The following is a 72,089-nucleotide window of genomic DNA, read 5'->3' on the forward strand; positions in this document are numbered from 1 at the left end:
TAACCTGCTGGTGTCTCATAAAGAAGTACTGGTTGTTTAAACGACTATTCATAACAGACTTAGATGTTTCATAGCTGGTGATGGTTTAAGATTCAGATAACATCAAATCACTTGGAGTGTGGGCTTCAGCTCCTTTGAAAATGTACAAAGAACAAAGCCAACAGCACTACTGATGACTGACTAGTTAGGGGAGAAGAAAACAACGAATATATTTAGGATTTTTATCGAGCCTGCCGAAGGATCTCAATGTGAGGCATGTGATAAGCATCAGAGAAACTAGAGATAGTGAAAGCTGAAGAATATGGGACATTTAGTATGTCTAGCTCCACAGTAAAATAGTTTACACAGAGAAGAGAGACGGCTAAATATAAATCATTCTCTAACAGTTCTTCAGGGCACATTGCTGGGAAATACTTGCTAACAATGCGATCAGTTTATTTTGTATATTGACTTTGAAGCCACTGCAGGGAAAGAAAGAGCTGTGATTCTGTCCATGTGCTGAAACACTACCAGTCCTCCCTGGCAGGGAAGACTCAACCTTGTGCCTTTTGCACAATCCTTCCTTAAGGGTGTTTCCACAGCAGATGCCGAGGCTTGAGCTCACTCCAGGAGTAACTCTTTCATGGCAAGACATGCCTACAGTAGCACAGCTCTGCAGGGAAGCTCATGTTAGGGAACAAAAGCACTCTAGGAGAACTTAGATGTAGAGAAGTATTTTTTGAGATTCATTTATTAGCCACTGTATTGCTAATTGCTGATCTCCTGTTGAGCTAACCTCAAGTTCGATGGGCACAGTGTTTATGAATCTGGTACTTAAAAGGGGAAATTTGGGGTAAAACAAAAAGTAAGTGTAACATTGATCTTTGAAGATGCACCGTTTTGCCTTATCAGCAAAGGTGCATTCAAAAATCAGGCAGTTGCCATTAAGAGTGAGAAATAAAACAACAACAAAAAAAATCCCTCCCTTTGCTTCAGGCTTTTGGATGCACTGGATTAAGTTCACTGCTAATTAGACACAATTGTGAAGCACAATTATTTATGAACCTTCAATGGGCCGAATTCATGAAAGGAATAACGAGTATGTATTTCCCTTTTGTAGAATTTTAATGAAGAAATGGCATTACTATTCATTATTTATCCACTTTCAAATTGTAATGAATAGTTCTACTGGCAAACACCAAATTTCTGTATTTACAGAAAGGCGGAACATGTGTAGATAATAACACAGTTCAGTATGTATGAAATTCTGTAATTCTATAAATATAGAAATAAAGAAATTATCACCAGGACTATTCATTAAATTTTGAAAGTTGTAAATAATAAATAGGAATAACATTTATTCATTAAAATCCTCCAAACAGAAAATATTGAGTCTTTTTTTCTTAAATAAATTTAGCGAAAGCTGGGGTTTATGATGATTTTCATTTTTTTTTTCTTTTGACATTGTTTCATATGCAGCCTTTATCCTAAATGCATTTTAAATAACATTAACCCATGTGTTTTCATTAAAAGTTGAAATAATACATTATGCTTTGAAACAAAGACAATTTAGGGAGCCTGTCTTCCCTGGCTGAACAAACATTTTAACACCGTTCTGACCATGGATATGTGCCTCTTAAAGAAAATATGCTTATGCCCACCTCCCTGAATATTATCAAGGGCATTCACACATACTGGACCCCAGTGTGTGAAGAAGAAGGTGCAAATGGGACATTTTGATTGCTTAGACCCCCAGACAGCTCAACTGAATTGCAGACCCTTCAGTACCCAATTCCTCTGAGAATTTTACAGTCAGATTACTTAGTGAGTGGAAACCAAAGCTCCTCACTCTTGGCAGTGGCAGGACCTAGCACAGGAAGGACTGAACTGCTCAGTAGCACAGACAAGACTGCATGGGTCACCTCTGATGGTTTTTAACCTAATAAGTGCCAATATATGAACAAAAATCCAAAGAAAGGTTTTCCCATAATTTAGTTTAATATGACTGGGAACTGAGCCTTATGTCTCTCCTGTATCCAGTGTCAATCCTGTCCTCCAGCCAGTGCTTTCCAGTTTCTCCAGCAGAGCCTTGCTGTCCTCTGTCCATGGGGCCACAAGGTTGGTGCCAAAGGTTGAATTCATGTAGCTTAAGCAATGTCTTCCCTTAAAAATACACCTAAAGTTTAATTATGTATTGGATTAATTAATCTTCTGAAAGCTAAAACTTCAATACTATTTTAATTCCTTATACAGTAATTAAACTCTTTGAAGCTAATAAGAACATAGAGATTGACTTTTTAAACTTCAACAGAGTACAGGATGTTAGAAAAAAAACTTGCAGATGAGTTAATTATGGACTTTGATAGACGATACTTAATATTTCAGCCCAGTGTAGCCAAACCTTAGGGCCTTACCAGGTGGTCCAAATTTCTTGCAGTTGAGGGCATCTCTCACACTGCTCAGCAACAACAGCTCTGTTATTAAAAGTTTATTCCCAAGTAAGAAAATATCTTTTCTCTTTATAAATAATAATCCAAGATCCTGATAAATCTTACCGAGTCTCACCATAGTATCACAGACTGGTTTGGGTTGGAAGTGACCCTGAAGACCATCTCATTCCAACTCCCTGCCATGGGCAGGAACACCTTTCACTGGACCAGGTTGCTCAAAGTCTGATTTATAGAGAGACTTGTTTACATGGTGAGGTGTTTCTATGCCATGATGCTATAAATAACATTAAAAGTTGAATATGCACATATGTCTACACCAGTGTAGCCCACTCCAGTCATTTTCAAGAATGATAACAGAAAAAAACAGTCCAGAAAAAATATAGAACTGGTCACAGGGTGTTTTCCTTTTAATGCTCTCTTAGTTTATTTTGAAAGAAGAAATTTAGTAAGCAAATACACTACTTTACACCATTTAATTAGGTGTACTGCTCAACTCCTTTGAGATGCTAAGAGGCATGACCTCAGTATTTTAAAGAAAACCCTTTCCATTTTCAGGAAGTTATGTCCCGACATATATTGGGTGCAGTGTGGGTTGAAAACCTCTTCTGGAAAGCAGTAGAAGGAGTTGGAGTGTGCCTGGAAACAGGGTGGATTTTCCCATGGCTAGGGACATGGCAGCACTGGGGGAAGGCCACAGTGCCCTCCCCAGCCAGCAGCAAACTGAGTGCTGGCACAGCAAAGAGGGGCCTCTCAGCAGCTCAGGATCTTGAGCAGCTCAAAGCAGGGCTCCTCGTTAGGTGGAAACTGCATCTGCATTTTTCACACGGCGTTTCAAGGATCTCCACGTGGTTCTCAATAGGCAAACCAGGACTTATAACCCCCAGTAATCCTGGCCTCTGTCCATAAGGGCTCACTTACAGATGATGGCATGTGGCCCTTGCCATCAGATTAGCTTAAAAACATCTGTTTGGCTTCGGTGTTTTGGATCTTTCTGCAGCAAGCTGCTTTTCCTTGCTTTTCAGGTTTGCTTTCTTGTATGTAACATTTACATCATGATCTAAAAACAATTTTACACATAATAAAGTTTAACTATTTGATATTTTTCATTTCAAAACTAAATAACAGACATTTAAGGGAATATTCTTCTTTTTTAATGACACACATGATAGTATTTTAAAACATCGAATGACATCCACTGTAAATTTTTTTATCTTCCTCTAGCAAATCCTCTATGAGTAAGGTTTGCCCATATTTATGTTTTTTTTTTCTCAAGATGTTTTACTGCTTTTGGTAGAACTAACATCTACTTCTCCAGGGACTCTCCTATTTATGACAATTGGAGATGTTTTTGAAAATTCTTTGAATTAAACTTAGCCTGCTCAGAAGTGTTTCCACAGGAGCTGACTGTACATAGAGAGTTTTTACTGATGACACTTGACAGAGCTGTTAATCCCTCTTGACTCTGATGTATGATATCACATTACAGGAGCTGGAGCAATCCAGTGATATACACACATGCAAAGCAACATTTACCGATTAGTTACCGTTTGTTCTGTTCAAAAACAAAACCCCTCAAACAAGCTGTTTCATCGACAAAGAAGGAAGGAGGCGACTTTGCCCATTAATATTGCTCTTCAGCCTGCTTCTGGTATTTCCATGGCACTTTCTCCTGGCACAGGGTGGCAGTGACCAGCGGGCAGGTCCCTCTGCCCTGTGCGGGTCCAACACCACCCTTCTGACAGCAGTCACTTTTCCACTTTTCTTCTCCTGTTAGATCATGGAAATTTTGCCAAGACTTCTGTTTCAGCCTTCTGCAGAATGAAATCCAAGAGGATAATTGTGAAAAGAAAAACGTTTTTGCCAGCTGAGTCTCAATCTTCACATCAGCAGCCATATTCTTGTGTGTAAACTGTCTTTAAAAAAATGATCCAAAGTGCAAGAATCTTTTGGGATTGTTACTGATAAAATCTTCTGCTTTCTCTAAAGAGTGAAGGTCCCTAGGGAATTGTCATGAGTTGTAGGAAAAGCAAGGTGTTGCAATATAATCCAACATTATGATTTAAATGTGATACTGTCTGATTATCATTTCTCTTAAGTGCTGAATTTGCAGAATCTTTTTCTGCACACTCTTATGAAATCAAATGCAACGAAAAAAGAGACACTTCAGAAAAATAGAAGTGATGCTTCTGCATTAAAGTGATATCTGTGCACTTCATAAATTTGATTGCGAATATAATTCTAAGCCTTACACTATTTATGTTGGAAATAGAAAAATAAATATTTTCAGTTGTTTTCAAGTCTCTAAATCAAAGTACTAAATGGAATCTTCCCCAGTAGCCTTTCTGGTCTTTTTACTCATATCTGAATCTTTGCATTTTGGTTAGAATGAAATATCTGTGACAACATGAAAGAGAAAAAAGGAAAAAAATTCTTCTTTTGATGAAGTAAAACCATTTAAAGTTGGATGACATAAATGAATATGGACAATAGGAGACTTCTTTAACTAAAGAAAAATTTATTGATTCCTGAATATGCAATGTCTTTGACTTTGTCTGGAAGGGCGTTTCCTTGGTCAAGAGGACCAGGTCCTTTCACTGATTACATATTATCCTCTCTCCTCTTCCATACGTCTAATTATTTCTACAATTAAAATAGATTGCATGATCTTTCATCTAAATCTTTCTCTTTAAGAAAAAGAGAATTTAAAACTTAATTTATGAACTCTGATCTTATTAACCTTTCATTCGATTTGCTTCTGGGCCTTGATCTTGTAAACAGGCTATTATACTTTCTGCTGTTTCATTTAGTATAAGCTATTTCAAGACACTCCAAAAACTAAAGCTCACCTGCACAGCCTAAACTAAACCTTTTCTCTCTTCTGCTTCTTTGTTTAGTGTTCTGAGTCCTATAGTTTGCTTCAAACGTTAGGAAAAAAATCATTAAGCAGCCTGCATTAATGCATAGGAACTTTGTTGTCTTTTGCCAGCGGTTTCTCAAGCAATCCCCTTTCTGTCCAGAGCACACAGCTATTCTCACTTTTACCTCCTCCTGAAGGAATTTGTGCTCTCCATTCCTGCTGCTGTTTCTTCAGACACACTTTGTTTACTTCATTTTCTGTGTATCTGCTATTTCTATCAGCCCAGACTGCCTTTATTTCCTTTTTTTTCCCTCCCCTCTGTCTTGATTCCTTTCCTCCTCCTATAGACATCAGGACCTTAGCTTCTAAAAATCAGTCAAACTGCTCCTTTTCCTCCCTAGTTTTTACCACCGTATTTGTTCATCTGCCTTCCATTCTTCATTCCTTTTATTACAGTCTTGCATCTTCTTCCTTCTCTTTAATTTTCCAGGACTCTACCTGGTTCTCTATCTTAGATCTTATTATTGCCCTGGATTCCCCTTCCTCTGAAATGCCACATCTGCCTGTGGCTGCTGATGGGCACTTCTGCTTCCATTCTCCTGCCAGTACTCAAGATGAGGGAAGGTGTTTTCCAAGCCTGCACAGCCACTTCTCTCAGGAGCAAGAGCTGCATGCAATTTAGACTTTTTTTCTCTTCTCACTGAGTACATCCTACCCATGAATTTCAGAGGAGGCCAAGTTCCTTCTTCTGGGCATTAGAGACCCACAGCCTGGGCAGGGTTTGGTGCTGTGAGGCAGCACCATGTAATTCCTCATTGCTGTCCCAAAGTTTGCTGATCCATGTGCTCTCTGAAGCTCAGGGATTGGTGGGACTGTCTCAGCTGATGCTCAATAGGCACCCTGCATTAACTGCTATTTACCACCTTTATTTTAACTTGTTTGTTTTGTTTTCCTTAGAAATCTAGAGACTAGTTCCATTTGCTGGGAGAAAAGAAGTAGCATTACTGAGTTTGCTGAAGGGTGTGAGATTTTTGTGGAGGTCAAAGAATGGTGGGACAGAGAGCTGGGTATCTCCAAAACAAGTTCAGGATCACACAAATATAAAAAATGTTCTGTATTTAAGACTGGAATTTTGTAATTTCTCTGTTTACAAAGCTTGTTTTGTTTAACTTATGCAAAGGAAAAGGGAAGGGATAGTGGTTTGGGGTTTTAATATTTATTTTTAAATAAATACCAGAAGGTAGACTCAAATAAAATCAGGGGTTTGATTTCAGGACTCATAAGAAGGCAAAGAAAAAAAGGTTGTTTTTTTTTTTTTTTGCAAGAAGAAGAAACAACCAACAGTCCAAATCACTGTTCAATAGTATGAGAGCTTTAGGGGAAGCCCCCATCAAACTGCCCAGGCAACAGAATTAGTTTAGTTTGACTCTATGGTGACTGAATTCACCACTAGTAAGTTCAGACTTTACCCTGGTCTTAGTCTCACTCAGCTACGAGAATAAAGAGCCCATGTTCCAGCATGAGCAAAGGGCTGGAAGGATGGAGAGAAGTGCTGTGATTTCTCTCTGTGCAATATTGTAAGGCTGCAGTTCTGCAGGATGTGCTAAGATTGGACTGAAATACAAAATCAAATATATATGCAGGAGACAAAGCCATGCTGGATTGCAGAATCTTTCAACTGTTGATTCATTTAAAATGTGTCACCAAAAAAAAGTAATTAATGACTTTTTTTGTCATCAAGGTCACAATGAAGCAATACCTTTTTTACTCTTCTATTTTTTTTTTTCTTTGTTTTCTTTCTTACTTTAATTCCCTATTCACTTTTCATAGTTGCTAGTTACAAATTTTTTCCTACCAATCCCTGGGTACAAACCAACCTGCCCAAATAGGGCTGGTTTGGGGATCAATGTTTGTCTTTCATGAATCATCATTTTATTAGCATGCTGTAAATTTTATTGCTTTGGGTTTTGTTTTATTTCCAATGGCTGTGCATGGCCTTTTCACACAGTTTTGGTTGCACCATTGAAAATCCAGGATAATCAGAGCATTAGAGAGTGACCTGACACACACACATAAAAACATATGCACACATGTGTGTATGGCTATAACTTTTTACAGGAAGCAAAGCAGGATGCCACCCATATTTCTTGTACAGAGGAAACAGAAGTTAATTTGTAGGTTGGTGAGAGAGGGCTTGTGACACTGCACTCCATTTCACATCAAGAGACATTAACTTGAAATTACTGTTTCCAAGGGAAACACTTATGACTCAAAGCATTAATTTGCATTAGCCCACGATAAGGCTAGTCTGTAAATTGAGTTATTGAAAATAACTCGCAACCATAGCACCAAGGAAGGAATTAACTAGGAATGTTGTTCTGTAAACAGAAGCTGATTTTTTTCCCAGGTATTTAAAATATTAAAAGTGTGTAAAATGTAATCAATTTAGTTTTCTAGTAAAGTCATTCTTTAACAAATTGTCACTGTGGAAGTAATCAGTTTGGATAAATTTGTGTTGGCTGGGTTTTATCTCCTCACTTTTTAGTTTCATGTGCACAGCCTATTAAAACCCATGGTTTGGGACAAGCTCTACATTTTTCTCTTACAGCTGTGAGGACAATGGTCATTCTTTACAAATTTAGTTCAAGGTAATGTGATGTTCTACCCAATCTGGCAGAAAGATTTATAACTTAGCAACTGGGGGCTAAATTTCTGTGTTGTAAGCAAGTCTGGTCTCAGGCAAATTTCACCTCTTTTGAACGTCATAAAGTTTATTTAGAAAAATCTCCATAAAAGATTCTTTTTACCCTTTGTTTGCTCCTACAATAACCACTCAGACAGAGTTAACAATCAGCAGTATTAATTACTGACATTTACACCAGCAAAATTATTCAAAATACTTACTGATTACCAGCTGCACATGTACCACCACTGTTTTAAATCTGGGTCAGCCAACATTACCCAAGTAAATATAGTCAAGTAGGTCCAGTTTTTTCAGTTCTCACTCAGGTTTCCATCCTCACCCAGCATCCTAGTTTTGATACAGGAATGGAAATGCATGCAAAATTTCATGTCTCTGTTAAAGCTGGTCCTTCTTTTCAGTAGCAACCCAGACTGCTAAGCCAGAGGGGAAGTGATGTGGTCCCTGCCTGCCAGATAGGCATGCCCCATCTCTGCATAAGCATAGGCAAAAGGCACACAGATTGCCTTTTGGCCCTCTCCAAAAACACCCTTCCAATTTATTAGACCCAAAGTTACAATGGAAGAGGAGAGAGGAAAACAGTGAGGACTAATTTTCCAGACTAAGAATCTAAATCCAGGTGCTCTCTCCTTGTACTACATTACCATCTGCACCTATGTTTGTAGTGTAGCAGAAAACACTTTTTTGTTTTCCTTCCTTTCTCTTTAGTTGAAACTGAACAACAAACTTCCAAACCCAGCAGGTCAGCCATAGCCCAGTAGGGCACTGAAACACTGATGAGTTTGTCCAAAACCCTGGAAGGAGACTGATATACCAGTATAAGAAATTGTTTCCCCTTCCCCAGGTAATGTAGTGCCCAGAGAAGTGAAGGTTCACCTTTTGGGCTGGAAAGGGTGAAGAAAACCTTGAGCCACTCCAGCAGCTGAAGGATCAATGCATGTCTGACTTACAGGCATGGCTTTTCTAGGTTAGACACAGGATGTCTGGTTTTCTACTTGCACACCCATATGGTAAATAATACGATGTCTATAAAGGGCAGGTGACAACGTTACATGTGTAGGCAAAACCCATTAATAAAGGAGCAGGCTCAAGTCCTGTCGTTTCCCACACAGGCTGTGTGTTTTCCATGGAGTGTCTCCCTGCAGTGCCTTACCCCTGCCCTCTCACATCCCCTGTTCCAGCTGCCTGACATGCCCAACGGGGCACCCCGCCGTGTATCTCTCAATTGCTTCTCATGTGTAAGGACATTATTTTTGATCCAAACTAATATGTAATTATCTATTTCAGAATGTTTTATTAGGAATTAGGACCCTTTTTATATTTTAACCAAACATATTCATTTCACAGCATGTTAAAAATCATTTTCTCTCTCCTAACTGTGTTTATCCTTTCTCTGTAATATTTCACAGCTGAAGTCCTTTTCTAAGAGAGCTTGAAAAATATTATCTGGTTATTTTTTTTTTTTTTAAATTGAGCATATATGGACAAAATCTGCCCTCTCCTTTCTTGTCCTTAGCATTCTAAAATGTACCTGTGTTCAAATATTAAGAAATAAAACAAATATAAATTATGCATTTTCCAAGTTAATTTAAAATGCATTATGCACTGCTTTGTTCTCTGGAATTAGTATTATTAAGGGGACAGATCTGTATGGATTAATTTTGAGTCAGTTTATTCACTTCTTTGTAATTCAGTGGCAAGAATTTCTGTCCCCAGGCATCAAATTAAAATTTTTACTGTAAGTAACACATACACAATATAGACCTTTTTGTATTGTTTCTTTGTTTTTTTATCAGACAACGTATTTACATATTGCATTATTTCACAAAACCACCTCTTTCAAAGTAAACAAAAACTTCCCCCCTTCTTGAAGATTATTTTAATGTTCCCATTGTCATTGTACCCAACAAGAACCTGGTTCTAGTTTCGAGGTTTTTTTCCCCTTTCCATCAATATCACATAATATTTAGCTGTGTCTTCCCTGAGAGCTATCACAAACTGAATAATCATCCAATATCTCTTTCCTTCCAAATATTTTTGGTGGTGTTTGAGCTTCTGCTTCACAATTATTTTTTTTTTAAAATGCAAGCTATTCAATAATCCTTTTAAAATAATGTTTTACTGCAATAATTCTTTGCACTTACATGTTTTAAATCTTTATTTTTCCCTAAACTGAGCAAGAAAATAGAGTCTGCTTTCTTAATTAGTCTTCTTTAAACAAAATATCCTTTCATATGCACTAATAAAGACTAAGGATCATTTCTCTCTTGTTTAAATAACTGCTTGCTGTAGTATAAAATTGTAAGAGACATGATGCAGATCAAGATGCTGGCTTGAAGTGGAGAAGAGGAACAAGCAGTGCAATAATAAGCAGATTTTAATGATTTACTATAAATCAGCATTTTTGCTCTGTCAGTGAGATTGAAGAGGCAGACAGCTCCTCACATGTCTGCCTAGCAAATGTCTTCCTGATGAATCATGTGCTCTGAATCACTGATCACAACATTCAAACAGCACATCCAAATAATGAGGAAAACATATACACAGCATTCTTACAGCTAGTCTAAAACTGCAGGAATATGTGTTTTTAGTGGTGTGGTAGTTAAACCCCTACACTGATACTGTGTCTGTTCAGCAGAGGGTAATATGAGGTTAACTATTGATGCCCTAGCTTTGCTTCTCCTCGTTAAATCAACAGGGAAAATCTAATCTTTACATACTCTGCAGGAAAAAAAGGAGGCAAAAGTGGATAAAAATGTATCTTTTTAAATACTTTTCAGCAGAGAAATGCGTCAGCTACTCATTGAGGGAAACGTTACCGCGATTAATTAGGACGCTACCAAGGCTATTGTTTTATGCAGGGTGGTTCAGATGACCACTGTTAATAATTTCAGTTGGTCACTAAGGTAATAGTGGTTATAAAATGTTATGCATTGCATGCCCTAATGTACATCGATCCTCCTCGCACTCCTGCCAATGGTTTCAGGTAACCGAATAATTGTCATCAAAGTCCCCTGCAATGGGGGCGTCTCACAGGTTCTCCATAGCAAAACAGAGGTTTTTAAGGGTGACTTGGATACAGTGAGGAGTTTACAGAGGCGAATGGGATGAGGTGCAGCCCCAACAGCTCTGGAAGAACTAAGGGATGAGCTGCAGAGTGTGGTCTGGTTTCAGCCTTTGCAGGCAACACTCCCACGAGCAGGAGTGAGACTTAAAAGCATTAGACAAAACCTGCCCGAGCAAATATGGAACCTGACTCACCTCTCCCTCTTGGGTTCAAGAAGGCAGATAATGTGCCCAGTAGTAGAAAGGGTGACAATTGTTGTCCCCACTTGCAGGAGATGCTCTGGAGAGCATCTCACACCGCCACAGCTGAGGGAGGGAAGGCCCATTTGCAGGTCAGCCTGGAAGACCTTGTCCTGCAGCTCACTAGGTTGGCTGTTGGTGGGTAAAATAAGGACTTCAGCTTCCAGCAGTCTCTGTCCTTTAGCCTGTTATTAACATCATCATTTATCCAGAAAACAGTTATGAAAGAAATAATTCTGTATTAGTGGGAAACTTGGATTTAGAGACTTGGAAAAAAAATATTCAAAGTTTGGTTGTGGTGATCCTTTGAAAGATAGTAACTTGTCATTCTGAGTTTTGTAGACTGTAACTTTTGCATTTATTACTAATTTTCTGCAGTGGTCTAAGTACACTGTGCACATTTACTTTAAAATATGTTAGTACCATTTACGTACACAGTATTTGCAGTTCAAGTCATCCTTGTGCAGACTTAGTAAAAGGTTTCTCCTGGAGATCCTGCAGATGAACTTCCACTGGAAATCCACTGATGTTTTTTCCTCCATGTCCCTGTGTCCTGCCACCCATTTTATGCAGAGTCACAATATGTTTCTGCAAAAAGCTGCTGTCCATTGTTTGAAGATGTGAAATTCAAAGTCTCGCCTTTTCCGGTTTGCACTCAAGGGAAAAAAAAAATAATGGGCTTTTAAAACAATAAAATATCAATGTATTTTAAACATGACCATGTCAGGCTCAAAAATGTTTTTGAAAAGCATATCCATTTGTTTAATTTGAATAAGAACATACTTAATTTCATGGTCATTTGGTTAAAGCAGTTATTTTTATTAATGTGTTATTGAGCTAGAGGCTGAGGGCACTGGTCAGTTTGCTACTGTATAACTCACTCGCTTGGAGAATGAAGTCTTGCAGTACAAAGGGGAAAAACTCATATGTGCTATTTAGGCATCACAATGGTATATTTGATCTGTGTTCTTATTTTATTCAAAGTAAGGAGAAGAAAAAAACAAACGCTCAGACTGCTGATTTCTGCAGAAAAAATCTGCAAATGAACTGTTCTATTAGCACAAATGTACAAAAGTCTTTAGAACCTCTCTCTTCAAAAGCATAATTAGGTATTTATTTCAGACATACTAACATCTTTGCAGTAGCTAATAAGATGCAGCCCATTTGAATATTAATATAATAAATGATTAAATTAAACAGCAAGATTCAGACTCAGAAATAGCCTTTATAGGTCCCAGGGGGTCACTAAAACTGTATTCCATTTCTTCCTACAGTTAACATAGTACAAGGGACATGAATGCGTAAAGCAATATTTGTCTTATGAAACATGGAGTTTTATATTGTGCTATTCAGTTTTATTACTCCACAGTTTGAAGCTGAGGCCTGTGATGAAGTCACCATGCTGGGACCCAACAGCAACTCTTCCTGTTTCAGTGCTTTTTGGCATCAAAGTGACGCATCGTTGCTTTGGCAGAGGCAAACCTCATGGCAGGCTACATATAAATAGGTTAACAATGTTGACGTGTGATAAACTAATAACAACACACACACAAAAAAAGTTGCTGTAAAGCAAATGGCTGAGGAATTTTTCATCTGTACATTATTACGTATTTATTATTAATATTATGTACACAATAATGTGCAGAATTAATATCAACGGCACAGGGATGATAGGTTAGGCTTATTTTTTTCCCCCTGTACACCGGATAAAAGAAAAATAGGCAAAGTAGGCAATTATAATTGGCCATTATTCCAATAAAGGTGTTTCCCTTCTCAAATTAGTCCATGAAAACTGCACACTATCCAAATCCCAGGAACCTGAGAGGTGTTAATAAACATCTGGTCATGGTTTTTGCTTAATTAGCAATCCTTAGTTTGGACTGAAGTCTGTTTATGTAAAACAAAACACACGTACACACACAGAGGCACACACACACTCTCTCTCTGTTGCTGCCCCCCCTCATAACAATAACAAAAAAAGGGGTTTTTGTTTTGTGAGCCACAGCCCTTCAGCAGTCCAAAGCAGCTTCTTGTAAGTGCTCGGTGGGAGAATTGGATTTTTAAGTCTTATCATTTGTCAACACAGCAGAATAAAATGAAAGCTATTTGGATTTGTCTGTTTCTGTTCATTTTACCCGACTAATGTCACCTCAATCAGCCCTACAAAATCCTGGTATTTTATTGGAAACTAAATTACCATTTTTAAATGCAAAAAGAAATTGCGTACTTACTACAGGTTACTGAAAAATGCCATTTTATTATTCTTAGCATCCAAAATCTTACAGCACCATCTCTCTAAGGAGCAGCATTGGCAGGGTGGTAATGGATAAACATGCAACTGTGCTTGCAAGACTATACTGTCTAAATTAGATAAAAGAAAAGTAGGAAGAAAACTCCAAGATAAGTGGTACAAAGTAAATCAAAACAAATCATCTTACCAAACTTTATTCGCATCTGATACCATTTTTAGAAATTAAGGTCAGTTTTGTGGAACTAATAGGGAGTTACACCTATATATCTTGGGCACCATGACAATGCTTGAGAGGAAGATTTATACACTATGGTTGCAGATGCAGAAGAAAGATATGAGAGATCAAATGGAAGTGCATGATAACAAATGAAAAATGGTCCCCACAGCCTATAAATTAATTGAGAAAAGAAGGTTGTCATTATTTGAACATGCTTTAAAATAAGGTATGGGGTCCAGATGGCAGAGAATAGATAGGCCAACAAAGTTTGAGTAATTGATGACTTAAAAATAAAACAAGATCTTAAAGAAATGAATCACGTTGGGAGAGTTAGAGGAGGAATATTAGATGAAAAAGCACAAAAACTCCTCGAAACTTCAGAGCAAAAATCAAAGTATAGGAAAACAGACACATTTTTTCGTGAAGGATCTAAATAAATGTAAGTAATAAATATTTCAGGCAGCAATTGTATCCCCATTAAGGACACTTTTCTATTGTCGTTTCATTAACCTATTCAGTTTTGTTTTCAGGATTTTATTTCTCCTTTTTTTTTTTTTTTTTTTCGTGTGGTCCAAGTTTTTTTTTACAAATAAACTGAGAGAAATTAACAAAGACTGTGCTATAAAAATCACAATTACCATTTCTGCTCCCAACACTGTCGTTAGCTCATGGGGTCACTGCAGAGGGCCCTTTGGTAAACAGTGACACACTTCCAGAGCTTATTGTCTGCATTTACAGTGCCCCATACCCAGCAACAAACAGCCTGTGCTGCTTAAACCTAAACCTTGCCTCAGTTTCAGGTTAGTGGGGTCAGGCAGGTCGGGGAGGAAGTGACAACTCTTGCATGGGTCTTATCCATGGGGTTTTATTCCCCTTAGCCTTCCTTTCCCTTTCTCTATTCTTATTCTTTGGCCCCACGCTGAAGGGGTGGGAGCACATCCCTTTAAGCAGTACATCAGTATTATGCAATGCCAGGTAATAAATAAATAAACTGTGTCCAATTTTACTATTTTTGCCTTTGAAATGTCCCCCATCTATCCACAGAGGTGGTGTAAACATCTGCATGGGGGCAGGTGAGTGTGCCTGCAAGGAGGTGTGTATATGTGCTCGCATATGTATCTGCACTTAGTGTGTGTGTATGCATGTGTGCATTTTCCATATTTATCGCTTTTCAGTACATTAGAGCATTTAGTACTTTGGAAGGCACTCATCCAAACAGAGCTCCATGTAAATGCACAGTGTACAAGCCAAGAAAGAACGGCTCCAGGCTGATAGAAACCTCAGAAGTATGTTAAATCATAGTACTCAACTGTTCCTCATTAGAACACTCCTCATTTCTTTTTTTTTTTCCCTTCCACTTAAAAAAAAAATAATTTTTCCTCAAAGCCACTTACTTCGATGCTGCACTCTAGGAGCATATTATGAATATTCAGATTGGAAATAGAGCACCATCTAATAACGTGGAACACAAAGGAACCCTGAAATGTATTCAGCCTCTTATTTACATTGTTATGAGAGATATTGCATTATCAAACAATGGCTCTGTTCCACACTGCATCCGTTACCCCTTGCATTAGGCTCCTTGGGAACTTATTATTGATGACAAAAATGCATCTAATGAGAGGCTGCAGAGTTGCTAAATGTATAGGTAAGCTATATTGCCTATAAGAAAGATAGCCCTAAAGGAAAAAACATCAAAGCCTGAGAGCTGATTTGTTCAGAAGTGCAACTGAGATGGGAAGAAAAGCAAACTTGGGGACCTTCCCATCATCGCACACAATGATGTCATTAAGGTACATTAATCTCAAGAAAAATATATACAGGGAAACTAAAACGTGACCCTCAGTGGGGAAGGCAAGCAGAAAGGCTTGAAAATATTCAGAAGGCAGAAATAGAAGGCAACAAACATTTCAAGGGAAAGATAGTTGCCAGCAGGATTGATTTGAATACTCAAACTGGTGATTTATTTTTCATGCTTCTCATAAAAAGAAGAGAGCCTTTCTTTCCCCTCCTCTCCCCCTCGCTCTCCTGCTCGTTCCCAGGCAGGATGAGGCTCTCTGTGCCCATTGAGCAATGGCTGCCCTTTCACAGACACCACAAATGAATGCAGGATGGTGGATGGACCAATTCAAACACTTTACCAGGAGTATATAAAAAAATGGGATAATCCACATTCTTTGCATTTGTAACAGAAGAAAGGGAAAAAGGACAATTTCATTAAAAGTCCAGCCTCTGTAAAGAGAATGTTAAATAGTTTCTTACCCAAAACCCAAACTGCTTTGAATGCAAGTCCTGCTTTGCCCTTAACTGAAATGAATTTTCACAAATCCGGCTGTACATAGAGAAAGAAAATGAAAGACAAAATATTTACTCATGGACTCAATAGTCCCCTTTTTGAAAGGGAGGGGTTTAACTATTGATTTTTTAACAATATAAATTTAGCATATTTCACATGATCCATTACATTCCTTAGAACCATTAAGATGCAGTTTACATGATTTATTCAGAATAAGGTCCACTTTTAGCTATATTTAAGTCTCCTATTTGTTATTTAACATGTGTTTAATGTTTTCTGTCCCTGCTGTGCACAGCTGCAAGCTGCTATTTTTTGGCAATTTTTGTGACTGTGAAGTGATTTGTGTCTTTGAATCTCACCTTTCTATTCTATGGCCTGCTGTTTTGATTTTTTTCTAAACTTTAAGAAATAAGTTGCACTGTGTTATGACCTTTACTTCACTTCATGGAAGTAAACAAGAAGTCTAAAAGTGCCATTAAAAAATCATGGCAGGTATCCTTATGGGGTAGCTACAAGGACACATATGTAATTGATTTAGCATTTTGTGACACTGTAATTCAAAGCAGTTTAAGGAAAACCCTCTAAAAAATCCAGTAATGACAGAGAAACTACTAATTGAGTGCTGGCAAACACTTCACTCACCACTTACAGTCTAGGCATATAAATCCTCCATAGCAGGGAATCTTCCATACAACTTCTTTAAGATTTTTTCAGCTGCTCTCAGTTAGAGAAAACCTGACCAGAAAATAAGTTGTTATTGTTGTACAGCATATTTAAAATATCTTACTTATTTTTACAGTCATAAAGCAGACAGAGCATGATGTTGAAGTGCATCAGATAGATACAAATGATTGTGGGGAATTTTGTAGCAAAAGAACTGTCACGGCATAAGGACCCTGGTATTTCAATTGGTTTCCCAGGCACAAAACTTTTGAAAAGCAATAATAATGAATGATGGCAAAGCATGACAGCTAGAGCAGTGTAATTGTCTTTTTTTTCCTTTTTTTTTCTTTTTTTTTTGTATTAGATGGGACTTTCCAAAACATGGCTATGAGCAATTGTGAAAGTTTGCTGAAATGCAATGAATTCATCTCCAGTCACAGCAATCCTGTGCCATGACTGTGAACCCCCCAGCCTGTGCAGGGACCCCCATACCTGCATTCTGCAGACACCTCACGCCCTGCCAGTGCCTGCCAAAGCCTGTGCCCACCTCAGTGTGCCTATTGCACTTGGGGGTCCCAGACATGGTGCAGAACCTGCCCCCAAGCCTGGCAGACATGACCCCCTGTCCCTTTCCCCACGGAGATGGAGCTGCTCAGGGTGGGAGCCCCAGGGCCAAATATCATTGAGGGAATAAGAAGCACCACAAATGCTTAATATTCATCTGTCCCAAACACCTTCAGACTGATGAGTGGCTCCTACAAACACGCACACAGTTCTGCCTTCTCCACTTATGGCTTTCCATGCAGAGGTCAGTGCACCCACAGCCTCCCTGGCATCCCTCACCTCTTCACCCACTCCTTTTTCCTTTGGCCACCTCTTGATTTCGAGGAAATGAATCAGTATCTCTCTTGAAAATTCAAATCTGCATATAATTCATGGGCAATGAATGTGCAATGTTCATATAACGATCTAAAAAGGCAGTTAGCAGTGCATAATGCATATGCTGGTACATATTCCTTTTTTATGTGGAGTAAGATGTGGGAATGCTTTGTGGTGTGCTGAAATCTCAGAAATGTGGGCAGGTGAGTCACACTCCTATTTGGAAGGTTCATATTCCACGTCACCAGTAAATGTAATGATAGTGAAACACTGTTGGGTGTATTGAGGGTATTTGTTGTTGCTCTTTATGATATCTCTGGATAATTTCAGTGTCTATCAAACTGCTACCTTAATTGATAGGAGAGCATTTCCCCTTAACAATTTGAAGCAAATATAGTAGGTAAAATTCCTGTATCAATTTGAATACATTTACCTGTAAGTGGCAAACTTAGTAACTTCATTTATCTGATTTTAATGAAAATGGAAAATGCACTGCTATATGACTTTAAAAAAAAAGTTAAATATAAGTTATTACTCTTTGATATATGTTCTCCATCCTTTTCTAGGATCTATAAGAGAAAGCCATGTTGAAACAGTTTAATGCAATGCCTTTAACTTATCTAAACCACATTCAACTGACTGCACTGGGAAAATTGAATCTTTTCCTCACAATCTTAGTGACATGAAAAATATATAATACGGTAAATGATTAATGCAGTTATAAACTATACCTGAGATAAGATTTAAGTATTCATATTTCTATCATGTTAATACAACACGATAAACCCATGAAGCAAACTTGACCATAGCATTTGTTATTCTGTCCAGTGTTCAATTATTCTTTGTCCAAATACAATTTAGGAGCTTGCTGGAATACATTCTCCGGGTACAAAGCATTATGTGCTACAGTGAGATAATCAAAGCAGTGGTCAGCAACTGTAGACCTCGATCCAGTACACTCAGAGCTGCAAAATAAAAGGGAGCCCAGAACATAACCACATGCAGGTTTTTTTATTTTGGTTGTCCAGCATATGTCATTTACACATAAAAGCCTTATTTTCCCTTGATTCTCTAATATTTCACTCAAAGCTTTATGTTTTTAGGCAAATCTAAGTTGTTGTAATCACAGATGTGCTTAGCAACTACCAAGGCAATTTCAAACCACATTGCTTTAATAACTAAGCTCTTCTAATTTCTGCAGCAAGGGTCAACATGGGAAACACTTGTATAGAGCTCTGAATGATACCAAGAGAAAAAATGAGCCCACGCTGATGACTGTTTTGGTGCTTTGATGGGCATTTTATTACAAGGATCTTGTGCCTCCATGTAAATAATAACCAATTGTCCTGTAGACAGGCAGCATTCCTAGCAGGAAAGCACAAAGCTGCAAGACCGGGTAGGAAATCTGTGGATCTGGCCAGCAGCTTTGCAGTGGGTTACCTCAACTTGCCCTTTTGCAAACCCACTACAAAATTTCATTTTCAGAGGTGCATTTCTACCCTTGAATGAAAGGTGAGACAATTTTGAAATTAGATCAGACAATAAATAAAGTGATGCAGGTATTTTACAATTTTAACCCAGCTTTGTGCAAGCAGTTGGAGTAGGTGATATCCAGAGGTCCCCCTAAATTATTCCATGATTTAATGACTGCAACCCTTGGCAGCATTGCTTTTAAAGTGCCTGCTGCTCCAAGCCCTTGTCCCACAACTCCAGGCACTGACTCACCAGCCCCGTGTATGGACATCCCAGATGTATCTCATGCTGTGATGACCCACCTTAACCCACCATGGTAGACTGGAGTGTCCTCAGGGACAGCTGAGAATTCCTTTGAGCTCTCTGAAAGGCTGATGGTTTCTGAGCTGGAATTGGTAATAAAAGCTAGAGGTTCCTTAAAAAGCTACTCAGAAAAAACGCTGAAGATGAGCAGGATTTAACAATGAACTTTTTTTTTTTTTGGTCAAAGCTTTCATTGAAAAATTAAATTGCCAGGAGTTTTACTGTTTTATTTGCCCCCCAACTCCGCTGTCAGCTGAAGAGCTTTTGATGAAAACATATTTTTGAAATGAGTATAGAAACCAGCTGGGACAGCCAGGCAAGGTCTTTGCTAAGCTAATCTGTCACTGCTAAGGTTTGGATGGGAAAGCATTCAGGATGATCTGAGGTTTGCCTAGCTTTCAGAATGGTAGGTAAGCTTAATAGCCATATTTTAAATAATACTGCTACACTACATCACATTGCAAATACGCCCTGTAATCAAAAGGAAAAAAAAAAACAAACCAAGGAGCTGACAGAACTAGAATAGAATATAATACACCTCTCTGGGTGGAGTTATTTTATTTTCCCAAAAGGAGACACAAGCTCTCTTTAATTAAATAGGCCTTAAGAATACAAACAGCATCAGAAATGATAAGCAGAAATTAAATACTTCCCATTACTTGTTTAAAATTTGAGTACGCTGTAATAATTCTTTATTTCCATGACATTAATTTTATGGGCTCTTTCACTTTCTATTTGATCAGAACTTCTGCATATGATAGTTATCAGCATTTCAAACAAGAAATCATACATGACTATATATATACCAGGATACTGATGCTAATGATGGTAGTGGGACATTTTTACTTAACAATTAAAAAATGACACAATTTTTGGAATAGCAACAGGACAAGAGAACATAGACTCACGTTGCACCAGAGGAGGATTAGGTTGGACATCAGGAAGAATTTCTTCATGGAAAAGGTGTTTAAAGATTGGAACAGGCTGCTCAGGGAGGTGGTGGAGTCACCCTCCCTGGAGGAGTTCAGGAAACAACTGGAGGTGGCACTCAGTGCTCTGACAAGGCAGGGATCAGTCAAAGGCTGGACTAAATGATCTTGGAGGCCTTTTCCAACCTAAATTATCCTGTTATTCCAATTGGCCAGCCCCAGCAGACAGACACCATTATTGCTCTGATGAAATGTGGTGCCACATGCAGCTGTTTAAGTAGGTATTGATATCAGCATTTGCTTCTATAGACACTGATAGTAACTCCATTTGCATTTCTCTGTATTTATTTTCGTGTATATATGTAAATCTGACCTGTAATAAATATTTAATTTCTATCACATATTCCTCATTTACTTTTATGCCTGTTGCAAAACTTCTAGAAACACAAATGATTCTTGTCATGAGCAAGATATGTCAAGTGTATTCCTTTCTGTAACACATTTACATTTCTCAGGTTTTCTAGCTTGGTTTGTGCTACTCTTAGCGAGGCAAACTCTTGCACACGGACTTAACATCCTCACAGCAATCTTAGAACAATTTCAAAACATGCCTATGGTAATCCCATTATCACACAAGCTTGCAGTGACAAAATGATCTCAGTGCAAGTCTGCAGTGACCCTCTGGAAGGCAATACCATTCTAATGAGAGATTATACAGGTAAAATGAATTCAGCAAAAACACACATCATGTTTAAATTTCAGTGTAGAGCCCTGATGAAATGATAAAATCGAGTTCACCTTTATGCTAAATTACGTTCATGTTAAATGCAAGGGTAGGATGTGAGGAGCTGTGCTCAAACGACTTGTAGCAAAAGTGATGTAAAATACAAAGGGGCTCAATAGGTCCAGAATGGAAATCCAACCAGTTTACAGAAAAAAAGCTCAACAGAATTGTTCAAGTGTGGTCAGTCTAGGGGGGTGCAATGATAAAACCAGAAGCTGCCCAGAAGGCCAGGGATGCACCCAGCAATGAAACCCAACACTTCTGCTCTGCTACCCAGTTGTGTCACCTCCCACCTGTGGGCACCTTCCTCATCATCTGTGAATCCTAATCCACTTTCAGCCTTCCACCAACCCATTCGTGATTACTCTTTATCATGCCTTCTCAAAAGAGCATTGCAAAATCAACATTGAATTCATTAATTTATTAATTAAAACAGAGGAGAGTAATACATGAGCAACTTCCTGAAACTCTCCAAAAAGCTCTTTGGCTCTCACCTCATCCTGCAGGAGCAGAGCAGACCCAAAGGCTGGGACCCCATTTGGCCAAGGATGCAGTGATCTTTCCTCAGGGAAACAGAGATGCTTCCCTACACCTGATTTAGATTATTATCCACTTTACCAGAGTCATCATTGCCCCCTCCAGCACACAGTACATCATCAGGGGCACCAGGGCACTGCTGAGGTGAAAGGAGGTTTTGCTGGGCTGGTTTGCAACATAACCAGGTGAGGTGAGACCCCCGGCCAGCACCCCCAGAGAACCACCTCAGCTTCTGCAGGCTCTTTGCCAGATGTGTAGGAAACACAAGTGCATGGAGCAATATTTTGGCAAGTGATGGGTGGAATCATTCTCAGCCAGCATTAAATATGTAAAGTCAACTGTGGAGCCTGCACTAGTCGCTAAGCTACATCCTTTTTTATAATCAGTGGAGACTATAAATCCAACTCATTTGACCAATACTAAGACTCTGTCTTAGCACAAACTGCCCTGTTTCACTCCACTGACTTTAAAGGGTAACTAGCTCAGACTTAATTGTCTAACTTTTAGACATCAAAGTCAAGGAAGATTAATATTATCTACCCAATATTCCATGGATGTCAAACTGAAATGAGCAAAAAATAAGGAGAGACTAGTCAAACTATTTCCCCTTTTGATAATTAGGAACTGCAAGATGTTTACTTACAGAATATGCCTTTCAGAAATAACTTCAATAAATCTGTGAAGCTGTCAAGTATTGCAGATGTTTTGTATCTACATCTGTAGGGATTTCATAAAACTTATTAAAAACCTTCACACATGTAGCTTGGGAAAGCCCTTCTGGATGAAAAGATGGTTTCCAGGGATAGCCTGTTCTCCTCAAGCTTTTTGAATACTGTTGGGTTAGAAAGTATGATTTTTCTACTTTGAACCTGAGCTGCCTATGTAGTCTTGAAGTAAAACAGTAGGAAAAGTACATAAATCTTAATGCTATAATTAAGAATTATCTTGCATCAGTGGTCATATCTGGGATGAACCACTGAAGTCCCCCACAACCTGTCTTACAGGTAACAGCTGTCTGAAAGTCTCCAGGAGAGTTCCCTGTGTGTCATTTGATCCCTCTGAAGGAAAGATCAACTGGACATATTCAAGGAGAGTGGCCTGAGACCTGACAGATCCAAGTTTAAGAACAGGCCAAACAAAGTTGCAGTTCCTTATGTCCACTGATTTTCCCAGCCAACCAACACAGGGCAGTAAGAAAAAAATCAAGGAAAGCTTTCCTGTGTTACTGCTTTCACAAGTGTCTCAAAGTGATTGACAGCGTTCATATTCTCATTATGGCATCTGCAGATAATGAGGTACCGAGGTACAGGAATATCCACTGCTAGAGCATGCCAGGAATATTATCACTGACGTTTGAGCAAAAACATTGCAATTCCACACAATACCTCTACATCTTCGAAACGTCAAAACACAGCCAGATGCTGGAGCCATGGCTGCTGAAATCACATGGGTTAGCTGGTGTATCTTGAAAGAATTATTAGAGATGTAAGGTATCCATTAAGCCAGTCAGGACTGTGGGTTTTAATTCTGCAGATAAGAGTATGCTCTCCCCAGAATTTAAAGACTCTCTCCATTCCTCCTTTAGAAATCTTTGTAATTTTCTATAAACAAGGCTCAAAAACTGTCTCAAGTGTTGTCAGAAAGACTTTTCTGAGTCAAGGAAGGAGCCTTATGTTTCTAAGCTAAATGGCAGCTAAAACAACTCTCTTCAGGGAAGGCTGCAGATAACATTCAGTCTCAGACAGCTGAGATGGTCCTGAAACGGATGGCTCAGGGCTATCTCTGCCACCAACCTACCAGAGTGTGACCTTTGGCAGGATACTGTGCCCCAGCAATCCTCTCCTGGCACTGGTGCACACCACCTGGTCAGCTGCCAGGCTCTGAGCCAAGTGCCCTTCACCCTTCAGAGCTGAAGATGGAAGGGAAGGACGAGAGACAGAATAGCCACACACAAGTGCACATGCCCATGACTGACCTGCAGGACATGCCTACAGCTTCAGTTCTAAGCACAGTAAGGTGCAGAACAACTTTTCAAATCTGGAAATTAGGCACAGAAGCTCCTTTAAAATTCTATTCCTGGAAGGTGTGGAGGTCACATCTAGGAAATTCAGTGCTGTCAGCATCAACAGGGTTGCTCCAGCTGTGCTGGGCAGAGCACAGGGCAGGGAGTGAGCAAGCAGCTCCTCCCTGCCTCAGGGAAAATGCTCTGAATGCATAACGGAGCAATGCTGGAAATGCACACCTTCTTTGCTCCTGTCCTCCCTCTCTCAGGAGCTGACTGTAGAGCTGGGGAGGGAACTGCCAACACCTACTGCTGCCTCACCCTTGAGACGTGAGAGATGCCGAAGCTGGGACACCTCCCAGCTACATCTTCCTCATTGTCACTGAGTGGTTTTATTGCCTTAGCAGGAACCACATGACTTTTTCTTGTCTTTGAACACAGGTCTGGCATAGGTGGCCTTAGAATGGGAAGGTTTCCCTAGGAGGAATAGGTGTCCTTAGCCTGAAAGCAAGCAAGCAGATCTTCACACACATAACAGAAAGAAAGGATGTCTTGACACATCTTTGTAATGTCTTTGGATGTTACAGCTGCCTTTTCCCCTACCGTGCCTCCGCTGTTTGACCCTTGTCCCAGCTAAAAGCACAAAACATGTTAGGTGCAAACTAATATTCTCAGTCCTGCTGCTGCAATAGCCAGTGATCCACAACAGCCTTGTAGTCATGGAGCCTGTGTGGGGACGTGTGTGAGCAAACACAGAGAGGTTTGCAGAAGGCCTTCATTCAAAACTAGACAGCTCTGCATAGGGTCAATATACAGCCTTCTTTCTTCTAAAGAAATTGTTTCTCCAGATGGATATCAAAACTTCAGTCAAACGTTCCATAGAGATGAAGTACTTAGAAAAAATCACTGTGGCTAAAGAGAAGTTAGTAAAAGAGCTGAGACTGCTTCTATTCCTTTACGTCACCCATAAGTTAAACTGCAGCAGGTGTACTGAAATGAAAATGTACACTAGCACATTCATTGGATTAGGGTTTGCACTCATTTAAAAGGCTTCTTTCAAAAAAGTCCACATTAAAAACACTAAATGTTTCCTAGATAACAATCCAAAAGAATCTCACAGCAATAGGTTACTAAATCCCCATAATATTACATGCCAATATTTCTAAGTTATTTTTGTGCCAAAAATCTGAAAAAAAAAAAACAACCCCACAGCGTGTCTTAAATGAAAATTACAGAAGGATTTATAATGTTTAGGAAAACAAAGCAATGTGCTCTGGCAGGTCAAACAACATCCTGAGATGTAATATTTTGCTAAATACTAAATAAACCTTTTTTAATTATGACAAGCAGAAGGTCTGATGGTTGAAATGTGACAAGTTTCCGTTCGCTGTGTTGTTCCACCTCAGCCTCCAAGTGTGACTTTGGTCATACCATTGACCCTCTGCTTCCCATCTGCAAACTGGAAAGGTGACTCCCTTCACACTCTCCTGGCCCAGCTGCTCTAATGAGGCAGCAGCTCTGCTCCTGCTCAAAGCACAGATGTTGGTGAGGTCTCCATGTCTGGCTGTAACACAGCCAATAACTGATAAAATGAGGGAGTCTTTTTTTTTCAGAATTACAGGAGAATTCAGTAAAAAAAAAAAATACCAGAGGCTTTAATCAAGTATATTCCTAGCACCAACCTGGAAACATGCTATACTTCTGTTAGAACTGGTCTACCTTATGAAAATTATAAATCCTACGTTTTGATGAGGGCTTTCTTTTTTTTTTCTCCATGTGCTTAGAGATTTTCTATGCTTTGCCACCAAGTGCCACACTAAATGTTGAGCCCTTTCTGCAGCTTGTAGCTAAGAGGGAAGAAAATAATGATGTCTCCTAATGACAGCTGTCGAAGGGATTTGTGGGAATGAAAAAGCTTTCTGGAAAACCCAGTGTACAAAATGCTTGACCCAATTGTCATTACTTCTGCCTGGCCCAGCCACTACCTCCTGCACCAGGAGCCCACTCCTGTGCTGGCTGAGGTGAAGGCAGTGTGGGATAGGCAGTGAGAGAGAGCAGGGCAGCTGCAAACAAAAATCACCCTGGGGAGGGTTACAACTAGATAAAGTTTTCAACAATAAGATTCCAGAGACTGCTGACTGGAGAAAAGCTCAATATTTTAGTCTCAGTACAAATTTGCTTCAATCTTATACAACTCCCATGCAGCAGCATCCACAGCTGCATGCTGTAAACAACAAACAAATCTATTTCCATCAGCCCTGCTGATGCTATGAGAAAAGTGCCTGAGCATAAGACATGCACAGATGTAGAGTCTCACCTGAGCCTAGTGCTGCCCTCCATTTGGCCCCTCTAACTTAATATCGTTGTTACAAAGCTATTGGTCTCCTGGTAGCGAGCTGGCTCAATGCAGAGCCTCTTCTTCCAGCTAATCTGACAACTCCAATCCAAGAAGCATCAAGGGCCCAATTAAGAAGACACATCTTATCAAGGAGCTTATTTTGCATAACAGAATACAAATGACGAATAAAAATTTAATGTTTAATAACTTAGTACAAAGAGGGCTGTTGATATAGAATGCCTGGAATTTTTATGGCGGCTGTCAGACTTGTGATAAAACTGTTATATAGGAACACTTGGCAAAAAACAGCGTAGAATTTTTCAGTAATGGTGTGTGCATGATATTGCATTAATTCTTGATAGGAAAGTAACTGTAAGCCTGGGAATCAGCCAGTTTGAGTTTCACTGTAAGATGATTTTTTTTCTTTTGAAGGACATCTAAATACATTTTAATGAAGAGTTAGCTGAAAGGATAGTCAGTACTTCATAAATGCATTTGTGTGTTTGCTGAAGTCCAGAAATTACAGGCAAATCACCATAATCCCTCTGGGTTCAGCATAACTTTGTCAGATTCAGTGATGTGGCTGCAGTTTGCAGTACCCATCACTAATGGATGGAAGGCAGTAGGCTTAAAGAGGAAGGAAAGGTTATCTGTAAGGCTTTGCCCTTGCTGAATAGGGGCATTTCTTCGATTTACTTGCGCCGTATGGAAGAGTTGAACACCGATGTAGCTCTTCTCTGACTTTGAAGATCATAATCTGAAGGAAAGGTTGATTTGCCTTTGTTCCTGCAATTGCAATTTATACATTAGAAGTCCTTCATGCTAATGAGAAAAAAAAATTTTGTGCTTTATGTTCCGATACAAAAATCAGTTCTTCAAACAGCAGGTATGCACTGCATTATCAAAGAATTATTGCAGCCTCTGTAATACCATATTCTGTAAATACATCAATACCAACCTGGAAAAAAAAGAGGTTCAGAGTTTCTTTTAACCATTTTCAGAAAACTGATGCTCTTGCACAGGTTTGAAATGTTTGCATCATATTCTGATGAATTTGCCATACACCTTAAGCCTTTCTGTAAAAAAAAAAATAATAAAAAAATTTAAAGAAATCTAAATATCTTATTGTAGCAATTAAGTCATCTTTATCAGTACATTTAAAATAAAGTGTCCATTAAATAATGCTAGACTAATGCTGAATTAGAGTGGAACTCTTCTAGAAGTCCGTATCACATCTATATGAACTTTAAATGAATTTCTTATTCATTCGATTCTATTGTATTAGTGTTATTGCAATGAATACTAAATGAATTCCTAATGATTGGATACTTAAAATAAAGTGTTACCCCTTTACAATAGTCATCAAACTTTAAGGACAAATTGAGATTAAAAAAAAATTATGTACTGATGGGAAAAAAACGTTGAACTGTATAGTTCAGAATATTGAACGGTGTAATTTATCTGATGATGCTAATATTCAGATGCAGTCTTATATTAGAATTAATACTATAGGAGTGGACCCTTATACAGAGGATTTGTTGCAGAAATAAAATCTATCAGTAACAGTTTCATTGTTCCATCATTACGAACTCATTTGGTATTCACTGTAATAGCACTGATCGTAATGAATTTGTTTGATATTCATGTGGCTCTCACATGCATTAACATAGGCTTTCTGTTGTAATTCAACATCCAACAAGCATTAGTTAATGCAGACTTTGGATTAGGCATGGGCCAGTATTCTGCAACTGGAGTTTCCTTTCAGTTTATAAGCAGTTAAAGGATATTTTCATCTGTCTAATTCCTGGGCTGCTTTTTTTTTTTTTTTCTCTGATACGTTATTTTTAATCTGGAAAGCCTCCTGAAAGATCCCACACTGCCTTTTCGCATGAACATAGGTGTGTGCCATCTTCTGTCTCAGGCAACAAGCCAGAAAGCCAGAATTTTATCACCCAGGCACATTACCTCATTATCCCCTTGGCAATAGTGGCTTTGGCACAGCCTGGAGCTGGCAAGGTACTGAGGGAGCAAGAAATCCTGACTCCTAGTATTAAATGGATTTTTTTTTTTTTTTTTTTTTGTGCTTTAGGTTCAGAAATGCCAATACTTCCTTAGTATGGGATAATATTTATTTGGCCAAATGAACTCCTGTCCTTGCAGTATCTTCCTGAGAGAAAAACAACTCCGTGGCAAAAAGCAGGGCAAATCTTTGGGAAGTTTTCCTACAGGAGGGAACTCCGCCAGGTTTTCCGCAGGTTTGACTCACTGGAAATTTTTTGGGCATTCCTCAGGCAAAGCTTGGCTAATGCAAGCTCTGGTGTGATTCAGCCCCAGCCAGGGTGTTAGGCTCTGTTTCCCCATTGTGCCTCATGGTAATTATTCCTATTATATCTTCAAGAGATTATAGATGAGCGATAGATGAACTGCAATGACTATTAACAAGAATTACAGCAATCTTTATGCATAAGTGTTCAAAACACCAGGGGCCACACGCTCAGGTAATACACATGGATTTACATCATGTAATCAATTCGATTGCAGTAATTGGTAACATGAAATTACAGTCAGGTGACCTGCTGCTGCTATCAGCACTGCTGCTGCAACCCAAAGTGCTTTCAAAATACTGTCCCCATTTTGTTTCAGTATCTCACAAAGGAGGCTTTCCTTTGGTTTTCTTGGTTGCTTACACAACAACACAACTCTTCCTCCCACACAGCTCACTTTTTCCCACCCTTCTGTTCCCAACAGCCTACAACTGAAAGGATCTCAGGTTGGATCTCAGCCTTCCTTGGCACATGGGGCTCCTTTTTCTCTCCTTGGGGCACTGGGGGTGTGTGGAGTCTGGGAATGCTCCAGAGAGACCCGTGGCTCCCAGAAACCTACCAGGAGAAAGGAATACCCTTCTCAAAAATATCCTGTAAGGCTGACCTTGGGATTTGGGGAAGGTCATGTCCCCACCTGCTCCCCTTTAGAAGCAGAGGTGGATCTGCAGCAGGCTCCTTGCCCCACTCTCATTTTTGGCAGGACATCAGCAAAGCCCACTGCTCTCCAACCCAGAGGTGGAGCAGATGTTTGGGATGGCTGTGCCAGATGCCCAAAGTGGGCAGGCTCAGCAGAACTGAAACTGGGAGTGCAATTAGGGAAATGAGTGCACTGAGTACAGCAAGGGGTGGGTTTGGGTGCTCAGTGCCTGGCAGCAGGGCACAGCCCTCTCTGGCTGGGCGAGGGTGGAGGCACAGGGAGCAAGGAGAAGCAGCCCTTCACCAGGTGAGAAAGACTAGAAAATAAGGAAGGGCTGCCCTGAGGGAGTTGTTGGAGGAGGTCTCCAGCCTCGTTATTTCAAAAGCAGATCCCCAACGATGGACTGCTCTGACCAGTAATGGCTGTGAGGGGACCTCTGTCCCTGCCATTTAGCTTCCTTTTTGACTTGCAGACGGGGCAGAATTTGTCAGAGCTCGTGGAGGCCCTGATAGATGTAAACTCTGTTTAATTAATTTGATTTATGATATAATTACACCACTGTGCTTGAGGGTTTAAGGGAATTCCATTTCCAGTGTATCTTCCTAAAAGGGATTTCAGGTAAAACTTTGTCAGGGGAGGCAGTGCTGCCCTGGCCAGTGCAAGAGATGTGTCTGCAAACAAATACAACATCCTGCAAACCACCCATCTAACTGCAGACTCATTCTCCATTTGAGCAAAGGTATTTAGGTGCATAATTTTTCCTTTTCTGCCCACAAATATTTTTTTACGCAGACAAATTTGAGACTCAGCTGCACCAGAAAATGCACATATTTGGGATATTTTTTGTACCAAGATTGTGTTTAGGAAAGAGAGCTGTCTCACAGGACTACGGAAAACATGTATTTTTCTATTCTTTCTTGTTATTTACCTCACCGAAAAATCATCTTGTTTAGTTCTTTCTTAACTAAGACTAAGGGGTATGACTTTTTTCCTGAGCTTCTAAGGAAAACACTTTCTGGCTTTTTAATAGAAAATATGCTTATAAATAGCTGATATATGTGAATTAATGCCTTGTGGTATAGAAACACAGAGAAAGGCTGTAAGTAATGAGCTCCTTTATACCATGTTTCGTGACCAAGCACAAAGTTTGGCTGCATTTAATGGAAAAAATGGTGGGGAATGTTCCCTGGCCACTGCAGGATACCTGTGATAATGTACTTGCATCACTTCACAGTTAAACTAAAGCAAACGTATGTCATTGCAGCGTGTGCCGTAACACCTGGGCACAATAGAATGAATTCATGGACTGTGCACCCATAAATCTTCATTTCCTAGTTTTGTGGGTTTGTCAGGCCTTTAAAGTTATTTAACACGCTTTTTGCGGTGATAGATAGGTACTGAGAGTGTTATAAATACTAACTTGTGTCTGAAAGTTAGGCTGCGAAGCTATCACCCAGGCTTATGGTGTCTGTGATTTTATATCCAGCTAACAAGTCACTGTCATGGGTCGAGACATCATCTGGAGTCTGTGAATGTGTAAGAACCAACAGTTACTGTATATATGTTAGGTGCTGTTTGATTCATATTTACAACATTTCTTTTAGGGGAAAAAAAAAAAAAAAAGAAAAAAAAGCAGAGTAAGAGTGTTCCTTGCTTTAGTTTTAAAAAATAAAGACCACAGACCTTACTGGTGTCTGGCCTATCAGGAGTTCATAATGAAAATGAATGTTCATTTTTTCTTTAAAAGTGTCTCCAGCTAAATGATACTGACGCTTTCAATTTTTAACATCATAATCAATAAAGGCTGCTTATGCACACTTTGCAAAACCATCAGTTTAGAAGTTTGAAAAAAAAAATCTGCATATGGCTGCAGCTTGCTGACTGCAAAGCTCTAGCACTAAATCTTCTGAGTTAAAGTTTTACTGGTGTGTTATGAGTAAAAATGCCTTGTCAGCCATCTGCCAGTTTTTCTCCTAACATCCATATTTTCAACCCTTGCTAAACATTGGGAGCATTTGGCCACAAGAGGCCAGCTCTACAATTAAACAGCCGAGTTCTGCAGCAGAAGCAAGGGCATGTCAAAATAGAACTGTCTGTTATTAATTTTAAAAGTCCATAAAGGAAAGCTACGACCCTGTCAGGGTGATGGACTGGTAGTTAAATGTATTATAAACTGTTAACTCTCAGAGACACAAAAGAAAAGGAAAAGAAAAACAATGCAGCAGTGTCAAAAGCTTCAATAAATGCTAATCATGGCAGATTAATCAGCCTCTAATTCCACTGATCCAAAAAGGTTAGAGTGTCAATTGTGTAAAATTAGCTCTTTCTCATGTGTCCCTTTGCATTTGGAGAATCTGTCTGTTCATTTGCATCTTTTGCCAATGTTTACGAAGAATTCAGTTCATTAGCTCTTAAACATAAAATCAGACACTGGAAGGGGGATTCATTGCCTTTTTCTGCTTAAAGTAGTACTTAAAGCAAATAGCATTGCTACAGTGTACATTTATAGATTCTATCAAGCAGCATTAATTACTGTATATCTCATATCCAGAAACCTTCTTTTCATAGGAAAGGTTTCATGTGAAGTGTTCTATTTAGTCTTTTAAGGAGGGCTTTTTTGATGACTTAAGATAAAATGTTTAATCATAAGCTTGAAATGAGACAAATGGCAAACTGGAGCTGCTAGACCTCAGTAAAGTACATGCTACAAAGGGCTCCCAGAAGTGTGTGCACTATCTGCTTGGGGAAATACCTGCTTTAACCTGCGTTTGAAAATCCTGCAGCTTGCCAAAGAGAATGGCAGTTCAAATGAACGACTATGCAGAACACAAGAAAGCCTGAGGAAGGATTGCCTAATGGCAAATAAAGCAGGAGATGAGAAGATGTATTAGCTGGTGCTGTTTGAAGTGTTCTAACTGAACTCAGGACCAGACAGGACTCACCTGCTTTCCTTACAAAGCCGGAGTCCAGACAGGATTCATTCATCACCTGATGGTCTCTGGCTGCTGGACTGAGCTTTGAGGACTCACACTGCCACGACTCAAGTTACTTGGGGAGTGCCTCAGAGCTGAGAAATGCAAGAATAGAGACCCTAATTTCATAACATACTTGAAACCTTTACCAACCATGGCTTCCACCATGTGTATGGTCAGCTGAAGGGAACCTCAAAAGAATAAATCTATACACGTGGAATACATCCATACATGTGGAATGCATCTACACATGCTCTCCTAATGTTTGATTTGCCTGCAGTGCCTCCATTGGGATGAAATTTGTTCCTGATTTCTCACTCCCCTGCAGAAAAAAATTATATTTCTTACCCACACCAAACGGATCACGTGATTTAACAGAAATCTCGGAATTTCCCACCCCTTCGCTTCCCCGGATGCACACTCACATTCAGTTCTCTACCAGAACCCTACCTGAAAGCCATTTTCCCAGACATAGACAGGAGTGTGGAGGAGATCTGTTCATCTCCCAGCTGTCCTCCTTTTTGGGCTGGCCTCCCTGGGTGGGTCAGGGCTTCCTTCTCAGGGGAGCACCCAGGGAAGGTCTCCATGTCACCTGCACAAAGAAGAGAAGAAGCAAAGGGTTACTTCTACCACCTTCCCACAGGAAAGGGTCCCTGACTGCAAAATCCCACAGCAACTGTGGGTCAACACCAATCTGCATTGCCTTTGGCTTGGCCCTCACCGACATAAACACATAGCAACGTACACATTTATTATTAAAAAGTTTCAATGTGAAACAGTCCTTCAACAGATGCCTGGGAGAGGAGGATAAGAGAAAAAACAGGAGTCACATGTTTGTCCCTTTCCCCCGTGAACTATCCAATGGAGCTGAGCTGCACAGGATGAGTCTCTGCAGAGAGTGGGGCTGCATGAGGGGCCAGGGGGTATCACAGCCCAACACTGTCACAGGGGCACTTGCATACTGAGCACCTCTCCTGCCTTGAAGAGCACTGCTTCGTTTAGCACTGCTTTGTTTAGCCTCTCAAAAAACCTGGCAGGGTTTTCAGGGCTCAGCTCCTTCTGTGGGTTGTGGCAAGTCTTGGGGCACTATGTTCTGTAGAGAAATAGGGTAAAATACCTGTATGAAGAATCACATCCCCATGGGCAGGGCTTCCAATAAATATCCCAGTTTGTTTAAGGATAATTTTCTTTAAAGATAATTTGGATGTCTGTATACCATGTCTCAGTGCACTACTTAAGTGTGGGTGTTGGTCCAATGCTCTTCACTGGGGATTCATATGTTTGCTTCCTGTTGGTTCCAAGTCAAAATCCTGCATATTCTCAAAAAACACACTTGATTTGAGGTAAGTTTTATTTTTGGACCTACTCAGTCCGGAAAATTAAAACTTAGTGAGAAAGACCTTTTCTGGAAGAAAAAATATGTTCCATAAAAGAAGAAAAACACTGCATGGCTCTAATTTTTAAAAAAAATGACCCATGAGGAATCTAGTTTAAAATATGAAAATATAATATGAAGTTTAAAAGATAATTATGAGGCAGTAAAATAGAAAACCACCAAAAAAATTTAAAGGGAATGTAAACTATATATGGCACAGTGCAATGGATGGACTGTCAGCAGTATTTCTTTGTGTGTGTATCTTTTGTATTGCAGTGAACTGTGCAACAGCAAGATTTGAATATTCTGAATCTGCCATCTCCCTCTTCTGTCAATCAGATCCTTCCAATTTTGAACATGCCAGAATGAACTATGTTGACTTCTTTGGCACAAGAAAGTGAATCCAGTGAAATTCATATATTCAATGGTTTCATGAAAATGAGAAAAGTCTGTCTATTTGCTAGAACAGCTTTGGGCTAGTTTTGAATGGCTGCATTTCATCTCTGCATTTTCCCTCCCCACAACTGTTATGATGTGAAAAGTGCCCAAGGCCAGGGGCTTGTAGGCCCAAGTCCACTGAAATTAATTGTAATTGGGAAAAAAGGCCTTTTGCCTAAGCCAGTCATATTATACTTTCCCATCTGACCACTTCTTTTCCATTGATGTATATAGTTTTCTCTACCAAATCATTTCTTTTTTTGCAAGTGAAGCTAATTTAATGCCACCCAAAAATATATCAGACAGCTTCTGGCACCTATTCCTGTCTCAGAAGCGTTCTAAATGCTCAGGTATACATAAAGTTCTGCAGCACACAATTGCTCTTGCTTCTGCAAAGTTTCTGCTTTAATAATAGCAAGAGACAAGTTTAAATCCTTCTCTTTTGGATAGAATAGAGTGGATATTTTCCTACTGCAGCTGTGCCACCTCCTCCTCCTTCTCCTGCACCAAGGTGTGACTGTGTGCAGGTTGCAGAGGGCAGAAGACTCCTGCAATTCCAGCCATTTTCCCTTGCATTCTGTCTTCTGCTGTTGTCATGAGACTAACAAAAGAAAAGTGGAGTTACCACTGCACAACTACATGTTCACACTCTAAATTTAAGCTTACCAAAAGTTTTCTGATGGCTGGATTAACTGGGTTTGCATTTGTCCTGTTAAGAACTAAAAAAACTCAGCTCCATTTTTAAAAAGTCCTAATGCTGAGCTCAGATTTGCTGAACTAAATGCTAAATTGCCCCAACTAAATGCAGTCTCACAGATACTTCATCCTTCCCAAAACAGATTATCCTGGAAACAGTAAGGCCTTGATTTGATAAACCCAGAGTTAGGAGAAACTTTTTGAACTGTTGCGGTTGAGGCTGGCAATAAAACTTAAAATTTCTAGTTTTGGTCACTGATTGTTTTTTCATTTGTCAAGGTGATTTTTAAAGTCTTAAGACTTTATAAGAATTGAGATGTAAGTGGTGTCAAGTCCAGTCTATATCTCCAAAACAGACTTGGGTGTTGCAGGAAGTGGGGAGAGTGATTCAAGAGGTCTCATGTTTCTTTATGGGCCAATATGACCAAGCATGGTATGAAGGGAGGAACTTTATTGCTAATGGAGTAAGCCTTCAGATAAGATGTAAACCAGAGTTCCTGGCCGTTTTCTCTGTGCAGCAGCCTTCTGGACACTTTCCAGCTCTTCTCTGCCTACCTACGCTTCCAACTGCCTAAGATAGTGTTTATTTTCTGCTCTGAACTCTATAGTAGCCTTCTTATTCACTATTAAAAGAGCAGCTGCATGTTAGTGGTGGGTGAAGAGAGCTTCTACCTCTCAAAGGCTGTTATTAGACTTAGTTAATGCAATTTATAAACACAATTTAAGCCCTCTTTTAAGAGAAAGAAATGCAGGGGAAAAGGGCAAAGTGAACAACTTGAGTGACACACACTGGAAACATTTTGTTCAAACAGATATGGGTTCTGCCCTCCTTTACAACTTGCCTTGAGCATCTGCATCATAGTACAGAGTGGCTGAGAATCCTTATTAAAATGGTAGCATTGGTGCCCAGTTTGCATTGGTCAGTGTACAGATCAAGGTGAAGGTAACCACCACAAGACCCCTGTCACAGGCAGTGGCTCTCACCCTGCCCTTTGCAGCAGGAAAACATCCAGTCCAAGGCAGCTGCAACCACCTCCTCTTCCCTCTCCGGCAAACTTTCAAGCAGAGTGACACCTGAGAGAGGCTCAGACCTAAATCTGTATGCAGATATTTTTCCTGGACTCTATTTCTAAACCAAACCTTGCCTGGATGTCTCAGACTCTATTCCAAATTTGGCAGTTAGGCACACTCTAGTTTAAATTAGGGGCTTAATCTTAGATTTCCCATGTTTCTCTCTCCTTATCTACTGCAAAATACTCCAATAAGAGAAGAAAAACTCCCAGAAACCGTTCTCTTTGCACAGATGAGGAACAGCATATCATAAGCTGGTTCTTTGAATACTGAAGTATATGATTATATATTTCACTGTCAACTAAAACCCCAGGAATAGGAAAATATGACTGTGAAAATACTGCCTGTAATGAGAGGACTTGGTTGTCACATTTGGTAAGATATAATTTATCTTTTATCTGGTATTAGTGAATAATATCACTTTGCCATTCACTGTAGTGTGTTTTCCTTAGAAATCCACACAAACTTTCCTTAATATTAAATCCTAGTTAAAGAAAGCTGTCTTTCCTGGATGTCATATGCTTCCAATAATATATGGAATCTCCTCTCAGTTCCACTGGCTTTTCTTTCCTGAAATCTGCAGAATTCTCCAAAAAATATCTCTACCTGATTCCATCCCAATGAAGCTATGTTGACTTATGCCAGCAAAAGACCTCAGTTCATCTGTTTTCTCTTGTTCCATTACCTTCCCGTATTTCCGAAAGGGCTATTTCTTTGTCTGGGTTATTTGTCCCCCAGCCAGAAGGTGCTGCCTTATAAAGGGGTGGTGTTTGTACATCAAACTCGGTGCTGGATGATTTCTTTCTTTATCTGCAGCCATAACATCCTCTTGTTCACACAGAAATAAAAAACCACAAAGGGTATGGATTATGCGATGCATTTCCCGCAGAATTTAATAATCATAGTAAAACACTGGCATATATTGCTGTCTGCTTACAAATCTGTGTTTTCTGTAGGAATTACAGCTTATTATTTAAGTCACCTGAATAACCTGCTTTATACATCTGAACAACATAATAAACCAACTCGTCCTGACTAGATGAATATCCTCTAGTGAACTTAACACATGTGGTCCAGATTCTGCTCTACATTTCACTAATGCCAGTCTCAAATGCATCCCTATTTACAAATGGAATCAAATGAGGCATGAATGATTCTCCTAAACTCAACAAACCTGGACGCTCACAAAAACCCTCACAGTGAGCTGTGCTTGGTTTTGTTTCAGGAACAATCTTTCCCCATTCACCATCACCAGGGTGACACCTTTCCCAAGCGAGCACATCTTCACACCCTCCCACCTATAGCCAGAAAATGTCACTGCAGCAATTGTTTTCCAGGGAAAGGAGCATTCCCATGTATTTCTAACTGTCTTCCAGTGCAGTTTAACAGCTGGAAGAAAGATACAGAGCCAGAGAAAGGGTTTATCCTCTGTTACTGCACTTCATGTCTTTTTCCACTAACTTTGAGTGGGAAAATGGCACTCCCATGAATGCTGAGTTATCCTCTTATAACCAGAACATGCAGTGTAGTGTCCTGTACAGCAGGCTCTGATCCTTGTCTTTGGCCCACGATTTATTTAAACAGAAATAATTGCATATTCAACACTTTAAGAACCGTGGACAACTGCAAGCTGACAATTACTAGACAAACCTGTTTTGGGTAGGTACTGGTTAAGTCTCAGTTCCTGTCAGCTGGGGAGGATGTTTGAATTACCTGATTGGAAAATAAAGGCATTTGAAAAAAATGGTACTTTTCCTTTCCTCTGTTTCTTTTAGAAACGAAACAAAACAAGGAAACTCGAACATTTGACAATCTACAGATTTCTTTTTATAAAACAAATAATAAAAATGAAGCGTTTTAGCTTTGTGAAGATGATTACCAAGAAACTCCAACAATGCTGAGCAGTTATGTACTCGTTGAAAACCTGCATTCCTATTATAAAGCTCTTCCCACAGAAGCCTCTAAATTAAAATTATTTTTGAAGCCTAGCCTAGAACATCAAAAACAACTCAGAGTTCAAGTGCACAGTATGATTCCCATTGGGAAAAGGGACTCATTTACAAATGCTGAGTGATTTTTCTGACAGTAGAAAAGACATTTATTTTCGTAGAAGAAGAGTGGTCCAATTCTAAAGCATGGACTATTAGTATGTGGTTGTGGGTGACTCGTTGAAAAAATTATTGATCTTCATTGAGAATAAGTCAAATATTAGTTTTATTTTCACAGCTCCACATACCCTCAGCAGAGTCTAAGCTGTGCTGAATTGTGCTGCCTTGTTGGTACATCGAAGGGGTCTGTGTGAGGGGACAGTTCTCCCTGTGCACTGTGGCAGTGTGCAGGTACTGTGAGAGGCTGTACAGCATCCCCTGCAACCCAGGGTGATCAAAGGCTTCCTCTCCATTCCAGAGTGGGAGCCTAAACAATGAACTTAAACCAGGGCCAGAGAAACAGCAGAACAGTTTAAGGCCACACTTCAGTTTCCTTTTCACGCATTGCAATTAACAGATAATGGCAAGCTGCCCACTTAGAAAGGTAGATCATTAATATATTTTGAATAGCTAAGAGCTTTGTTGTAGTTGATATTGTTATTATTGTTGTTGTTAATATTATTATTATTTTTGCATTTTCTCTTAAGATTTTTATTAGCTTAATGATATTTTCCAAAAATGACTTTGATTCTCTTAATGGCTCTTAAAAAAAAAAAAAAAATCTAGCTAATATTTAGACATTCCCCAGTTTTCCCCAAATACACATTGACAAAGTGTTTCTAAATATCCTGAGAATTGTCTAAATAGATTTTGCAAAATTCCCATAACCTTTCACTAACCACCAAGCCCATGTTATCTAAAGAGGCTTCCAGGGAGGTGTTTGTAGGTAATTACCCAAGAATTAATCATAGGATTAACATAAAAGGCAAAGTATAATAAATAACCAAGTTCTTACATATGCAAATCATTGTGAGGTATGTTACCAATTTTCATAGAGGGGACACTGTCAAAAATGCAATTTCATCTATCCAATTAGCAGGTTTTGCTGCCTTATAAATCTGTCACTGCTTTCTTTGCACCAAACAGCTGCTTATGCAAGTGACTGTGTGAAACTCTATTAAAAACCACAGGTCTGTAAAAACGGGGTTTCGAAAAAATAAATTCCCAGTAAAGCTGTATTAGGTCTGGAAGGCTGTGGCCAAGAAGCAGTTAAAATTATCAGGAAGGGAATTCCATCATGCTATTAATGTCCTGCAATTCAGCTGTGACTGTGTTCTGTTCACTTGGTTTTCCTCTTCAAGTGCTGTTCTGTTTTTAAAGCTGCTTTGAAGGAATGCTCTCCAGTGGACTGCCGCCTGTCACTGCTCCCTGTCATGTGTCCGATAATTAAAATCTGACTGATTTACTGACTGGCATCAACCATCACAGCTCAAGAGTTAGAAGATGTTCATCCTTCCCAAGGCTAAATTTACTTGGTGAAAAGGGGCCGCTTGCTTCCAGCCTGAGCTGTCATTCAGCTGCCGTGGAAACCATAAAGATAGCTAACAGAGCCCCAGCCAGCAGTCTTTAGTTTATTTTATTCTAATATTTATTGCCACCCAGAAAATGAACATAATACAGACAAGTTAGTGAGAGCACTGCACCAGTGATTTGTGAGGCTGGTGTGGAGTGAGAGCAAAACAGTCCTGCAGTATTAAAATAAAATAGAACAGTGGTGTTTCCCAAAAGTATGGCAGGGCTGTAGCTGTGTTTATTTTAACCCTAATGGGGTGCAATTTATTATTACATTTTAAGTAGATGCACTCTTGGAGAAGGCTGGCTGGGTTGGGTTTTTTTCCTTTTTTTCCTGAGTGCACACTGCTCAGGAAATACAAAAAAAAAAAAAAAGGAAAAAAGAAAGGAAAGGAATATCATGTCATCTTGTGTGAATGATCTAGCAGTATTAATGGAGCCTCCAGGATCTATTGAAAGCAGCAACTTCAATAGCTCAGGGTCATGGTATCAGTACTTGTGATGGAACAAGCTATTTACAAAAGATTTAAACTCTAGGGAAGACGTCTCCTCCAGGCTCCCTGGCTTATTCTCCTTAGCCTTTAGGGTCACATCCTGCTCCTCGAGCTCCTGTTAGTTTCTCTGTTATCGTAGGTTGGATGTGACAGTTGCCAGCAATCTTTAGCTCTGACCCTCCACAACACAGTGTCACCCCCATCCCAAGCACAGCACAGCAGCACTGCTTCCCAGTTTCCAACCTTTTTTTTTCCTTTTTAGTGCACCACTCTCTTTTTTTCTGTTCCCTCAGCTACAGTATTTGTCATTTTCTCCACATAAATAAAGCAAACCTTAAATATATACTGTCTGGTAAGAAACTCAAATACCTTTCCAGCATGAACAAGATTAATCACATGTAATATTTACAGTACTAAACAAAACAATTATAACATCATATATACTCAGTTGAACAAACACACTGTCAGTTCTTTTTGAAAACATACAGTAAAAATCAAATGAAAATCCATATCAGAGTAAAGGAACTTATCTTCAATTTCTACTCCTCTTAAGCTATTTTTGAGATCAAAATTCACCCTCTCCAAAAGACATCAAGGCCTGATTTACACTGTTTTTCTGCTGTGCTGATACAGCTGGAGGGACAAGCATTGCACCAGAAGCAGAGGCAAGTAAAATTACAAAGAGGCATCCAAGAAAGTCAGGTTTGCTCACTTACCTCTATAGCCCTAGGGGTTTTTGCTTCTGCAATTATCATAAACACAAAGAGACAAAGTCTTGAGTGTGCACTGACACAGCCCTTGTTTTTGAAGGCCTGGACCATGGTCTGGCTTTTAGAGGGCCCAACAGCATTCTTAGAGAGAGATGAGTCTGTCTACCAAAGAGTTAACAAGCTGGGGACTCAGCCCTGCAAATAATTTCTTAGGTGAGCCTTAGTCATGCAAAAAGTGCTATTGACCTTAATGGCCATACTCATATACTTAAGATTCATGCCAATAAGTGTCTGCAGGGTCAGGTTCTTGAAACCAAACCCCAAAACATGTCCATAAGCTCCCCTCAGAGAGTCTTCATAAAGCAATACCCTAAATTTTACAGTATCCAATCGGATGTCCTAGATAAACTGAGCTACTATTGAAGAAGACAATAATGCAGTGTTTTCTATAGGAACACGTGGGATGATTCCTGTGCATGCTCAAAGATACTCCTTTGCTGGGGGTGCAGTTGGGGAAGGAGAATGTGTAGATATTCAGTACCTGCCTATGCAGAAAAGCCAAAGAACAAACACAAATTTTTACTAATCACCCAAGTGCTGACACATCCCTGGCCACAATACAGGATTTTTTTCTGATCAGCCATAGATCTGATGTGCTGTAACAGACTGTAAAGGGAATTCAGAATTACTCATAACCAACAACTTCATCATTCACTCTCAAAAGTATTTCATCTTCCCTTGTCTCCTTGCTTTCAGGAATTTCTCTCAACCTGATATTTCTTAATCGGAACTTATTTTTTACAGGTCATCAATTTGATTTCTCAGTGTCTTAGTGCTTTGTATTCTCATTTGGAACAGCAATCAGTTGTGCCTATCAATCTTTAGCATCTTATATTCAATTTTCATGCAGCTGTTTACAGCATGGAGCAAAAAACTTTCTGCTGAAAGGAAGTTTAACAGCAAATCTCAGACATCTTTAAAAAATGCAGTGGTTTATAAAGGGAAAGGATGCATTAAAAAATGAAACTCAACACGCCACAAAAGTAACAAAACTATGGAAACACCTAAGAATAGTAGAACTGTCTGCCATCTTGGAGCACCCACAAGGCCAAATATTTTCATAGTGCAGAGATCACTGCAGACTCTGAACATAAGCTGTGGTTAGCTCACTCTTATTTTAGGAAGTATAACTGTAAATAATGGTATTTGGACACAAACCTCTGTAGCTTTTCCAGCTACACTAGTCGTCCTTATGGCCTGTTGTGGTAGGGAATTTCAGAGGCTGGGGACACACTGGGTGAAGAAAGATATCCTCTCATTTGTTTTAAATTAATTTTAGTGAATGACAGGTTGTTGCTGTATTAGAACTGAACATGAAAAGGAAGAACTGATTGGTTTTCACTATGTATTCACAGCATTAAATACCTCAGTCAAGTTTCTTTGCATTTTTCTTCTTTCCAAATGCCCTTTTTTCCTGAAATCTGTAATACAGGAGGATGGAAATTGGTTTCTAGTATGATTAATGCTGAGCAAAACTTTCAGCTCAATGCTAGACAAAGATCACCTGGTTTTGATATAATGCCTCTTTCTCTTTTCTCTCACTCCCTCTTCCCCTCTTCCTCTTGGGATGCACAAAGCATTTCAACCAGTCCTACTGCAGATCTAGATCCCTCACCTTGTGTTCCTCAAACACCACCTCCACACTGAAGTGATTTCAGGAGTTGCTGCTCTCTACCTTTTCACCTCTAAGCATCCTCTGAAAAGGAAAGCCTTTTTCACTCTCACTTCCAAAATGTTTGGCAAGTTGGATGACCCCATTCATATCTCCAATGTCACTTTGATCGTGAGGGGGTGACAGAGTATTTCAGCAAACATGAAATGTGATGCTCTTACAGTCAATAGGGTCTTCAAGGGAGCTTTTTGCAAGTACACCTGAGCTTGTTAGAAACCAGGACAAGAAAAATGATCATCCCAGCTTTAGTCTAAGGTCCGACTACACTTTAACATAAACAAAGTTGGAAAATTACTTGAACTTCATCCTGGCAAAGTATGATCTCTTCAAAAGCCACCCTCAGGCCCCACTCTGGAAGCAACTAACACACAGCCAGGGCTGTTCTTGTCCCTGTCCTCTCCCTGCCCACCCCCCTGGGGTGGCAGACTATTGCCCCTCAGAGCCACCTCTGGCACCAGAGACTGGAGACACAGACCCCAGGGTGCGCTGACGATCCAGAGCTCAGGAAGACAGGAGCAAGCAAATCCCCTCACTTCATCAAAAAGTCAAAAAATGGAGGTTTTGCAAAGTCATTTTGAAACCTCCAAGATTTTTCACAGGCTTTGAAATCTGAGTGAGTGAGCTTTGTTTGATGGGAAAAGTGGCAAAGCAGCTTCCTTCATGCACAAGAACCACAGGAAGGCAAAGAGGAAAATATTGCCCTCCTACCTTTTCCCTGCTATCCCACAGTACGTTATCCTTCTGGCTGCTGCCATCAGGCCTGGCTCTACACTGCCATGGCCATGCCAACACCCCTGAGATGGCCTTCATCTTGGGTGTACTGAGGGGTAGAAGACTCCACACTAATTGTGCCTTAATCTTTCTCCTTTACTGCCACATAAAATTAATTAATTGAATTAGAAACTGCGACAAGGTAATAATAAATAAAAGTCAGTATCAGAAGGGAAGATTTTTAAACCTGTTTAAATGCCTGATTTGAACAAAGCACCTAAACAGTTTTAAAATGTGACCCATAATGTGTTTCACCCCAAAGGATATAAGCAGGATATTGAAGATTATTCATATATAGGAAATATTCAATTCATCATCCAAATGCACCCACTTCTGCAGTGAAATATAGCAGATACTTAACAGCACCCAGCAATTCGATATGCATTGAAGGTGGGGTGTGGAGGAAAAATAGAACAGTATCCAGATGAAATTGCAGATGTCAGGAATGGAATTCACCAACTGGGAGGAGACGAGCAAAAAGGGAGATTACTATTTTTATGTAAAATAAATCAGTCTGCTAATCGGGCTGGGATTTTGCTGCTGGGAGTTAAGGAGGGCAAGAGGAGAACCGTAATTTTTAGAGCTGCCACTTTAAACTACAGCCCGTCTTGCTTCAACACTGCTTTGATGCAGCATCAGAGAGGGAGCATCTTGAAGTGCTGTAATGTCAGGGCTCAAACAGGCATACTTTAAAGTAACAGGAAGTAAATTAAGCCAATTAAACCATCTTAATGCTTTGACTTTTTTAGAGTGCTTGCTTACCAAGCAGATTTTTCTCAGCTTTCACAGCAATGATCATTACCTACATTTCAGGAGGTAACTGTTTCCCAGCTTTTTAGGCTCACACCTAAAACTTTGGGTTATCCCTTTGCTTTCAAGCACAGAGTTTGTACATATAACTTGGAGTTCAGCACTCTGCACACCTTTGTTGGGATTTCTTATGTCTGGAGAGAGCTGGAGTAATGAAAAAATCTGTAAAAATCCCTGCCAGGCTCCCCTGCTGGGATTCATGCCCAGACAGGGAGAACCACCCTCTAGACTCTATAGCTGCCAGGGTGCAGTGTTGCCTGGGCCAGGACACAGTGCCCAGAGCCCCTGTGCCCTGCAGCATTTTAGTGACCTGCTGGATGCTCCATAGGGGCTGTTCCAAGTCCATCAGGTCTTTCCTTCTTGTCCAGAGCCTCTCAGCACAAGGTGGGGCCATCATAGCCTGTCTGTTTGCAAACTTCCCCTCCCTCCAGCTTTGAACCCAGCAGCCTGACCAGGAGACCGAGATGACCCCCATGTTCTGACATTCCTGAATGCTGCTTTGAAGATAAAGGTCCACTTCTGGTGGAGATAACGGTCTGAAGCAAAGACTTAGCAGGCACCCACTGTACTGGGAAGTGAACCCAGAAAGTGGTGGAAGAAGAACTGAAAGATTTGAACATTCAGCTTTTGCAGATGACACACCAGCTTGTCCCCTCACACCACCTTGGCTTGGGTATACCCTGGTAAATCTAAAGGTCTTGAAGTCTTTTCACATCACTAAAAGAGCAGGTCTTATACCTTAAGTTTAGCAAAAAGTCTTACTGCTTTTAACCTTGATTTTTATAGTTCTTCACTCACCTTTTCTCAGCGCTTGCTGAGCTCTCACATGGTGAGCCTTTATCAAGATCTTTACTAAAACCCAGTGTAGGTCACCACACAGCTCATTAAATAAAGGGACATACTCTGCATGTCAATTAAGAGATTAAATTATGGAACAAAGCAGAGGGAGAACTAAAATTTAAGATCCCCTTGTATTTTCTGGCAAGTCATCTGTCAACTGAAGGAGGTATCCCACTAGCTGAAGCTTGTGAAGAGCCTGACATAGCCATAACCGTGAATATCTCAAATCATCATGTCAACTGAGGTTACTGTGAAGTTGAAATTGTACTGGCAGTGGAGTTCTCTATTGTCATGATTCCTATAGAGATAGAAAGATGAGGAGGGAGAGAGAAAAAGTGGTATAAAAGTTTACCAGCCCAAGTTTAGGTAAGTTCTGTTATTTGTGAATAGCAAATACTACACACACATATCCTAAATGCCAATAAAATATACATACCAGAACTTCATGGGGCTATTCATACATATAGTATGTTTTGTACTGGCAATTATCTTACAGAAATTATTTAAAAATATTATAGTGGAAAATTAAGAGAAAAAAATTATTCAGATAGAGTTTAAGCATGCTGCTGAATTAACTGATCCAGCTGGACTTTTCTTTTGGACTTCCAAGTCCTTTGGATACCAAAAACTCTGTGTGTATGTGTGCATGTGCGTATACAGGCAGAACTGTTTGTGTGCCTTGGCAGCAATGCAGAGCTCAGCATCTATCCCACATACCATCCCAGCCAGGTTGAAGACAGTGTTCCCTTGCTTTTGCAAAGTTTCTCTCAGAGCACACCCTGCACAATACCAAAACACTGGGCCTGATGTGAGGAGCAACAGGGGTGCTCTGCTTCCAGAAGCATTCTTTACTCAGAGGGTGGTGAGGCACTGGAGCGGGTTGCCCAGAGAGGTTGGATGTCTCATCCCTGGAAGTGTTCAAGCCCAGGTTGGATGGGGCCCTGAGCAACATGATCTAGTGGAAAGTGTCTCTACCCATGGCAGGGGGCTTAGAACCACATGATCTTTAAGGTCCCTTCCAACCCAAACCAGTCTGTGATTCTATAAACAGAGCCACGTCTATGGGAGCAAAGCCCAATCCATATTTTTCCCTGTAGACAACCTTATCCAACACTGTAGAAGTACATTGAAACAGTTTCACCACACAGAAAAATATACAAGTTTTTTTTTTGTTTGGTTTTTTTTTATATCAGAATGAAGAGGTGTTCCTCTTTTCTCATCTCACATGTGGGCTACAGTGCCATATTCAAGCTGGTTCTCTGTCTCGTGTTGAGTGAAACCACTTTTCTGTAGTGAACCAGCTTCTACAGACGTCACTGCTAATATTCATACAATGGCTGCACCCACCCTACAAGCCAGACAGACAAAAGTCAGTGTCTCTCTAAAATTTATAAAGCTGACTTAGTCCATTGCTGTGCCCACACTTGCAGCTGAGTGTTAGCTGGGACACTGAATGCACTGTAATAAATTCCAGTGTAATTCTGGCTTACAGTCGAACATGACTGTGTCTGACCATGGAGATTATTCCAAACTCCTCACAGGTCTGAGCTGGGAGGCTGCATGCAGGAGGTGCTGGGTCTGCAGTGAGAGACCCCCTATGTGCCAGCTTTGCAGTGGTCAGCATTACAGCATTACATCTCCTTCAAATCTAGCTCTTAGCAACCACAATAGAGCTCACTCTCTATATAAACACTGATCTTCAAATGTGACTACAGTTACATAGTCCTTGAATGGGACTGGAGAATTATAAAGAATAAAAAAAATAAATCAGTCCTCACATTCATTAGACTAAAAACTTTGGGGGTCTCACACAAAGATCATCTTCTAAGTCTACAGGCACCATGGGGATGGGAAGGACACAGTGTGGATCTGGAGAGATGGGAGGGGAGTTAGAACATGAAGTCATTTGTGAAAGCTCATCCCTGCTGCTTCAGGTCTGACTGTCACGCAGCCCTCACAACAATGACATGTTTGGATGTTTTCAAACAAGCAGGAAAGGCTGCTTCATTTGGATAGTACCAGCAGACCAGCCTGACTTCTGAGAAGCAGAGAGATGAGGCTGGGAAGCAGCCCAGCTTCCCAGTCTTACCAAAGTTCAGCATAACTGTGGTTCTTGCAGGGCAAGGACCAAACAGGACCCTTCATCAAGAAGAAAAGCCCATTACCAGGCCCATGCTGAAGATTTCTATACAAATAAATTCACCTCCCTCACATCTCTCTTAACATCATCACCCACCCTACTATGAGTTGTCCAGTTGATTGGAAACAGCAGGGTTTGGAGTTAATTAGAAGCCAGAATTGTTGTGTCTGTACCAGAACTGGATCAGCAGCCAGAAAGTCGATCACAGTTACACACAAACTGTGATTTATCCCATTGTGCCAGAGTTACTCTGTGGCTGTCACATGTCACTGTGTGAGATGACATGTCACATCATTGTCATGGTGACATGTCACCACATTACTGTGAAGCTATCATGGACATACAGTTAAAAGCTCTTACTACAACTGTTTCCACTTAGGTATTTAGTTTCTTAAGGATTACTGACTGTGATGTAGAAATTCCTATCAATCATAATGTCAGCTCTACAGAAATTAAGCTACTTTTAGATGAGGATTTTGAAACAAATGTAATAACACAGAATAGTGCCTATTTCTCAAAATGTGGGTTACATCCATCAGGGCAATAGCACAAAAGAATAGGTGGAGAAAAGGGAGGGTTCTTTCTATTGTTTTCCAGAGATCTCACAAGAAAAAAAAAGACAAATCCAGCTGAGAATAAAAACAATCTTGAAAACATACAATTAGTACTGCAATTGCAGAAATGTCTTTCTAAGTTTGAAGAGAGTCTCAAAAAGAAGATACAGAGCCATTCATCTACATTAGGGTGCATGGAACAAGATTCCAAAAACTTTGATGGCTTTCCTGCTTACAGTGTAAGCACACTGTGGCTAATTCCCAACCTCCAGTAGTTACTACAAAGCAGCTGGTAAACTCAAACCCTCAGCTGTCACAGGCACACTGTCTGTCTTGCCCAAACACTTCATGGAAAACCTCTCTGAGATTTTTCTCCACAAAGATTTAAAGCCAGATACATCTGCAGCTGTGTATTATCTTGCTGTAAAAATACACCTTTTTTTACAAGTGAAGACAAAATGAGGGGAAAGGATAATTTTGCTAATGGAGAAAGTCTGAAGAGAAAACCAAAGCAAGATGGGAGAACATATTTTTGTATATACATAAGTGCATGTGTGTGTGTGTGTGTGAATATTTATGCATATGTTTCCTTATTTGACAACATAAAAAACTATAGCTATCTGTTAATTTTCCTGCTCCTAACTGGGGACTTGGCTAAGGAAGCAATAGTAACCAGGAGGCAAAGAAGAGGTACCTTGTTCTCCTGGAACTAGGAACACTCACATGGAATTCTCTGTCCCAGAGGAGGAGAAAGAAGAATTGTTATTTTCATTCAAAATATATCAGCATCTCGGTTTGTCCGATACTGTCGTCTGTGCACAGTTGTTGTGGCTATTGGCACTTCTTGATCTTTAACTTGCAGTAATCCTACAATGGAAGGGTCTTCTGAGAGGCCAGGAAGGGCAGACAATTGCTTGGACTCCTCTTCAATCACCGAGGCTATACCAAAAGCCCACCGGTACCCTTTCGGGTCCTTGAAGTATCCTCTCCTTAAGTAGTCCATACCAAGGATGCTAGGGGCTTCTGGCCCCGTCACAATGGGACGCTTTTCCCATTGGTCTCCCGTCAAGCTCATGTCTGCCTCTACCACTGACAATTCTTGAGACCCTCCGGTCACTCCAGAAATAGTAACAGTCTCGGTACTCTTATACTCCGAAGGCATTACAGTACACTGGGCTCCAGTATCTATCAAGGCCTGGTATCTCTGAGGATCCGATGTGCCAGGCCATCGAACCCACACAGCCCAGTAAACTCGGTTATCTTCTTGGTCCCTCTCCTTCTCCTGGCAGAAGGCAGGGCCCCTCTACTGGTCTTGATCAGAGCATTCGTCGTCAGAGTTTGACTTTGACTTCTTAGACTTTTTACCGTTGTCGAAGCGGACCTCCATCTTCTCGTGTTTCGGCGATCGCAGTTTCTTTTCTAAGAAATCTCCGTCTACTACATAGACAACTTTCTTGTCAGTCTTCTTTCGCTTCAGCTCCCTCACTCTAGCTTCAAGCTTAAAAGTGGGTTCACCATCCCACTTCTTCATGTTTTCTCCTTTACTACGAAGGTATGCCCATAGTTGGTTACGTGGCCAACGCTTAGAGTTCTCTTTCCTTTGACTTGTGAATGACAGGGACCGTGAGCGAGATCGAGACCAGGATCGAGGTCTAGGCCGAGGTCGTCTTTGTCGGTCCCGCCATGATCTTCCCATTGGCCTTTCCTGGTAATCTCTATACCTTCTGTCCTCTCTTTCTCTAAGGTCGTCCTCATATCTGGAATATTCATAATCTCTCTCCATTCTTTCCCTATCATAGGGGTGTCGGTATAGAGGGTCGAAGGGGTCTTCCAGATTTTCCTCTATGCTCCTCATCCAAGCACACATGGTGTCCACACTTGGTTCATCCATCTTTGGATGATATGCGGTTATCAAGCAATACCTATATGGTTTAGGGGCACCTTGAATTACCTTCTTCCACATTGGTTGTGTGCAAGGAACATTCTCGGGAACTTGGATGTCATAATATTCTGGATCAGAGTAGACAATTTCCTGCATGGCCAATTCCCGCAGGTATTGGATGCCTTCTTCCGCAGTCCTCCACCTTCTCGAAGAACTCTTGAGGGACTCCTTAAACGGGTATTTCGCCCTCACAGCATGAAGAATTCGGAGCCAAAGACTGGATGCCGTTTTCTCCCTTCCCATTTCTTGTTCTATCTTAGGGTCTCGGGCAATGGATCCCAGTTGTCGTGCTTCATCACCTTCAATTATGTGACTATCAGCTCCCTTGTCCCAGCATCGCACCAGCCAGGCGAGGATTTGTTCACCAGGCAAGCGCATATAATCTCTCCGTAAATCTCTAAGCTCTCTTGTGGTCAGTGATTGTATAATTTCGCTTTCTCGCATTATTTCTTGTCCATCTCTCCCACGTAGAATCTTTTCTACCTCCCTCTTTACTCTTCCGCTCTTACGTGGAACCGCTCCTGCCTCCTCCCTGTATCTCTCACGTGGAGATGGAGACTGGGCATGCCATGGGGATAAGCTTCTATGTTGTTCATGGCGTGGAGATGGACTTCTACGCCGTTCATACCGTGGGGACGGACTCCTACGTCGTTCACGCCGCGGAGATGAACTTCTACGTCGTTCACGCCGTGGAGATGGACTTCTACGTCGTTCACGCCGTGGAGATGGACTTCTACGTCGTTCACGCCGTGGAGATGGACTTCTACGTCGTTCACGATACCCAGCCGGTGGAGGTAGCGAGTAGTCTCTCGGGTGCCAAGATAAGGGCTTCTTCCAATCATCCACACCTCCAAGAGAAGGTTGGGTCTGGAGGGGTAGAGATAATTCCCCCTCCAATTGAGGGGGATGCTTTGGCTCCTTCTTTGCGTCCTTTGTAACACTGAATTTGTAGTCAGGATATAAATCATCAAGCGACAATATACCACCGGCCATTTGTGCTGTTGCTTTCTTTTCTCTTGGTGCTGTTCTGTATTCCTTTGGGCGTGCCCCTAGTTCTTTTGGACGTGCTCCTTCCCGTGTAGCCGTTTCTTCCTCTCTGGTAGCTGCTTCTTCTCTTCCAATCGCTCCTTCCTCAGTCACAACCACTTCTTCCTCTCTCGCAGTCGCGCCTTCATCACTTGCTGTTGCTCCTTCTCCCATTGCTGCCGCTCCTTCGTTCACTACATCCTCTGTTCCTTCTTCTTCTTCTTCTCTTTCTTCTGTGCGTTCTGGTTGCGGAGATGGGTCCGTAAGTTCCTCGATCTCCCTTACCCACGTCTTCTTCTTCTTTATAGGGGCAATGATGATCTTCCGGTTCTTAGCTTGAGTCCCGGTTCTAGTGGACTTAGTAGAAATGTCATTGACTTCAAGTTGTGTTTGGACCCCAACTTCTGTGGACCTAATAGGGACATCACTGGTTTCAAGTGGCGTGGTTTGGGTCTCTGTGTCGACCTTAGCCCTCTGAAGGTGGTCTATGGCAGCTCGATAAGCATTAGCCAGGCCCCAGCACAAAGCGGAGAATTGCATATTCGGATCTTTATAGGAAAAACACCCTTCTGCCAAACAGTGGGCCATCTCACCAGAATCAAACATTTGTTCTGGTGTGAACTCCCAATTAATGGGGGGTGACACACGTCCTACTAATCTACCGAAATCTCCCCAAGCTCCATGCCACCCGGGGACTGGCCTGTCTGCAGCCCTTTCCAAAGTTCCAGCGAATCCCTTTGAGGTGTGATCTTTCCTACAAGAGGGAGAGCAACGGAACCCCATTCTTCCAAGTTTAAGGAGCACTTCCAGTACCTTTATCAATGACAGTACTGTTGCAATAAGATTTATATAGTAATTAGAGCCGATTTTAACCATGGGGATCTCCTTTACCAAACCTTCGATGTCAAAATTAAAGGATGGAAGCAATTCGTTCCATCCATCCTCAAGGTCTGGACGTCTCCCTATAGAGTAGCCTAACACAGGTGTAAAGACGGCTAGAATTATAAGACAAATTAATGAAATAGCCATTGCTTTTTGTTATTATTTCTTCTTGATCCCAAAACAAACTTTTGTTTTATATAAACAAAGTTTCCTTGGCTGTTTTCCCAGACTCTGGCAGTGTTCCCAGACCTGTTCCCAAAACAATAGATTGGCTTGCAAAACAACACCGAGCTTAGCTGTCTTCCTAGAAAATGTTTATCAAAACAAGCCAAACTTAACCAAAATATCCCACTTCTGACACCAAAAATGTTGTACAAGTTTCGAGCTGGCTTCCTGCCAAGTCCCCCGAAACTTGACAACAAGGACCCGCCTCCCAGAGAGGGAAGAGAAGAAAAACCAAGCAGCCAAAGCTATAGCAAAAAATATGTATATATATATATATGTATATTTATATATATAAGACAGATACACGAAAGGGGAATACCACACACCGGGGGGGGGAAGGGGGGGGGGGGGGAGGAGGAAAAAAAAAGGAGAAGGACAAAAAGGGGCAAGGACCGAACAAGTCAAACAGCCAGTCGAAGGCAAACTAGCAAGAATCTCACCACTTCCCTTCGAACAGGCAGGATGGCCAGACACGGTCCTTGGCTCTCCCCTCACGCGTGGCAGATAACGGCAGTCACTGTAGGCCTCGGCTCCAGATAAGCCCGACCGAAACAGGGACCCACCGTTCTCGAACCTCGCCGGAGAGGAAAGAGGGCGAACTCTCTTATCAATGCCTTATTTATACCCTGGGTTACGTAAAGGAATAGCATGGAATACTTCCTTGGTCACCTTCCTAGTTCCTTCCTGGTTACAAGCTGGTTTCCAGGAAGGCCTAGACTGAAACCATCACATTCTGTTTGCTAATCAAAGTGGGATTTGCTTCTGCAAATTTGGAAAGAAAAGGAAAAAATAATATTGAGAGCTGTCATTTTAATGAACAGCCTTTGGTGGGATTGCACAAGGTAAAAGTCAGAATAAAATTTAGCCCAGATGTTTAGTTGGAACAAGAAACTTAGTCTTAATGTCATGTTTTTCACATTTTCTATTGTGAAATCTTAACATAATTTAAAATTAAAAGGTTGTAGAAATGTTTGCAGTTCTTTAATAGAGTTGTAAGCAACATAAAAAAAGCTAAATTCACCTTAGCATCTCCCAATACTACTCACAAAACTGAGCTCATCTTCTGTAAATTCTGCCTGCCAAAGACTTATATGACTCTGTACTACACTGCAGTGTTTTACCTCCACACAGAGATGAAGTCTGAAATTTTTTGTACACAAAAAAAAAGAGCATTTTGGCATAAACAGTGTGATCAAGACAGTTTCCATCCTCATCACTGAATCTTGATGGTTTTCTTGAACTTAGATGTAACAGTTCCCCACACACAGGATATTGTGTGTGATACAGGCGGTTTTGACTTGAAAGCTCACTCCCACCAAATGTCTGTATTTCTGTGTGAGCCAAGAAAGACCTAAACTCAACTATAACATATTTCCAAGAAAAAGTCTTTGCTGTTATTCTCTCAGGCACAATTTGTTTCCTAACCAGTGATGCTATTTAATCAAAACTCACACTAGTCTTCCTAAAAGCATTTAAAAAACAAAACAAGAAAGAAGCATTTCTGTTCCATAGCTTAGTTCTTAATCATCTAATCAAATTTGATAAATTTTCCACTCTCTCTCTCTCCTAAAATGAATTCTTGGCAGCCTTCAGTGAAATAAAAAAAAAAAAAAAAAGTTCATGTAGAAGTTCAAAGCAGCAATTTATGTTTCTGATAATTTTAAATTAATTCCTAATCTATGAAGCATAAAGAAACTATGCTTGAGATGCAGCCCACATCCAACCATATGGCTTAAGGAGACAGTCTCTGTGATGTGTGGCTGCAGATCTTTCTGTCCCTGGCATACACACCTGAAGTTCATGCCCCCTAATGTAATTGGACAGTTTTGTTTGTGAAAATGGCCTGTTCTGCCAAATGCTGAAGTCCTTGCTTTGACAGATATATCACTTTTCCAATGTGAGTGTATTTTGAGGAGAGCTGACACATGATCAAGTTCTCTTTAATATCCTTCAACAAACCTGACAGTTGTCCAGCAGGGTCTTGTGCCTCATCCAACTGTCAGCTCCTGCGGAGGCATTATGGGAAAGCTGACTGAGGAAAACAGCAGTAAAGAGGAAAAAAGTGATTTATGCTTCTCTGTGTACTCAGCTTAGTATCAAAAACAAATACTTCAGCTCATATGTGTTTTAGTAGGCCTACATGGACAAAGCCTCCTTAGGCTCTGGTAATACAGGAGAACAACCTATTTATGTTGTATCTTTATTTTAGGGATTTATAGCATGTGTCGTTATAAAACATCCTAAATTTCACATGCATAGGTATGATCCTTTCCAAAGAGCTGCCTTTTAAGTACCAATAACTGCATGTTTTTTTTAACTCTTTCAGGTGCCTCAGTTTCATGCAGATTTTTCATGCAGGGTCTTTCATTTACGAGACAAGAGTTCTCATGGAAAAATAAAAAATTATACTTTACAGTAGTTTACTGCTTACATGTGCCACCAGTGAGAAAGTCTCTGTTTCAAGAAAGGTCTGACACTGTAAGCTTAGAATATCCTCTTCAAATTGTTATTTAGGCCAGATGTTGTCATTTTGTCACCTTAAAATTTCGTTATCCTGCAGGAAGGTAGAGTCTGATTGCAGTCATTTTGTGTTACTTACTGAAGTGCAGCTTGCAACAAGAAGGAATTGAACTGGACCAAGATAATAGCATGAAGTCCCATCATCTCCCCAGTGAAAGTGGCATTTGTACCCTCAGACTGCAGCTGTTTTCTTTGTCTGAAAACTCCCTCAGCCCGTCTTTGGCCATATGTTGCTGAAGGACTGAAACAGTTCCTAATGCTCCACTCCCTGCAGTGAGTCTCTTTGGTCTGCAGCCCTGTGCCAAAATGGTCCACCCTGACTGTGGGGGGCTCTCTGTGAGCCCAGGAACCAGTATCAGGTTTAGGCACGTGGGATTGCAGCCACAGCTCTGCGCCTGCACAGGGTCAAACCCCACGTGGAGAGTCCAGAGCAGGCACCCCCAGGCTGGAGGGGCTGGGACCTGGAGTCAGCAGCTGTGCTGTAAATCAAGCTCACAGTGCTGGTCACCCTTGCACTGCTGAAAATCCCGCATGTGAACAACGTTGGAGATGTGCAAGTCCTGAGGTTCTACATAAAAATGACAGAAAGATCCCATCAGACGGGAAGACAAGTGTTATTGAAACAGTCGTAGAAGAGTTGGTCTGAACTAGAGTAGTGGAGAATGACCATGTTATCTCTGTTATTCCAGTGCCCCTTTAAATATAGTGCTGAGGTGACTGCCTACTTAGCCTACGGTGAAGGCCACACTTGTCTGCGGTGAAGTCCCATAATCTTAGTTTATTGCATTGCATGTATTGTATTTGCTCAAGCTGCTGCCTGAGGGGGTGCTTGTGGGAAATGTATAGCTTTCTGCTCCCCCCTTCTCTCCCAGACTATTTAGGCTGACATTTATCAATAAATTGCACATATTGTTATACATTTTTCTGTCGGAGCAGTGCTACAGGATTATGTGATGAGCACATTTTATCAATCTAGTAACACTTCTTTTTTTTTTTTGGTTTTTTTTTTTTTATTTCTGTACAAAGATTTTTGCTGCAGAAGTGACTGGAATGTCATAGCTCCAGCATGACCTGATTGCTAAGTCAAACCAGAGACTCAGATAGTTTTCACCGCAGCCCCCAGTTCAGGAAACATTTTTGGGGAAGGCTGTTTCTGGCTGCTCTCCCTTCCCCAGGTCTGTGGACGGCAGGACTGTGTTAGAAATGCAGCACGGCCCTTTGCTCCCCACAAAGCCCATAAATCTCCCACAATCAGGCGATTCCTACATTCTGTATGTTACATTTTTCCCCCTATGGTCTAAGCTGCTAAAAGCCACTGCCCTGACCTCCTGCTAACTTTTTTGTTTGTTTTATTTTTTTTCAAGGTAGCGGTATAATGACCCTATGATCAAGATCATGTCAGTTAATCCTCCTTTCAGATCAGCACAACTCTTCCTCATGAATTACATTTAAATTTTCTTTTAAAAATGCCTTCGCTTGAAAGACAAATCATTTGTCTTCAAATTTCATCTGTCAAAACCTAGACAGGCTATTTCCATAGTATATTTTTAATCTTGTTCTGAAGTTTGCATCTTCTGTTTTACTTTACTCATTAGTTGCACCCACAGATCTGGCTTATTTCAAAATGCTACTATTTTGGACAACATGAAGGAAGCTCCTAGTGACTTCAGTAGAAGAATCAGAGTTAAAACTACTTAAAAGAACAAAAGTGGGAATTTGTCCTTACACCTGCTGTAAAATATGTAGGACAGCCCTTACCCTGTGCATGATCAGCCTTCTTTCAGGTCCCTTGATTAGAATACAGATGGGAAAATTCGGGGGAAATCCTCTGTGAACATTTAATGTGTTTGAAATAGAAGCTGGGAAAGCTGCTGGACACCACCAAATCCAACCCTTGTTCACACATGGTTTGCTACAAGACTTCTTTAAGCATAAGATGTGTTAGGCATCATAAGCCAGTGCCATTCATTTTGGAAGGAGATAGGATGAGTTTAGAACATGTTAGGTCCCTAAACAGTGCAGGAAGGTAATACCAAAATGATTGAATTCACCCATCTGGAGGGAGTTCACAGGTGAATGCCCACCCACCCAGCACAGCAGCCTTATTTAAGCCTTCACTGGAGGTCACGTTGACATGGCCAATGCAGGGCTCTGCAAACCTCCAAAGGAGCCCTGGTGGCTTGGCCTGAGATGCAAAATGATTTGGACACGAGTCCCAGCACAGCACCCTGGGCAGCCTGTGTCACAGCCACAGATGGGCATTGGTGAGACCACCCATGCCCTGCTCTCTGCAGCTAAATCTCAGACTAAAATACAGCTTGTGTCTGAGTTGGTCCTTGATTTACTCCACCAGTGAAGAGAGGCATAGCAAGAATAACTGTGGAGATGCTCATGGAGATATTTGGCACTAAGTGCCCAGTCTCCCTTCAATACATGGGCACATGGGCAGGGAAAATTAAGGGGTGCAAAACATTTGTGTGGGAATTGTTGTTATTATTATTATTATTATTATTATTATTATTATTATTATTATTATTATTATTATCCTCATAATAATAATTATTATTGTGTAAACAGCCTGGCTTTTACTTCTCCAAAGCTGGTGTGAAATTTTTGCTGGAACAGTGTAACTACTGCAGTGCTGCTGCCCTTGCTTTAACCCAGAACAACAGAGTCACTGCAATCATGAAGAATTACCCAATAAACTGTTTTAACTTTAAGCCTTAATGAAGAATTTCAATCCATTTCAACCAAACTATTTTCTTTGGTCCACACTGACTAGCAGGCTCTATTCTGAAACAAAGAAAAGAAGAAGAATACTATAGCAAAAAGAAACAATGAAAGAACTCATTGGTTATGCAAATTTACTGCTGTAATTGTTTCATTATTAAAAATGTTTTGGTAAGAGCATTTTGTTGAATCAAGATTGATTGCAACAAAAAGTAAATCCAAGGAAAAAATCTAAAAATATGTCAAATACTTTTACAGAAGAATTACAATAAATAAGGAGAGTATTTTATGCAACATGCTGACTCTTTGTTCATTTTTGATGGTTAGACACACACATCAATGAAAGATTTGTCAGAAGCAACCATCTCAGTTTCTAGTCTTTAGTGAGTTATGCACTAACTGAAGTCTCTGCATTTGTGAAGTGTTTATGATCACTTCAGAATTAGCAGCTTCCCATGAATGTCAGATTTATGGACGATCTGTTAAATATTTGAATCAGATCTGCTTACCTGAACTAATCCATCTGAAAAAACCCCAGCCACATTCTTCTCAAAAGCCAAGGGTTATGTCATGTCATTTTGCCAGTGTGAAAGCAAACTTACTGTTATCAAGGAGAAATTTGCTAACAACCTGCAGGATATGTGATATATAGAAGTATTTGGATTATTGACTCTCCACTGCAGCTTGTTTTTCACATTCTTAATTATTGGCTGGTATATCCTCACAGTGCATGGAAGAATAAAACCAAGTCAAAGCTACAGTTCTGAGCTTAGCATTCAAATAGGGAAATTTCCCTATATTTCCTCCAGGAAATATCCTCCTGGGTATTTTCAGGAGCCTGAAATAGTATAATATATGTGCAGTACACTGCATGAAATCTGCTGTGCACCAGAAAGAGTGGAAAGCTTTGGTATGTATTTAGTAGACAGACTCTGCTAGTGAAGCATTTCAGAAGCATTTCACTGCAAGCATTAATGAATTGAGTCCCACAGTGAGGGACCAAATGGAAGAGGACAGGAAGAGGAAAAGATTGGGAAGGAGGAAGAGATACAGGAAATTATAAAGGGGTACAGCAAAGAAGCTGACTGGATAAAAACTGACAAAGAGAAAACCATATGTGAAAGAACTGAAGCATGTTGCTAATAACATCTCCAAAGTAGACTTGTGCATTTGAAACTCTCTGGACTGAGTCTTCCTTTTCACCAATCCTTACTTTTCCAGCCTAACTCTTCTCAGTATCTCTCAGTTAATTCTGTTACATTTCCATCTACCCCTAGAATATAGGGTATCAATTTCTGTCTCTCGAAATCTCCCCTTGAGCTCCATTTTCTTTCCAAACTCACAAAACAGCTGCCTGTAGTTCTACCTTTATTCATACATGGGGAGTTTGTTGGTTTGGGGGTTTTTTCTCTAGCAGTTTATGGCACTGTTGATTTACAACACGTACACACATTGGAAGGATCCACTCTACTCAAAAATCCTCAGCCATGTAAATTCTCTTCTGCAAAGCAGCAGGGTGCTACAGTTGCTCAGCTACAATTCATTTGTGATCTGATGGGATCACTCTAGACTATCGTTTCAGAAATAGTGCCAGTTTCCTCACATCATCCTTTTTCAATACTCTTGGAAACAACAATTCAAGTTGTTACAATCATAGGCCATCCCACTCATTCGAATAACCCATAAGAATATTATACCACATAAATGTTTCTTGCAAAGCCTACCTGTACTTAGACTTTACATCCAGCCATCAGTATATACCATATGCACTTAATCAATGTATAATTTAGGTATTTTATTATCACATCTCCCAAGGAACTGGTTTAGCTGATGATAATGAATGTTCATGACTATCATGTTACTGGGATGGCATTTGCAGGGGGAAAGAGAGAAAGAAAAATCCTACCCTCATATGACCAGTGTCACGAGGTTAAATAGTACTAGAGTTTTACCCTCTTGCTTTTTAATATGGAAAAGACTAAATAAAACATTAAAAAAAGAGAAAATATGCATGAAATATAATGAATGGTCATTTTATTAACTTTTCCATTTGTGTTTCATCTCAGTAGGATAATAAAAGACACATAGAACAGGAAAGCTGTAATGTGCTGACCAAACTTGGAGCTCTCACATCCCCTGCTCTCTGAAACAATGACAGCCTCCTCCTCTTTTTGGTTCAGCTTGCAGGTATTCAACAGTTCTGAAAATCATTTTGGACCACAGAAAATTCAAGCATCCAGAATAGAACTGTTAATAATTCAGGACTAAATTTTCCAATTACATATCCAAAGCAAGTAATTAACTTTCTAAAAACACAAGTTGCCATAGATGGAAAACAGCACATGTGCAGATTAGGTCTCTTAAAAATAAAACCTGAATTGCTAGGGGAAGTAACACCATTTGTTAATTCTAAGGCTACACATTTTTCTGGAACATGTTTTACCCACATGAATTTTGTCCTTAACACTATAATCTCTGCAGACACTCATGTCAGCAATTCCTGCCTATTCTAGCTCGCATATGCTTCTCAAGAGGAGAGAAAGAAAAAGTCATCACTAACAGAATCCATATCATTTCACAAGAAATTCTCTAAGCAAACCTCTTTTCAAAGACTTTTAGCCCAAATGAAAAATTCAAGGTTTTAATAAGTTTAATAAGCTTCTGATAGGCATTCGAATTTGAGGTGTTTATCCAAATACCCTCAAGCTTCAGAGAATCCCTTATCACTGCTTCAATTCCTAATAGCTGTCATTCCAATAAATATCAGAGCAATTAAAATCTCTATCAATCAAAAATATTGCTTTCTCACAGGCCTGTCATTTTTTTAAAAGCAAATCCTGATCTACCTTTTCTAACAGCTCTTGGATTTTATAGCAACATATAATAACCATCTGACTGCCTTTATTTCCATTTAACTTTTATCTTTAATGTCTTTGCTGTTTCAACCAAAATATTTATAGCATTTCTTCCTTTGCACACTTAATAATATTGTCTCGCTTTCCTGCTGTGTTTCGCCCTCCATCCTACAAGGAGGGAAGAAAAAGCCAGTAAAACCAGTTCTGGAAGAGAAAGCCAAATTTTTCATTAGTGTTCACAAATCTTATCAAGAGAACAAAGACATCTTCCTATCATGAAGATCCAAAAATATTCCCTTGGGCAATGCTGACTATTTCAACAAAACTGGACAAATACCCTAAGAAAACCCCCTCCTTTCTCTATAGTGTTATTTTACAGACTAAAATTGCCACTTTTTCTGACACAATGTATTGAAAACCCTGTTTAGGCCTTTCTTTTGGTGTCATTTGATTTCTTGGAGGGCAAAGGGGGTTAAACAGGCTATGGAGAAGCTTGTAGTACTTGTGACATGAAACAATGATGGCTTGGCAAAGAGATTTACTTGCGAGAATTGGAAAGAAAATCTTGGTCTTGAAAGATTTGTGAGACAATTGAAAGGTTGCTGAGACAATAGCCATCAGAAATTAGACATGGTCTGTAAGTGGAGTTGTAGCAAAGACAAGCAGGAAAAAATTACTCTCTGGAAAGAGAAAAAAATTCTACTCTTCTCATGCTGCATTCAAACTGAAAGGTGGACATCCACAGGGAATTATCCCATACAGCTGGCTGCTTTCCTGGAGGAAGAGGAGACAAGCCAGGAGAAGACAAGTGGATTTGCAAGTTCTCACATATTCTGCAGGAGATCTGACCACTGATCTCCACAGATCTAAGATGAACATGAATGGGGTTTGGAAGGACATTCTCCCATTTGGCATTTACTTTAGTGCCACCAGGACACGACCAAGGAAAGCTTTCCGCAGCATGGTTCAGGGAAGTGCCCATCCTCAATAGCCTTTTGTTCCCTCCACCAGGTTACATTCTTTTTTCTCTCTCCCTTTCTCTATCCTGCAGGTTTCCGTGTAGCCAAATAAATCCATTTCTAAAACAGACATCTTTTATTTTGGTTTGGGTTTTTTTGATCTTCTATTTTAAGAACAAGCCCAGCTGTAAATGCCCAGTTATTTGATCTGTCCAAAGTCCTATGGGCCCTATTTTCATCTGTAAAAACAAGCATTGATGGCTGCCTAGGCAGATAACACTTAAAGGTTAAGGAGGTTGGACACTGTTTAGAGGACAAACTGTCATTCCATCATTTTGAAACCCAAGCCAACATTTTGCAATGCAAATGTAACAGTTTTCTGTATATTTGGTTTATTCTGTTTCATGTTTTGGCCATTTCACGCTCTCCAGAGTACTATTAAGATTAGGAGAGTTGTGTGCAGTGATTTAAAGAACATGAAAAGAGACACTGTCTAGTGTAAGAGTGAACTTCTGCAGTTTGGATCCTTGAGTCACTTTAACCTTGAATTTTTTTGTACACATGTCAGATAAGTATTTTGGCTAAACTTATATTTCTTGGTAGTTCATAACATATTCATTACTCAAGATCTACTTCCTAGGTAATCTGACTGATTAAATATCCAGACTTTCCTGCATGTGTGTGTGTTTGCACACATGTATTTCAAAACTTGGTAGAAACTTCAAATAAAGGAGCCAGACAGATGCTATTTGGTTGATCTGAGTATTTTAGTTATACAGTTTTTATATACATAAATCTGTTGCTCTGGAGTGATGTTCTATCTGTTGTGCCAGTAAAACAAAGGGTGGTAGTGAATGCAGTGTGTGCAGCTCCAATAATCATGGATGAGTATCAGCAGCAGAGCCTGCAACTGCAGACAACAAACTCTGCACCAGTCCTATAAGACAGACCTCCACACTATCTAGACCTCCCAAAATATTCTTAATTCAGTTCATTAAATACCCCAACACTCACATCTGCCAACTCGAACACTGGATGACAGAACAGAGGTCTGGTGCTGGTAGAAGACATCACCTCCTCATCTGAGGATGCTACACAAGCAAATTCCAATCCTCCTATAGAAATGCCTGAAACTCCCTGTAGTACATTATGTTTTAGCCTCTCTTGACAAAATATTTATTGTTCCATTTGAGCACAGTTGGTCAACACAATTTTAATTATTTCCCAGACTATTTCTCTGGAACAAGTTTTTCACTGAACCAGATTCACCTTTTGCTGATTTATTCATGCTCTGTCAAAAATAAAAGTTTCAATCCCTTAATTTAATTAAAATGTTCTTGACTGAGATCATTAAATCTTGGAGAGATGTTTAATTCAAAACTTGCTGTATCCACAATGGTAGTGATTGAGAACAGAAAATCAACTTATGTCATAGTAGTTTGTTAGAATATTTGTTTACTCTTCAACTGAAGCATGCTAATTACAATAAGAGGTCTTCACAAGCAATCCAGTTAGCAAATATGATTGGTTAATAGATAAGGAATGATTCGTGATTAAAAACATACAAAAACAGCATCTGCAGAAGAAGGTTATTAGACCTGGGGCCACACTGTAAAGCATCAAAAACTGGGTTGCCAAATATACTTGGGCTGCTATGTGGGTGTGGGGTCAGATATGTTTTTCTTGTATAGGCAAATAGAAATTCACTTTTACATTTGTCTCACTGGAATTCAGTGGCAGTGGTGGTTGCTGATGCAAACATTGGCCACCTCTGATCCAAACATTGGCCACCTCTGATCCATGTTAACATAGCATTTTCTCTGCTCAAAAAAGAGACCCTCACAAAATCAGAAAATTTGGGAAGGGATCATAAAACTGTTTGACCAAGCTGCACCCTAGAAGCTGTTCAAGCTCTTTAGAGCATTTTTAATCACTGTGTAAGGACTATAAGCTCAAAAAACTTGGGTATAACTAAAAATCAGGAATAACTCCCCTCCAGTTAAGAATGTCACTGCCAGAGTAAGGATTTTCACAGGAACAAAACTAGTTATTGGCCTCTCCTTCTCAGAGACTCTCCCATGCTGAGATTACATACAGGCTGGGGACAGGCTAAACAAATAGGGTATCAAAGGTAGATGGTAACTCATTTTTAACTGATTGCTTCAAATATGGGAAATCTATTTGCTAATTAATAAACAGAGAAAGTCCATTAAGTATTGTGTTCTATTTTTGTTAACTGAGAAATTACTGCTTTTCTTGACACGAGGCTATTTTAAGTTTGAGGATTATGAAATGAAAAATTATTTTGTTCACTTTTTCCACAGTCATTGGGGAGCTCTGATTTTATGTTTTAATTTAAAAAAATAAAATAAGCATTGCTTTTAGTAGGTCTTTTGTACACAAGCAGCTCTTGAAGGAATACGTTACACCACAATGAGAAAATGAAGCCCATTATAACATGTCTGCTGTTCTTTCATCTTGTTTTGCATTTTCTCTGATACATACATGATTTTTGAACCTGTCATTTAAGTTCCAAAGCTTCATTCCTCTGCATTCTACTCACTCAACCTGCATCTCTTACAGCTGATTTCCTCTCCTCTTTCCAATGAGTCCTATCACACTCAGATCTGGTACTTTCTTTTGTCTAGGTCAGCTTAAATTAGTATATACTCCCAGGTTCTTTCATTTTTTCAATATCCCTTCAACCATCCTCACAAACACGGTCCCTTAGCAGTAATTCCTAGGATCTCCTAGCAAAGGGCATGGTCCCCCCTGGCAGGTCTCCCCCATGACCTGACCCCAGAAAACACCTTAGGGGAAGCTAAACTTAGGCAATCTCAGCAGCCTGTGAAGCACAAACCTGAGTCAGAATTCACAGGCCTTTGCCCTTAGTTTACCCTGTAAATGTGAATGGGAGCATTTTATTGTAATTAGCTGGAAGGGGTACAGATTGTAGTTGTTTTATAGAAGCAAAACTATGAAATCTATAAATGTAAAATTGTTATGGTGGCCATAATACATTCTGAGCACTAAATTAAATTATGTCATAATATATAGTCCATTTATTAAAGATATAACATCTAATAGCTTTTTTTTTTTTTTTTTTAATGAGGAGTTCCACATTGAGTATCTTGGCAGCTGAACTTTTCTCTTTAGTCACATAGGTACAGACTGTGACAGAATGATCACAGCTGTGTCCCAGCCTGGTGTCATCAGGAGTGAAAAGCCAGGTGACTCCTCCATCTCTCCATCATCTGAGAGACTAGAAGGATGATGTGGGATATGGCACCAGCATCCTGACTGACCCCATGGAGCAAATGTGTCCCCACAACCTGAGGCAGCCCAACTGAGCTGATGTGAGCTATTGCACCTTGCCCATGCAGGAGCAAGAGGCTGCCTTGGGGCTCCAACCTTTCCCTTGTCAGGAGAGAAGCTGCAGAAGTCATGCCAATACAAACACCCCATGACACCCTAATGAACTGCCCTCTACTTCTGCTATGTGGTCACTCAAAAGGGTACTGGGGGCTTGATGCTTCCCTGCTGGAAGTCACCAGTGACTGCTTTCCCCAGCTCCAAACCCATGCCTTTGCTTTTCAGCCTCTCAACTCAGAGGTCTCTAAGGAATGGTCTGGGGGGCATCCACACAATGCACATCCTAGAGGAATAAACCTTTGTCAAATCCTGACACGTGTTGGTCTAGCTGGGGATCCTGAGCAGGGACAGGATCTTGTAATCCTTTCCTGAGTGTGTAATTTACTCTCAGAATAGTCTTGATAGCTCCCTCAGGGCTTCTCTGAATATGGATTAGCAGGAGGAGGTTTCTTGCAAGGCTAAGCTACTCACAGTGAAGGAACTGACTCCTTTCACTGATGTTAGCAGGATGTTTGTAAAGAAAGATGGATAAATGCGCAAAGCTGCGGATTGCTGAGCACAGGAATGCTAAAGTCACTGATTCCCAGTGAAAAGGAGCAACATCCTTACTAGAGCTACTCAATGATTTTCAGCTGGAATTATTTTCTCTAGAGAATTTCAGTGTTCCCCCCACAATTCTTTTCTCTTTAGTATCACCGTTCTCAACACACTTGTCACTGCCTCTGCAGTCCTCTGCTGCCACTTAGCAGCAATCCACTTGGGAGTGGAAAAGTTAGGTTTGCTTTTCCTTAAAATCATTTTCCCAACCAAGGACTAAAAATGTAAATTTTTCTTTGTGGATTACTTTGAGTTATTTTTTTTTTTTTTAAGATCACATTTTGTGGTGCCTTCCTATGGTAGTCACTTCCTGATGGAAGGAAAGACCTGTACACAATCAATATTTTGTCCAAGCAGAAGCCTGTACAGTAAAGGTTATGCAGATAAGCATATGGTTCTTGGAGGGTCTGAAGCAATGCACTAAGCAAGACAGTAAACTAAAACCTACTAAATCTCAGTTCCACCCCCAAATCATATGACTTTGGGTATCAATAGCACATCTCATATTCAAAAGCAGATCGAGGGAGGTGATTCTACGCCCCTACTCAGGTCAGACCCCACCTGCAGAGCTGCCTCCAGCCCTGGGGAACAGCACAGCAAGGATGTGGAGCTGCTGGAGCGAGTCCAGAGGAGACACCAAGATGATCAGAGGGATGGAGCAGCTCTGCTGTGAGGAAAGGCTGAGAAAATTGGGATGGTTCACTCTTTAAAAGAGAAGGATTCTGAGTGACCTAATTGTGGCTTTTCAGTGCCCGAGGGGAGCCTGCAAGGAAGATGGAGAGACACTATGTACAAGGGCCTGGAGTGACAGGACAAGGGGAAATGGCTTCAAACTGATAGAGTAGTTTAGATTAGATATTAGGAAGAAATTCTTTACAGTGAGAGTGGTGAGGCACTGGAACAGGTTGCCCAGAGAGGCTGCGGCTCTCCATCCCTGGAAATGTTCAAGGCCAGGTTGGACAGGGCTTGGAGCAACGTGGGATAGCAGAAGTTGTCCCTGCCCATGGCAGGGGGTGGAACTAGATGATATCTAAGGTCCCTTCCAACCCAGGCCATTCTACTATTCTATGATTTCCCATTTTTGCCTGTGCTATCCCATTCTTTTGAAACTAAGTTCCTAAACGCAAGAAATATCTGTAATATATACGTGCAACACTAACACAATGGGACCCTTAAATCCACTGCAGCTTCTAGATCCTGCTACAACACAAATTAACAATGATAAGGAGGATCTTTCCTCCATGGGAGCATAAGACTGTCACCACTTCATACTTAAAGATCTTTTTAGGATTCCCTGGTTCACAAAAAGATACCAGAACTGTCAGATAAGCTTCCAGCTGCTCCTATTAGGGCAAATTCATAATTACTTTGCAAATATCCATTAGGATTTCAAGCTGTAAGTTTGCTTGATGGAAGATCTCTGAAGATTCACTTTCCAAAAGTGCACAAATGCTTCATGCAAATGGTGCTGCACTCTGTGGATATAGATATCCCTAGCAGCAGTGACTTTTAAATGGTGCTCTCAAGAAATGGCTGTTGGATCATATTGAGTATTTCCCAACTATTACACTTAGACAGAGTTTGGTGTCTTTAGAGAATCTTTAAAACCTTGCCAGAAATAACAGATCATTGGGTACAGTACACTCTAAACAAGCCCTTTCGGTGGCAATCTGTGCAGAAGTAAACGTAGGTTATCCAACTACAAAAGGAAAATATGCCATTTTCATTATCTGAGCTTCACTTCTGCAGACACAGAAACACTCCTGTTAACAAGGGGTGTGGGGATGTGGCTGGTGCAGAATAGATGGTGTTGAGCCAAGCAGACAATATTCTGCTGCTCCTCCACCCCAGTTACAATACAACCATTGTATTACACGTGGCACTGGAAATCAGGACAGTCCATTACTATAAACATTAAAAGCCATTTGATCAATGGGGTACAACAGACTCCACTACACCAGAAACTCCATTTACAGCATATAAGGTAGCATTGCAGATGGCCATTTTATTTTCCAGAAAGTTTTCTCTTTACATTCCAAGTGCTGCACTTGGTGGTTTATTAAAGGGTTTGCCAGAACTAGCTTTATCTAAACAGTGGCAATAAACTTTACTACTGGCTTTTTACCCTGCAAGATTTTGCTTTTCACTGGTCATTGCTACCCAAGCAGCCTGTTTGCCACTATGATTTTCCCTTTGTCTGGTCTGTGACATATTTGTGACTAAACAAATAAAGAGCATCAGTGCAGTAGATGGATCTTCAGACCCAAACTCCAGAGTAAATTCCATAATCAACTAGGCTGAATGATGCTTTCAGCAGGCCAAGGCTGATACTCACTATAATTCACATTCCCTGGGTACACTGCTCCATAATAAAGCTTGAATGTCAGGCATGTCAGCCAAGAGCTCACATACCTGCTTGAACCAGTCTTGTGCCAATGGAAACATATCACAAACTGAAAACATTTAGCCTACTGTATAATCGTAAATGGATTCTTTTTAACCAAATGAAGAATAATCACTTATACATAAGTACACAAATATGTTAAAAGTTAGTATGTAATAAAGCCTTAAACCACTCCTAGTTGGCGTGTTCAGAATAATGTCACTGTAAATAAACACACTGAAGAGCTTTTAGAGTCCAAGACATTTTTGCCCATCAGTAGTATTAGTTTAACAGGACAAACTTTCATTATATTCTGACATTTGGTACATACAGTACGTTGTTTATGCACTAAATGTCAGAATATAAAGATAGTTTAGCCCTTTTATTTATGTATTTAGGAGTTATTAATTTAAGAGTGACCTTATTTAATCAAAACTGCTGTGTAATAAAAAACATGTTCACAGATTTCAAAATAGAGGTTTTGGTTCTGAAGAGACATTAGTTGTTGTTTAACACTCAGATATGTGCTTAGCCTTCCTCAGAATCCTTTTTTCCCCTCTAAGCTTGCAACTCCAGCATGCACAATGGTTTAATCGTATATTGTTCTCTGAGTACTAACCCTTTACAAATCATATGACATAAAAAGAAAAATAAGTAACATTGTAAAGACAGTAATGAGAACTGTTGAGCTAAAGTGCCTCTTAAAGAAATCCTAATAAATTCCAGAATTTCTAGTCTTCTGGCAAGCTTTCCATTTAGAATAAAATCAATGATCAATGGTTGCAAACAGTCAGCATCAGGCTTGCATGCCTCCAGAGCAGAAAAAACTCATAGACGAAAGATGACATTTAAAGGAAAAAAGCTGACATTGACTCCATCACTGTCATTGCTTCTGCCATAAAGCAGCTTCAAATATTAAAACATTTTTCATCTGTGCTGCATTATTGGCACCAGAAATTGTTTTCTCTCTGTCTGATACTCACTTGAACTGCAGCAGAGCTCCCCAGAGACTCCAGATTGTTACCAAGGCCTCATAACATATTGGCAGTTGATGTGGTGGTGTTCATGTACACTTGCCACTCACAAAGGAGCCTCCCCCTCCCTTCACACTCATAGGAGAAAGAAAATGCTCCGACAGGAATTTCAGTCAAGTTCAATGAGTTCACTGACTGGGATGTAGGAGCTGGTGTGAATCCTTTTGAGTGGCCTCCTTGAACTCAGTATGGGTTTGGCTATAGGGCTGGGGCAGGAGGATATATTGTCCACACTTCTGATTTTGTGCCAGTGTTTAAAAAAAATTACCATATGAATTCTTTTTTTTTTTTTTTCAAAATATCTGCCCTCTTTTTACATAAATGCCTCTTAATTTGTCTCACATTCTGTGCTCAAGCTGTTCCCAGGTAAGTGTTTCGCAACTCAATGGGAAAAGCAGAGCTTCTATTGATAAGAGCACTTACAACCTGTCACTGGGAGGAAAGGCAGATTTAGATGCACCATGGAAACCCTTTGCTTACTATAGGATAATCTTGGCATAACTTTTTGTGCAAACACACCGGTAGTGTGAACTGGTAGGCAAATAAACCATAACTAATGCGTCATCTCATCAACAGAAATTAGGCACCTAAACCCCTATGAGTGTTAACACTGCTGAAAATAATATGTATTTTACATTACCTAACAAAACCCCAAAACCCCAGTATGTTGTCAAGCACCAAGACAAATTCAGTTTATGAAAGATGATGCAATTAAATGCACCTCCAGATCACCAAAAATTATTCACGCTCCTCCTACTAGGAAGAAGACAGAGCCTTTCATGAACAGAGGCTTCTGTCAGAAGCACTTGCCCAAGATCTAATGTTCAGAAGGATGTGAGGCAGTGGGACAGGTGAGGCAGCTCTACCTCCAGTCTCCTTGGAATATTACCACAATCACAGAGACTTGAGCCTAAGTCACCTTTGACTTATTATCAAGTACAACAACAAAGCAAAGCAAAGACAGGCTGTAAATTATCTTCTGTTATTTTCTACTGTCTCTACCCTCCTTGTCAGTGAATACACCCACTTGGACATTCAAGTGTAAAACAGAATGAATGCTGCAATTTGCAACCAAGCCCAGCAATTTTTTTAGAACCAAGGTCTCTACCCTGTGACATAAAAGCAGCATTGCCCACCAGATCCTATGAGACTATTTGCAGTTATGGGAGAGCAAAAAATTGAGACTCAGGCTGACAGGAAGCAAAGATTTACTCACTGTTCACAACTTCACCACCTTCATCCACCTTTTGACCAACAGAGCCAAGGGACTGCTACTCAAAACATTTCCAGCAGCTGGGGCATGACAGCACACAGAAGCTGACTGTGGTCTCTGAGCCTGCAGCATAGCTCAGCTCTTACAAGCCATAAACCACTGATGTGGGCATCCCACACACTGCCGGACTGGGAATTGGCCTGCAGTGCTGCTCCTGGTGCTGTACTGCTCCCAGTGCCGTACTGAACCCAGGGCCATACTGCCTGGCACCAACTAGAGTCACAAACTGACACAACTGCAGAGTAAAATGTGCCCCTAAGGGACTGTCTCACTGCTTGGATGGCAGTGCTGGTGCATCTTGGTTGTGAAGAGAGGCTTGATCTTCCACCACCATTATCTTGCCGTGGTGCTGTCTCACCTCATGAGATAGGCTTTTAAAAGTCTGGACAAACAAGGGACTTAAAAGGGTTCAAACACATCTAACCTGTCTGTCCCTCCTTCCTGGTCCCAGGAGAAGGCCCAGACACCACAGACCTGAGTCCTCTCATATTAGTATGACTTTACTGTGCATCCCATTTTGTGAACTAAACCAAGCCACAAGGAGCAAATGTTGCTGCTGGTGCTGCTCGGGGTGTCAGGGAACCGTCTAACTGCGGATAACAAAATTTACAGGCACCAATGCTCAAACCTGCAATAAGATGGTCTGTTTTAGCAAGCTGAGCAAGCTTTGACAATGACTGGATGACTTGATGGGGACATGTCTTTGTCTTTCTATCATCTGTCCCAAATACAGACAGTTGCTTGCTTTTCCCTGGAGATGCTGGAGACCCAGTTAGCTGCATACAAGCCACTGACAAAGGAAAACACAGTACAGGGATGAGCAGTATTGGCTGAACTCCTACCATAGGAGAAGCAAAGCACAGCTGGAAAAGGGTATATTGGAGCACAGGGTGGTGTAAGGGGCAGGAATGAAGGTGAGAGGAAGATGTTTCTGTTGCCAAAGGGTTTGGTTTGTCTCAGAGGAAGGCATCCAGCATCCCTTCCTTTGGGGGTTGTTTTTTTTCACAATGTCACTAGGACACAGTTTCCCGGAGACTGGCAGCATTAAAAAAATTATAGGGTTTCAGTCTATGAAAAGGAAGTAATCATTTGCCACAGACCTTTTGCTGGATATTATCTCATGAGTCATGACCCATATCAAGAGAGCAGCCGTTTGAGCCTGACTTGAAAAGCGAGTGGTTGATAATGTTCCCTATATATTCCTGCAGGTAACAAGTGATATTTAACTGAGAAGGTCTGTATAACTTGGCTTGCTGGCCCTTTTAACTCAAGTAACTGCCTGAGAGTGAATGACAGACTAGAGAGATTGTGTTGAAAACAAACAGAAAGAAAAATCAAATAAAAAGTATCTGTGTGGGTTGTTTTATTGTGGAAGTGAATGACAGCATTAGGATTTAGACCTCCTAGTTTAACACATCCTGCCTTCCCTAGTTTAATAACTATACACACAACTAAAAGACAGCATATAAAAACACATAGCGATTTAGTGGATCAGGGTTGCTGTATTTGGATTATCAGGACATTTAGGGGGGGAAAAAAAAAAAGACCACACAGGGAGACAGCGCAAAGAGCCTCTCCACAACCATCTGCCACAACATCACGTAGCTCTGTAAACTGACAGACACTCCTTTAGCAGGGCCCAGGCACGTCAGATGAATCAATCAATCAAAAAAATTCTTATGAAACTTAATCACGGAGGGTCGTGTTAGGGAGTGGGGAACAGATTAAATTACCACGGTATTAGATACGGGAAATGATTTCTGTCAAAACCATCTTTACTGCAATTATAATATGTTAATTATGTATTTCATTAAGTAAGTGGATTAGAGTCTGCACAGATGAAATCACGCTGAAGGCTTTGAATCATTTGCTGAGCGGTGTGGGAGGACTGGTGTGAATGGAACTCAGTTAATTTTGAAAACTTTCACATGCTAAACATGTCCCCCCCCCCCCCAAGTGCAGGAAATAAATGCCTCCCAGATTGTTGTGTAAAACATCCAAAGACCACATTAATTTTAGTGATGTAATCAGATCATGGCTGATGTGGTCCAGGAGCTTGTCAAAGATGCTGTAAATGTGTTCGTGTATAAAGAAGCTGTGCTGTTTCTCAATCTCCCAGCCACTGAAGGAGGATAACTTGGACAGGAGACCAGCTTTCTTTTAGTCTGGGCTCCGGAACAGAGCCCTGCCCAGCACAGACGGGAATCAGAACAGCCCTCCCCCTTATTTTAGGTACTGCATAGTCATGTATGCAGCTGCCAGCACGGGCTGACTGCAACATTTAGTCTGCAAACACACTGAAATAGCACAGCTCTGCAGTATCCTGCATCTTTTGTGCTCCTGCTTATTTCTCATTCAATGACAAAAAGGTACTGGATTCATAGGAAAGGGCTACTTAGTGATGTATGAGCAGTAGCCCTGGTGAGCCAATAACTTGCCATGTGTATCTGAAGGGGCTCATGCTGGGTGACAGCTACTGGTGTCAGTGGAACCAAGCTGATTTACACCATGGGAGGATCTGGCCCAACACTGTAATCTTTATATTTTTCAGAACAGGTTATTGATGTCTGTAGGTACAGCAAGAAACCACCTGCAGAAGCTATATGGAAACCTATTCTTAGTTTGAATTCTGTGTGAGTGAAAGAGAAGGAGGAATGTTTCTGTTTCAGTAGCTAGATGTTCCTCATGCATTTAATGCTGTGCTCCTGACAGAGAAAAGAACATGAAATAAGGGAAGATCATGGTAACTATTGTTCTCCTCACTCCCCAATAAATTAAATGGCTCATTTTAGAGGTTTATCTTGGAAAGGCAAATTAATGAATAAATAAAAATAAATGTGTCAGGCTCTAATTAACAACAAGAATTGGGCATCTTGTCATGGAATTGTAGTCTTAGCAGTAGGTAACCTTCCATTCAGAGGAGACTATCCCACATATTAAAAATAAAAGGACATTCAGTGTCACAAAGGAATAAATCTTCCAGCTTCTGCATATCCCTCTCTTCTTTGGAATAGCTTCCAGGGTAGCAGAGTTTTTAAAATCTATGTAAAAAAATAAGAGCAAAATAATTAATTTTAAAAGAGAGAACATATACAATATACATAAATTTGCCTCATCCCAATTATTTAGTTATCAGTAATAATCACAAGGGATTTAAAAGGAGGAAAGAATCTGAGACAGCATAACACCCTGCATGGAGGGAACGTTGGTGTAAATGACTGGAAAAGGTTGGCTGATTTGATGAAAACCCAATCAGACTCTC

The 72,089-nt window shown here is 40.3% G+C and overlaps 1 long non-coding RNA gene across 1 annotated transcript; it reads right to left on the bottom strand.

Annotated features, from left to right (window-relative positions):
• Positions 1–18,591: 18,591 nt before the first annotated feature.
• Positions 18,592–53,914, bottom strand: LOC135422187 (uncharacterized). Its single transcript, XR_010434356.1, has 4 exons — positions 53,704–53,914; positions 32,349–32,490; positions 31,869–31,993; positions 18,592–27,041 (listed from the first exon to the last, which is right to left on the bottom strand). It is a non-coding gene; the product is annotated as an uncharacterized LOC135422187 (long non-coding RNA).
• Positions 53,915–72,089: the final 18,175 nt, after the last annotated feature.

Source organism: Pseudopipra pipra, chromosome 14 (genome assembly GCF_036250125.1).
Source record: "Pseudopipra pipra isolate bDixPip1 chromosome 14, bDixPip1.hap1, whole genome shotgun sequence".
In the NCBI taxonomy this organism is placed as follows: Eukaryota; Metazoa; Chordata; class Aves; order Passeriformes; family Pipridae; genus Pseudopipra; species Pseudopipra pipra.